Source organism: Medicago sativa, chromosome 8 (genome assembly GCF_051527215.1).
Source record: "Medicago sativa cultivar Bolivia chromosome 8, Bolivia_mono, whole genome shotgun sequence".
Lineage (NCBI taxonomy): Eukaryota > Viridiplantae > Streptophyta > Magnoliopsida > Fabales > Fabaceae > Medicago > Medicago sativa.
The window spans coordinates 59,281,960-59,354,048 of NC_140756.1; the positions used below are offsets into that span (position 1 = coordinate 59,281,960).

The 72,089-nt window shown below is 32.5% G+C and overlaps 4 protein-coding genes and 1 pseudogene across 5 annotated transcripts; 4 read left to right on the plus strand and 1 right to left on the minus strand.

Annotated features, from left to right (window-relative positions):
- The first annotated feature begins 8,586 nt into the window (after positions 1-8,586).
- On the plus strand, positions 8,587-11,660 carry LOC146900020 (amino acid transporter AVT6A-like). The gene is made up of 5 exons (XM_085738689.1): positions 8,587-9,059; positions 9,553-9,705; positions 9,819-10,022; positions 10,525-10,990; positions 11,253-11,660. The coding sequence occupies exons 1-5, from the start codon at positions 8,609-8,611 to the stop codon at positions 11,389-11,391; spliced, it is 1,413 nt and encodes a 470-aa protein (XP_085594815.1). The 5' UTR covers positions 8,587-8,608; the 3' UTR covers positions 11,392-11,660.
- Positions 11,661-12,537: 877 nt separating this feature from the next.
- On the minus strand, positions 12,538-23,443 carry LOC146900021 (DNA-directed RNA polymerase 1B, mitochondrial-like). Its single transcript, XM_085738690.1, has 19 exons — positions 22,477-23,443; positions 20,447-20,701; positions 20,232-20,365; positions 20,070-20,136; positions 19,626-19,684; positions 19,211-19,328; positions 19,001-19,114; positions 18,574-18,705; positions 18,058-18,477; positions 17,585-17,635; positions 16,490-16,560; positions 15,605-15,689; positions 15,217-15,369; positions 15,066-15,140; positions 14,853-14,942; positions 14,718-14,765; positions 14,384-14,498; positions 14,182-14,285; positions 12,538-13,284 (listed from the first exon to the last, which is right to left on the minus strand). The coding sequence occupies exons 1-19, from the start codon at positions 23,248-23,250 to the stop codon at positions 13,174-13,176; spliced, it is 2,976 nt and encodes a 991-aa protein (XP_085594816.1). The 5' UTR covers positions 23,251-23,443; the 3' UTR covers positions 12,538-13,173.
- A 7,395-nt stretch (positions 23,444-30,838) lies between these two features.
- Positions 30,839-42,894, plus strand: LOC146900022 (uncharacterized). The gene is made up of 5 exons (XM_085732485.1): positions 30,839-31,151; positions 31,286-31,423; positions 31,635-31,686; positions 38,361-38,466; positions 42,632-42,894. Exons 2-5 carry the CDS (start codon positions 31,298-31,300, stop codon positions 42,765-42,767), a joined length of 420 nt encoding a protein of 139 aa, XP_085588611.1. The 5' UTR covers positions 30,839-31,151; positions 31,286-31,297; the 3' UTR covers positions 42,768-42,894.
- Positions 36,801-37,576, plus strand: LOC146900023 (small ribosomal subunit protein uS7 pseudogene; annotated as a pseudogene). The gene has a single exon (XR_015021419.1). The product of XR_015021419.1 is annotated as a small ribosomal subunit protein uS7 pseudogene (transcript).
- Positions 42,895-65,926: 23,032 nt separating the features above from the next.
- LOC146900024 (uncharacterized) lies at positions 65,927-67,637 on the plus strand. Its single transcript, XM_085733675.1, has 3 exons — positions 65,927-66,093; positions 66,528-66,562; positions 67,244-67,637. Exons 1-3 carry the CDS (start codon positions 66,003-66,005, stop codon positions 67,397-67,399), a joined length of 282 nt encoding a protein of 93 aa, XP_085589801.1. The 5' UTR covers positions 65,927-66,002; the 3' UTR covers positions 67,400-67,637.
- Positions 67,638-72,089: the final 4,452 nt, after the last annotated feature.

The following is a 72,089-nucleotide window of genomic DNA, read 5'->3' on the forward strand; positions in this document are numbered from 1 at the left end:
AGACTATAAATGGAAGAAAGAATTAAATATTTCGTCAAACGATTGTAATAGGGGAGCCCCTATATTGACCCCAAAAATAAAGATCCAGTTTTAAACCTTAAACCAATGAGTAGACCGGTTTAATGTCCGATCCCAACTTTGATTACCTTTACTAAATTCAACTTTTTTTTTTATTTTTATTTTGTCCATGCCGTGGTAACAATAAATATGATGATTTTTTTGGTTAAAAAAATATGATACAAGTTAATAGCTACCGTTTGGTAAAATAAAATTACAGTTTTGGAATATTTATAAGAACAATGACATATTTAATTTCTCTTCAAAAAAAATGACATATTTAATTTAATTTTTTTGAGGGAATATTTAATTTAATTTTAAGTAACGATTTAATATTTATTTAATTTTTGTCTTTTTATCGATTTGCACATGTATTTTGAAGCTTTAAGTTTTTTTGGGATTAAAATGATTGAAATAAAAAACAGTGTAACCAATCTTAAATAACCTCTCTCCCTCAACTTGTGTTTTCTATGTATATGCTTCATCGACCGACCATCGTATCAGCAACTTAGGTTTCCAAATTCAAATAATCAACGAACTAATCAATCTTCGAATCCCCCCCGTAGGATTGATTGCTTGAGCTTCCGCTGCCTTTAGATTTACTTAAAGGGTTTGCTAAGATACACCTATTAGTTTTTATTAAGGTGTGTTTTAGCAAATATATAACTAAAAAGTTGTTAGATACACCTTAAGGTGAATGTTGCTAAAACACATCTTCTTAAAAAATAAGTGGGTGTACGTTAGCAACTCCTATAGACATTTGCTAGAATACACCCACTTATTTTTTTAGAAGGTGTGTTTTAGCAAGCTATAACTAAAAAGTAGTTAAATGCACCTTAAGATGTAGCTTGCTAAAACACTCCCACATAAAAACTAGTGGGTGTGTTCTAGCAAATCTCTTACTTAAAAATATACAAAGATAACCTATATGTTATAAACTTCCAAACCAAAAGTGAGATTTGTAAAACATGTGTATTTTTTTTAAGGGTTGTAAAACAGATGTATTCAAGCAATGAAAAACCAAGACTTAATGAAACTGCTCAAATTAGTACACAAATTGCAAGTGCAAAGAGATACCCATAAATTTGAATTGATTTCTCTCCACATTGTAACTACACGATCCTCATGCTTATTTTGCTATATCGAGATAAAATTAAAATCAAAATGTTTGCTTGATAAGAAGGCTGGTTGTATGGACAACAACACAAATACTATATGGCCTCTATGATTTTCTGTTTTCATAATTCATGAATCACGATCGTGTGACTGTTGGCAATGGCTCAAAATGTGCAATATGGTCGTATTAGGCGACACACCCATCTGAAGCCAATTATAACCAAAAGTCGGCTTGAAACTAAATCGCGTTATAGAGATATATAACAACATTAAATGTATAAGTAGATTATTTAAATAGAAAATTGTGATCTGCAGATTTTTCTACAGAATTAGGATACAAAATTTATAAGTTTGTAAGAACATAAAAGATTTTCCACTATATTCATTCATGCAATTATTCCTTCCGTCGGCGTAGAGTACAATGTGTGTGATGGAGAATACAATGTTTTTATAACAGATTAGAGATTTAGTCAATTATAAATGAGTGTTCCCCAAATTATAATGGTTTGAGATACACCGATAATGATGGTGTATATTGTGCAATGGATGGTCACATTTCTTTTGTCAAAAGTAGAAGATCGTCACGATGAATTTGATATTCTTCATAGAGCATCTGAAGTTAATCAGCAGTAAGTAGTTCTTAATATAATACTTTTTTACAAGATTTTCTTAATATAATACTAATAATTCGTTGATCGGTGCATGTTAATTTTTTGATATAATGCTAATCATTTTTTTTTGTTGGTTAGGAATACAACCTTGTTCTTACCCTGACAATTATTTTGAAGGAAGAGTTACCGATGCCATATATTTGACACTTTATGCGCCTAGAAGTCTAAGAGAATTATGTAACTATAAAAATTTTGTCAATCATTTTACTGATTTTAGAAATTATCAACTAAGTGTCATCGTATATTAAGTATAATATCAATTATCTTATTATGTTTCAAAAAAAATCAATTATCAAATTATATCCTTCAAAGATCAATTATCTTGCTACAATTTTATGCCTGCGTTGCGTGGTTTTATACATAGGGCCCATTTGGATTAACTTATTTTAGAGCTTATATAAATCAACTTATGCAAAAAATAAGTTTTTATGTGTAATTTATAAGTTTTTAAGATAGTTTATGTAAAAACCATTTATGAAGATACAATTTTTGTTAGTGAGAGCTTATAAATTAAAATAAAAGTTTATTTATCTACAAAAGCTATTTTTGATAAGCTCGAAATAAGCTCAAACCAAACGGGCCCATAATTGATATTTATGTTATATTTATAATATCTAGTAAAAGTCTATATAACTCAAAAGCAATAAAAGCAAAGATCACTCATAATATATCATATAATTTATTAAATAAGCTATTGATATTTGACTAAAATATTAAAATAAATGAATCATATCTAAGTTGTAAAATTATCAATCAAATTAGTGTTTGTGTGATACGCATAATATTTATTGAAAATCAATATAACTGAGAAGTAATAAAATAAAAAAGATGTTCATATTAAAAGCCATAATTATTTGGTGGTATAACCCGTAATTTATTATTAATATCTACCTAAAATATAAAATAAATAGATATTAGCTATCTAAATTGAAAAATTATCAAGAGTGTGTGGTTTAGAATGAAAATAATGAAACATGTAGGCAAATAAAAATATTTCCTTATAAATATATAAAATTGGTCAAAATAAATAATTCAATCAAATAACTCTCTAAAATTTCCTCTATCAATTTATTATTTAAAAAATGAATAAATTATCTAATAAATTTAACAAAAGCTATGCTAAATTAAATATAGTTTAAAATGAAATTTAATGAGGAAGAAAACCGAGAAACAAATAAATAGTTAGAATTGAGGACAAAACTCATGTGAATTTCATTATGTGTTTTTTGTATGGTTCTTGGCTAAAAATACATTTTCTGAGCCTATAAAAAACTTTGAGAAAATCATGAGTTGTTTAGTTGGGAACCATACAAAAAACACCTAATAAAATGCACCCTAGTTTTTTCGTAGAACTAGAATTAAAATAAAGATAAAACTTAGGTGCATTGCATGTCCTTAAATGCTTAGTGTGTGGTTCTTCGCATAAAACACTCAAAGTTTGTTATAACCTCAAAAAAAAAAAAAATTATGTGAAGAACTATATGAAGTGTAAGGAAAGAGACCTATATTTTATCCTTAAAATAAATGATTTTTCTTTAATGACAAATGTTAGCAATTAGTAGTTAAGAGAACAAAAAATATATAAATAAAAAAAATATCAAATGAGTATAATAGTAATAGTCGACTTATGAAGAAAAACAATAATAGTAACAATAGTAGTTAGGGTTGAAAAAATTATAAAATTCATTATAAACACGAATAAAATCCATAATAAACACGAAGTGGATAGCTTAACGGGTATACACAGATAAAATAAATTGATATTTTAAGTACTCTAAATTAATGGATACAAACACAAAAGTAATGGAATCCCTACACACAACTTATAATGATAGTTAAGATATGTAGTTTGTTGAGATATTTATACTACATAAAACATTGGTTTCAAAAGTTAAGTGAAGAAAGGAAAATCATGTATGGTTAGATTCTTTGTATTTTCTTTGCTTTAAAACAATACCTCAGGGGAGAAATTTTTATTGATCAATGTGACAATAATGACCATAAAAAAAATCCCCTAAAAAAAGACCATAAAAAAATGACAATAATGATCTTTTTACAATTGTCTCTTTTAGAGGATTAAAACTTTATATCACGAGGTTACGAGATTAAACTCTTACCACCGGGTTAGAACCTTTGCTTTTATTTGTTCTATTTTTTTGGGTTTGTTTTAAAGGTTTTAGATATGCTTTGAAACAAAGACGTAATACCTTTAAAAGTAACTCTCTTAACTTTTTTTTTAGTCTTGTGAAAGTGGAAGACGGTGGATTTGTGGTGGGGAGTGGTTGATGGGTTAGAGAAGGGATGGTGATGGTGTATGAGTGGGGATGCGTGAGACATTGTGGCCGATTCTCTTTTCCATAATGTAAATCATGTTTGAGTTATTCATTCTCTTATATCTTTTTTATTAATAATGTCATGGTTTTTATGATCCTTAAAATTAATATACCAGAATTTGTTTCTCAATTTAAAATGATTTCTCTTTGTAATGTCATTTACAAAATTATTTTTAAAGTTATTGTTAATATGACTAAGATTTTTTTGAATGATACTATCTCCTCTTATCAATCGTGTTTTATTACGGGGCGTAGCATTCATCATCATATAATTGTGGTCCAAGAAATGGTCTTTTTCATGACTAAAATGAAATGTAAGAAAATATTTGTCCATAAAAGTTGAATTGGAGAAAGCTTATGATAACCTTAAATGAAACTATATTGAACACTGTATTTTGTCTCCTTTGAACAAAATCATGTGGAATGGGGAATAGACAATAATTTTAATCCTTCAAGAGGCATAAGACAATGGGAACTTTTATCTCCCTATTAATTTTTCATTTGTATGGATAGACTTTCACACATTATATCTAACCAAGTGGATGTCGAGTACTAGAAACCAATTCATGCAAGCTCATTGTATTATGCACTTCCTTGATATTTTCCGCCAAGCATCATGACAAAAGATAAACAATAAAATATACATATATTTGTTTGGGTAGATACTTGGAGGCTAATTTAGCTACTGATAGATGCACTAGAGGGAGCTTTAAGCACATTGTCCAGAAAATCCAGAATAGGCTTAGTGGATGGAAACAACAATGTTTGAGTCTTATAAGGATAATTGCGCTCTCTAAGACAGTTAATACATCCATTCCATATTATATCATATGTAGTATGCAAAGGTCTTCAAAACTATTTGTGATGAAATTAAGAAAATTCAGTGTGGTTTCCTAGGGGGTCTTTGATCACGGGTGAAAAATGCATTTGGTGAATTGGGATTTTTTTTTCCAATCTAAGTTTGATGGTGGCTTATGGTTTAAGAGATTGCATTGTATGAATGAAGATTTCTTGATGAAGATGATATGGAACCACATTAACAAAATGAGCTCTAGAGTAAAATCCTTATTAGTAATTATGAAAGAAGTAATGATCTCACGAGTTCTTGCAACTCTCGGCCCTAAGATTCTCCTTTGTAGAAAGCTCTGGAGGGAATTTGGTGTGATTTCCAATGCAATGTGGTTTGGGAAATCGAAAATGGTAGAAGGACTTATTTCTAGCTAGATGTGTTCCTAAAGAGGATGTGCTCATCACCTTAGCTTCCCATAACCACATCGATACCACTATTTCTTTGTGGTATGCATTGACTCATGAGGGAAATCAAGACCCGAATTATGTAGAATAATTTACCGGCTAATATTGTGTAGCAAGTGATTGTTTTTGCGGCCCCTAATGATGTTGATGGGCCTGATGCAATGTGATATGGAGGCAGTAATACTCACCAATATACTAGTCAGAGTGATTATAAGTTACAACATGGGGATATCCACGTCCTGGAGTAAGATTGGAAGTCTTTATAGGATTGAAGATGACTTCATTGTATCGAAACTTTCGTCAATTGGTGGCTCCATGGCACATCCGCACCAATTTTCGGAGAAGCAAGTGGGGAGTGGCCATATCTTTACTTTGTACTAGATGTGGAGAGAGGATGAGACAACCGTTCATATGCTTCAAGATTGTGTTTACGCTACTCAAGTATGGCTATGTTTGGTTCTAGATAATTTTATAACTAATTTTTTTATTCTTGATTGTAGAAACTAGATTTTCAATAACATTAACAAGTTGGGTATTGGCGCAACTACCACGAGCTAAAAGAAAACTTTCATGACCACATGTTGGTTCATGTGGAGAATCAAAGCTATTTTTAAAGAAGATTTTCAACTACTGAACAACCTTGTCTTGACGATCCAAAATTTTACTAGAGAATTAGACTCGTGTTAGACCCACCCGCCTCAGCGCAATATTCAGATAAAAGAGACACATAGGTTGGAAAGTCCTTTTGAAGGTTGGATAAAACTTAAGAGTGATGGTGCTTACAAAGGAGGTGGGGAGTATTCAGGATGTGGTGGCCTTTTCTGCAACTCTAAATGGATATGATTAAAGGCTACATACATAAGATTGAAGTGTGTAACGCACTTAATGCTGAAATGTGGGGCATGCATCTTGGTTTGGATCTGGCTTGATGAGGGCGTATTCTACAACTCATCGTGGAAAGTGATTCTAAATTGTTTACTAAGATGACTACATATAATTGCAAGTTTAGTGGTCGTTTTCCACATTGGTGCGGCGTATTCACAATCTTTTGGCTTTGTATGACGTGTCCAATTTCTTCATATAGCTAGAGGAAGGTAAACAATGTATTGATTTATCGACTAACTTTAGCCTATCTTTAGACTCTTTAAATTGTACTAGAATGAAGACTCTGCCTAATAAACTCCATAGATTTCTTTTTAATGATATCTTCAAAGTTTGCATGTCAAAAAATGTTAAGCTAATTTCTTAATTTTATGTTAGACCTTTGAATCTCTTTAATTTGGTAAAAATAAATAATAAAAAATCAACAATTGTATTCAATTATTGATCCAAGACAATTTACAACATTAGATTAATAACAAGGATATCATTATCCTCGTCATCGTCTAACTGAATATGAATCATATGATAGAACAGAATCATATTAAATTAAATTATATGTAAAGTAAGTAATTTTAAGCACGTTTGTTTCCTTGTAAAAAAAAAAAAACAAACACGTTGTTTCCGGCTGTCAAAAGAAGCTTAGAAGCACGTTGGCTTCCAAATTTCCCTCAACTTATTGATTATTATGGTTACAGCAAGTACGATATTTTTTACATTATTAAAGGATAATTTGTTTAAGAGCATGGTTAAAAATGAAAAAGGCAGTTCAAAATCATTTTTATATATAAAATAAATTATTATTAATTATTTCCTCTCTAATGTTGATTAGCAATCTAGATCTAGATACCGAGGACACACAATCGTGATTGAGAAGATTAAGAGCTTGTTTGAAACACTTTTCAAAAACTTTTTTTTAGTTTTTAAAAACTTGAAAATTAAAAATTTGTTTGCTAAACTATTTTTAAAATTACAGTTTTGGAAACTGTCTTGAATTTTTTAGTTTTGGGGACTAAAAAACTAAAACATGTAAAAGGATAACCATTGTGAAAAATGGACTTGTATATTTCAAAAACTGAAAACAAAAACTATTTCAAACAGGCCCTAATTATTATTCCCTCCATTTTTTTTTCTTTTTCATCCAAACTAAGTTAAGTGATTATGTATGCGAATTTCCATTTTTTAACGAATCTAATGACAAATTTCACACACCAAATATGAAAAAGATGGAAATTGCAAATCGAGCCGATCAGCACACCAAATATCTCTACAACATTTTATGACGACGTACATTTGTGGGACACAAATTTCCGACTCAATTTTATAATAAGTGTCATTGTATATTAAGTATAACATCAATTATCTTGTTATAATTTTATGTCTAAACTAGTACTATGGAAATTACTTTTATTTGTTATACTTCACTTTATATTTATGACAATAAATATTGCCCAATAGTTAATAGATATACTTTTGTTTTAAAAAATAACAATAATTTTGTAAAACTATCACACTTTTCCTTTATTTTCCATTTTTCTTAATCTTTTGAAAAGAAAGTTAAAGTGTCAAATGAGGCAAAAGAAGCAAGCATACACAATTTAGATAATGATAATAACTTAGATGTTTTAAGAAATAATATAATATAGGAAAAAAAAAATCATCACTTTATCCCTAAGCCATCTCTTACCAATTTAATTTCTATACTATAAAAATATTTAAAATAGTCCTTAAATTATTTTTAGTCAAATAAGATAGTCCTTGGTCTATCATTCTTTTTTGTTTTTAAAGGAAATACATAACTAATATGCCATATTAATAATGGGGTTTGCTAGAACACACCCACTAGTTTTTATGTGGGAGTGTTTTAGCAAGTTATAACTAAAAAGTTAATAAATACACCTTAAGGTGTATGTTGCTATAACACACCTTCTAACAAAAACAAGTGGGTGTGTTCTAGCAAATCCTATAGGGGTTTGCTAGGATACACCCACTTACTTTTTAGAAGGAGTATTTTAGCAAGTGAATAACTAAAAAGTGGTTAAATACACCCTAAGGTGTAGCTTTGCTAAAACACTCCCACATAAAAATTAGTGGGTGTGTTCTAGCAAATCCCATTAATAATAGTTTAAAGACTACTTAATATATTATTATAGTTTAAGAAATAAATTGATAAGAAAGTGATAGTTTAGATGTGTTGTATAATATAATGCATAGTAACTAAATTTATAGAATAAATATGTATGTGTATATATCACATGGTGACAAGTAAGAGAGAGAAGCATTAAGCAAATCATCAATATGGGGTTACACAACAATCCAACAACAGGAACAAATGAAATTGTTGGAGAACAATATTGTCCATTGTTACAAACCAAAACAGATGAGAAAATTGAAGTTGAAATTCAACATGGTGATGATGGATCCAATAGTAACAAGAATAATGATTCAGCAGCATCATTTGCTGGTTCAGTATTCAATCTATCAACAACCATAATTGGTGCTGGAATCATGGCTTTACCTGCAGCCATGAAAGTTTTGGGACTAACCATTGGTATTGCTTCCATTGTCTTCCTTGCTTTGCTTACTCATACCTCTTTGGATATTCTTATGAGGTTTAGTAGAGTTGCTAAGGCTCAATCTTATGGTGATGTCATGGGATATGCTTTTGGAAATCTTGGTAGATTGGTTTTTCATATTTCTGTTCTTTTCAACAACTTTGGAATTCTTGTTGTTTACATCATCATTATTGGTAATTCAATTCTCTACACTTATATCATGTTTATCCATTAAATTTTATTTAATAAATGAATTTAATTTGTATGTACTTTCTGTGTAAAACTATTAGAAAGTGATGTAACAAAATGTGATTTCAATGAGATTTGATTGAGTGTATGTGTAAAATGTATTATACGGTCGGTGTATATAAATTACTCTCTTAAGTATGAGTAAATGTATACTGTGAAATTACAAGCCTATGAATCTGAAATTTTGCATACATGATCCCCCATTTTACAGAAATGTTATTGAATGTGTAAATATGCGAAGCCGGTATGCTACGTTTGACACTTGATGTGCATATACATATCCTAAATAATACACACACATTCCTATTGGATCCGAAATTGGTTTTGCTTATGAGTATTTATTTATGCTTAGAAACTTCAATATAGTTTTTCTATAATTTAATTTGTCATGCCTTAAAAATTGGATATATTGAATGTTTTAGGCTACTTGATTTGCAGGTGATGTACTGTCTGGAACAACTTCATCTGGAAGTCATCACTTCGGTGTACTCGAAGGATGGTTTGGCGAACACTGGTCAACTGGGCGTACTTTTGTTCTTCTTATTACAACCCTTGTGGTATTTGCTCCATTAGGATTCTTTAAGAGGATAGGTACATTTTACAATACAATGAATTGAAGTATGTTACATGATTAACCTCATTTAGTAAATGTAGTATTATTGTGAATAACCATTTAGTTTTTTTATTTTGTTTCGTGCCTGCAGATTCATTAAAATATACTTCTGGTTTAGCAGTGGCTCTGGCAATTGTTTTTCTTGTCATAACTGCAGGAATCACATTTGTTAAATTGTTCAATGGAACCATAGAGAGTCCTAGGTTGCTTCCCAGTATTACTGATATGACATCTATTTGGAATCTCTTTACAGCAGTTCCAGTTCTTGTGACAGCGTTTGTCTGTCATTATAATGGTAAGTAAGCTACCTCAAAATGTACTTTCGTTTCAAAATATGAAGTTTACTCTTGTTGTGAAGACCCTTATTGTTAAACTAAAGAATTTGATTTTGATACACACTCGGTATAAAAAGTTTTAGACTGCCAACAAATCACAACTAATCATATGCGACATTAGAAATAATTATGATAAAAGTCATATTGTTTAATGATATGACGATTATGATTTATTGACAATGTAAAAAAATCTTTACACTAACAGTGTATATTAAATTCAACTTCAAATCTTCTAAAGAATATATCAGCAAAACATCTCTTTGCTTTGATAGAACTTAATCTTTTCCAAGATACAACTCAAACAAATCAGAGATTTGAATTCTGTACTTTGAAGTTACAAGGTCGAACTCTTACTACTTAGATGACACCTCCCTGACTTTGATATTTGATATAGCAAATAATAGTACCGAGAAATTTGATGTGCTTGAATATGTATTTTAACGCAAGTACTATCCTTTGCAGTGCATACAATAGACAATGAACTAGGAGACTCTTCACCAATACAACCAGTTATAAGTGCATCACTGGTTCTATGTTCAAGCATATACATTCTTACAGCACTATTTGGATTCCTACTATTTGGCGAGTCGACTCTTGATGATGTGCTAGCCAACTTTGATACTGATCTTGGCATCCCTTATAGCAATCTTCTCAACGACATCGTTCGTATCAGCTACGCCCTCCATCTCATGCTTGTTTTCCCGGTTATCTTCTTTTCGCTTCGCTTCAATTTGGATGATCTTGTGTTTCCCTCAGCCGGCTCATTGGAATTAGATAAGTGGAGGTTTTCCTCAATCACCACTGGACTCATATTTTTGCTCTATGTGGCTGCAAATTTCGTACCTAGCATTTGGGATGTTTTTCAATTCACTGGTGCAACTGCCACTGTTTGTCTTGGTTTTATCTTCCCTGCTGCAATTGCTCTAAGGTGAGTTTCCTTACTTTATCTAAATGTCATTGCTTATCACATTATGTTTCATTATTATTATTTTTTGCTACATCAATGTCTGAGTCACTGGTTTTCCAAAACTCCGCCGAGTTATAGCAGTCTATTCTTAGTCCAATGCATATTTATTTCATCTGATGAGACGCTCATATTGGAAAAGTCCCTAGTTCCTAGTCGAACCGGTTGGTCCGAGACGAATTGAATAACACTTTCTCCCTGTTGATCTTTAATTCTTTTGTTTCAGGGATCCACATAGCATTGCAACTAAGAAGGACAAGATTTTATCCGTTGTCATGATTATTCTGGCTGTCTTCTCAAACATTGTGGCTATATACAGTAATGCTGATGCTTTGTTCAGAAAACACCAAAGTAAAACAAATTGAAGCAAACGCTTTTCTTGGCCTCTGAAGATCAAAGTTAACTAGTGAATGAGAAAATGTTTTTTGAGATTGTTTGAAGACCTTTTGAGAGATATCTTTTAAAAGGCTCCTATAGCAAAAGGGTTGTGGAAGGAAAAATGTTAGTACAATTGAAGGACTATATATATGATATATAGACATTTATATTGTACATGAAATACTAATTTTTTTCAAAACACTTATCAGGTGGTAAGAGTATTCATGAATGGGATTGGATTAATTTTGTTGAGAAATGTTTTCAGTCATTCAGTTTGATTGGTTTTCTTATTTGGGAGAAAATTGTATACTGCTGATATTACTTTGGATGTATACATTAAAAAAATGAATTTTATGAGACCAAGAAGTACACTTTCCGACAAGATTTACTTCAAAAATACACTTCTGAAAAATGTGAGGAGTGAAAGTTGGCCTCTTCTTATTTTACCATTCAATTGTCTTATGGTCCCTTTAATTTGCAAATGAATAAGTACAGAACAAAACAGTACATGACAGACTTTTAAACTATTGGACAATTTTTGTTTTCTACGATATTTGATGGACAAATTGGAGGGTAAGAAATTGGACAAAAACTGAAATTATTGTCTGTTACTAAACCAGAACCGTGTGCAGTGTTAAAAGAGGCAGCAATGCTGCAGCACATGGACTAGTAGGAGTGGCTAGGAACATAGACACTAGAACTTGGGTGAGAATGTTCCAGACCAAATTTACTCTATCATTTGTAATGAATCTTTGCCTATTGAATGAAAGTCACCTTTTTACAGTAAAACAAAATGTAGTTTGACCATAATATAGTTTTAGATTTTGTTTTAAAGGAAACAATTTTGAATTCTCATTTCTAATGGAATTTTTATGATCATTGGATTGGTCAGTTACTTGAATAAAAAAGTAAACGGTAAAATTTGGCTAAATTGCTTAAAGAAGCTATAAGCCTATAACAACAACAATGACATGTCATGAAAAATGAATCTTAAAAGAGTAAAAACTTTATGACAAAATGGCCAAGAGTAAATCTAGGGTAAACAAAAATGCAATATTGTTTGGTAGCAATTGAAATGGAAATGGAAAACATCATCCTCAAATGATGGATGAAATGACTTTGACACGGCTCAATTTGACAACTTCTGATAATATTATTTTTATTGGTATTATTTACATTAAGTATAAGTTATTTCAAATAATGGAAAAAAGTGAGAATAAATATTACAGTAACCATGACAAAAAATGCTACATATGCTTTCCATTTCCCTCTCCACAAACCAAAAAGAATGAAATAAAATACAACTTATACAAAAAGCAAAACCCAATTTGGTTGCTTCACAAGAGCTAGTGTCCATATCTGAGAAAATCACCTTATATGATCACTTCAATCCTTTTTATTAGTCTATGTTACACCAACCATGGAAAAAACAGATTGGCTTCTGTATATGTTGAATCTTCTTGCTTTGTAACTGATCCAATTCAAAATCAACTTGTAATGCCATATGTGGGGCACTCTTTCTTTTCAACGGAAAATTAGCACCAGAGTTCTAGTTCCAGACAAGGAGTACTAAGTTCCTGCAGGAGACTAATATGGCAATCCAAATATTTGCTTTGAACACTAATTTGTTGCATTGTCTGTTCTTCGAGCTTTTGCAACCCCATGCAAGTATATATCTTACAAATTTCATCACATTGGAGTTAACTCCACTGGACCACATGTGAACTGTGAAGGTAGTACTAGATAAGCAACATGAGATTTTGTGCAGTCTAGTTGAAAAAATAGGGAGACTTCAAAACTTCTTGAAGATCCAAGTCTCCTCGTTCCGGTAAAGGAGGAAACTTCAAATTGGGAAAAGTCTTCTCAAAATTCTCCAACAACTGCATTTGGTATCCAATGACAAGGTTAGTGATCAGCAATAATAAATAAAACAAGTCAAGTGTAGAGCAACATGCATCCAAAAAATACAAAGGAGGATATTACGAGGCCAGTGCGATGATTGATTTCCTCAAGTAGAAACTTAGGTCAAAGGAGATTTTTAATGCAATCACGAAAGGCATAAAAAAAAATACACAATTAAATTGTCAGTTCATTTAAATATAATCGACAAGGTCGTGATTAAGACCATATCTTGATAAACCTCTTAATTAAGCGCTTGTGTTATAACATAAGCACTTATTCTTTTTTCAGGTTCATTGAATAACTGATGTATCTGGTCTATATTACAAATCATATACATTGATTATTTAATGAATCTTAAAAAAGAATCTGTGTTTATGAGACCGGATGAAGTGATATGTATAAGCTATTGTTATCACAAAAGATAAAATAAAGTCAAATTGTTCTATGTTTAGCTGTAAGCTGTTTTCATAAGCTATCTTTGAGATGTTAAAGAAATAAGCTGAAAACGGCTTATGGACATGTCATAAATAAGCTCTCTAACAGCATGAAAGTGCTTATGCCGGTAGATAAGCTCAAATAAGTCAATTCAAACAGGTCCTAAGTTCAGTACAAGGAAATCCCACAAAAAGGAGAGTTTGACTTGATGTGATATAACACAGGTGTGTATCAACAGGTTAGTGTAAAACGAAGAGTTAAAGTGATGCCAAGAATTCAAAGATAGGTCTTCATCCATGGCAATGCAAGGTATGTCCATGTACTTAATTTTAAGGCATCATTAACCCAATCCCAGAAAATAAGGAAAAGAACCAAAACCAGGATTATATTGTGGCATTTAACTAAATAAAAAAAAGGTAGCCTAAATGAAGATACTTTACATTTTCCAATATCGGAGTTTCGTAGAGTTCAACAAACTTTTCCCTGAGTATCCTGTTCATTTCCTCAACGTCACATGCATGTGTCCAATAAGAATCATGCACCCCTGCAATTAAGCATTGATTTACAAAATTTGAATTCCTAATACAACAAGAACACAAATACAATACATGACGAATGTCTGTGATATAAATTAGTGCGCACCTGCAAAGTTCATCCCTGCTTGTTTACAAGCAACTGCAGTCATCATCATGTGAGAACCATCAAGAGAGTGAACAAAATTTGGGGGGAAAGCTGTTCTCTGCCTTTTTACCATGACCTGTAACATGTGTATGAAATGTACTCGTTAGTTTAAACTAAAATTGGGATGATGAAACACAGTTCATTAAAACGGATGAGTCAAATCCTATGCTCTGATGCATAATCGTCACGCATCTTACAAAAAAATGATCTAAATCAAACAGAAACAGACATAAACTCGCAGCAAATATTCAAATCTAATTACATGGTAGGTCAATTTAGATCAATCAATAATTACCTTGTCAGTCTCCCGCTGTAGTGTCAATACCTGAAGGGATGTCTTGATCTGCACCAAATCCAATTTTCCATATTAGTGATGTAAATAATTTTGTAAACTGCACCTGAATTATTAGGCTTCTGTTAAGAAAAGTACCAGGTGTCTTCCTACTTCCCGGTAAGGTTGTACAACTGGAAGCCCAAGGGGAGTGATCCATTGCACTGCTTGGTTTGTGCAGGCTATCACCTACTCCATGTTCAAAACTCAACCATTACAATGACGAAGATGCCTTACAAGTCAAAGCATAATCAACTACTAAACATCTTTTTTGTAATGTTAATATGTTATTTAACAGAAAATTATAGATACCTTTGCACAATCACCTAGCCAACCCATAATACTTCTTGCAGCCTCAAACATCTCTTCTAAGGCAGTGAGAGTGGTCTAAACAACAGAGAATAATAAGTAAAATAATAATTAGAAATGTCTACATTTAATTCCACATATTAATTTCTCTTACTTTTGCAGCATAGCATGATGCAGCAAATAGTTCTGAATCATCCTCAACCGCACAACGCTCTTTAAGCCTCCTCTTGATCTGGTCTCGGGCCCCAATGTAAGTCACTCCATAGACCGACGTCATCACTGTCTGCTTCACCAACTTTCGGTCCACCTAATGTTGCCAGTTATGAATAACTTAGTTGATATAAGACCAAGGTTGACAAATGAATGTGCTTTCATATCCCAAAGGTAAAAAAAAAAAAAAAAAAAAACACTTCATATACAACACATGAACATTATTTACCATAGCTCTAAAAATCCCTCTGGTTCAATTTTTTTTCTTTCAAGTATTCCACAGCAAAAATTTAAAATAGAAGAATTAATGAAACTTGAAACTTAAATGAAACCTGGTTGATCAAACGCCTAGCATGCAACGCATGTGGATCAGTTGCAGGATCTTTCAATGCATCTCTTTTCATGATTTGAAGTACTCTGCATCACAATAACAAATTTAACAACATCAAAACAGTAGCGCTAGAACAAAATTTTGGCCATCAGAACAAATAAAGTTGTTGTCAACATAAAAATAAAATTATACAAAAATAGACTATTCATAGATAAAGGAATGAAAGTTAATATTATGATTAGGATAAAGGGTCATGTGAGTCTCTTTTTTGGGAAATATACAATGCAGTGCCAGACGCAACAACCCCTTTATTTCTAGTATACAGCCAGATGGTCAAAAAGAAAATGAAAAGGGAAACGTGAATAGTACAGTGTCTTCTTCTAAAGCTAACAATATTTTCGAACATTTTAATAAGCTTCCCACAATAGCTTATAAAAACAGATTATAAAAACAGCCTATATAAAGCTTATACGAAATTTACCCTCATTTCGCTTTCGATTATAGAAACAGCTTATTTATAACCTTATAGATGATAAGCACATATCAATTAAGCACTTAAATTGTTTATCCAAACGCCACCTTAATATATTCTAAAAGACTCTTGAGATCTTTGGAGATATTCGAACACCTAGTTTTACTGGGGTGAAAATGAGAAGGCAGCAGGAGTCGCTGGCTTTTAATTTAAACAATGTTCATAAGAATCAGCTAGTAGCTTTCAGCTTTCACTATGGACTGGACATAACGTCATAACCCTTTCTCATTGATTAAACTTTATTTATTTGATTAACAAATTATAATCTCCTTACATAAAATAAAACAGTTGCCAACTTGTTCACAGTATGCATGTATAATGCTCTCATGCACATGAATGCACCGTGATAATTACCTGGCTGCAATTCCTGAGTAAACATCAGCAGGCTGATCTCCACCAACAAGATTGACTGCAGAAGCTCCCAACTTTAAACAGAAACAAAATGCAGCAAATTATGATAACGCATAATAGATAGAAAAATGGTATAGAAAGCAACGACGGAGCCAGAAAAAATAGTTTGGGTAGGCCATTAAAAGTTTGACTAAAAAGCTCGGGTATTTTAAAAAATAAATTACATAGTTTACTATTGCTATAAATTACAATTTCTTTTTTTCATAATACAACTGTCAATTGGAGAAATTTTCAGTTGACAAGACAATATAAAGGAGATTTGAAACCCCAAAAAATTAAAAGTTTTGTAAACCTCCTCTCTACACAACCAAGTATATATAAGCATGACAAAAAGCACATATGTCACTTTAATTAGAACTGCCGAAAACTCAAACCGTTGTAAAATTGTTCAAAAACTCGTAAAATAGACCTATGATTTTTAATTTTTTTAATTTTCTGGGTGGCCACTACACCAATTAGTGGAGATTTAGATCTGTCGAACACTAAAACCGCAACAAATTAATTGTTTAAAATCTCACAAAATAGACCAACGATCGTTAATTTTTTAATTTTTCCGGGTGGGCCGTAGCCCACCCCAGCCCATGAAGGGCTCCGCCACTGATAGAAAGTGAGATAGGTTAGTTTGGCTTTGTAAATCACTAAAAAAAACAGAAGCTACATGAAATAGACAATTAACTATGCGAATTTTGAAAAGAATTAGCTCAAGTATTTGCTAAGTTTCAGTTTCTATAAGCAATCTGAAACCTTTAAGCACTTGAGACAAAATAATAAACAGTAAAATTAATATTGTTTTAATATTTCAAAACTCACAAGAAAAATAAATCCCAAGTCCTGACTCAATGCTATAAATAGAGCCGTACTTTCACCTACAACGCCACAAAAGGAGTTTCCAAAAACAAAACCAGGTCCATAAAAGGTTTGGTTTGTTGCATAAAAGAAATTCCAACTAAACATTTATCAAACTCAGAACTCCCCCTGCCGAAATACACAAAGCAAACCAAAACTCGGAAACAAATAAAAAAGAAAGAAAAATATTACCTTGTCCCTACCAAGTGCTGCATAGTGTTGTAAGCCATTGCATGAACCATCCTAGCAAGTATGAAAAAGAAGAAAATGAAATGAGAAAGAAATGCTCAATGCCTTCAAGTCTCAACTTAATCAATCACATGTCATGATGTTGATCTAGAAAGACAACTATACTAGTAACAAATACAGGTATGATATATAAATGTAGTAAATATACAAAAAAAAAAAAAAAAAAAAAATCTCACAACAGACACTTGAGATATCACAGATGTGTTTCAAAATAAATAAATTAAACACATGATTAATCCATATTAACATGTCATCCAAATATAATTAAAATTAAAAGGCCTTCACCCTCTTGCTAATACTTCTAATTCTGCAAGAAATGATTTAAATGTTCTCCCATCTAGATGAAAAAAATCAACTAAAAATGGTGTGTGGTGTATTCCCCAAATAACTATTTTTAACATCACTGCGAAAAGTACCTGGTGTACAGGCATATGAGAAAGGGTAGCCTCGGGATTGGGGCTTCTCAATGCTTCAGAGAGATTGATACATGCTGCCAAGCACTGAAAAGGATCCTCTGCTTGCAACCACCACCGCTTTCCTTCAAGAGGCCTGTCTGCAGAATCGAAAATATCATCCAGGTGGCCCTCAGTAAATGCTACTCGACCATCATAACTTAACTTGTCCACACCACCAGTGGCATACAAATTTGCCAGATGTATTTTCAACCATTGCAAGCCTTTCTTCCCCAGAGGACGTCCCTCTGCAAACTCAAGTATGCCTCGACATAGATCAGAACCAAGATGGTTCAGATACGGGTGCATAGGATAAGCACGCCCTCGAAAATCAAGATTGTGAGGATAGTAGAAGCCGTCTTCTTCCTTCAACTTTCGTGCAACCTACAGCCAAAATGCCAATGCATAAATAACATACACAGCCTCTTACGGAAACCATTTGATACAACTAGGTCTATTTAGGATTAGAAGGGCACTTACAGTAAGTTTAAGTTCTATATCACATCTCTGTGAATGTCTCTCGTTATTCTCCTTTTTCACGTTTTTAACTTTCCACTTCCATTTTCGAATTTCTGATTCATCTTCTGTGTCTAGTTCCTCTGGGAGGGGAAGCTTTAGACGAAAAGGACAGTTAATCAAAACACAACTGGAAATGAGGAGACATTAATGGAATGGAAAGAGGAAAAATAAAAGACAGCTAATTTTGGACGTGACCTGGATAAAATGCATGCAACATTTTCCAAAATGAATTCAGTATATGAAATGAAAGATAATAACTGAATTAAAATGATAAGGATGGTGTTTATCATTTTATGTATTAACATATAGAAAACTAGTCCGCATATATAGTGTCATACACCACCTATCTCATGCAAATAACTTGGCAACAAGTTTGTTTAGTACTCACATCATCACGATCCACCAGGTCAGCCAGGCGACCTCCATTAGCCCATATTTGATCTATCACACCGAGTACACTTTTGTTCACCCTCCATTTGGTATTGCCAAGGGTATTAAGGGCCTAAACACAATAATTCCATAATTAATTTCAAGTATAAAGTACTAACTTGGGACCAAGAACTTAGATGCAGATGTACAAACATTAAAGAATTCTAACCTCAAAAATATGGTCAAGTTGATTCTTGGGAGCCCATTTTAAAGCATCACGTTGCTGCTTTGCTCCATGTATTCTCATAACATATGATGGCAAAAACAAGTATGCTCCTTTGTCATACCTACCATAAAATTGTAATGTTCATGGGAAAATTAACAATTTAAAAACAAAACAGCAGAACTTAGTCACAAGTCATAAGTGGCATTGTATGCCAGTATGATACGATCCAATTAAAAATTAAACTTTGTAAAACATCGAAACAGCAAAGTTTAGAAGATGCTTGAACAGGTTTTATGATTCAAAGATTGCTATAAAAGTTTCAGGCTTCATATAAGTCAATAGAACTAAGCTAACATAGAAAATATTCAAAGTTTTAAAATAAATTGAAAGTGAAAATAATTGAAAATATGTGCCATACCCTGTCCAGTTATTCGGTGGAACCAACATTGGCATGTAGGGGATAACCATGTGCCTAGCCTGTTAATGTAAACACGTTTTGATGTTAACATCAATCTCATGAATATAAGGCATAAGAAAGCAAAAGTTTTGCTTGAATTTAAATAGTGGCGCTATAGCATGGTGGAATTTGAACAAATCGCTATTGTTCCGCAATACGCTATAAAGTACAAAATATCGTCAAATAACAGCTATAGTAGCGCTATATCATTGTTACGTAGTGGAATTTAACGTAAACATTATTTTTCGCAATCTGTGATTCATGACACGGATGTATAGAAAACAACAGTAACAACCAAACCTTGAAGTATAAAGTCATAAAATTTGTCCAATAACATACTGAAAGAAATATGAGCATGAATTAAAGTATAAACAATCCTTGGAGAATAATAGGTCGGCCACTTACAGTCTTTTCAAGGCCCTTCTGTATCATAGGGTCGCATTCAATAACGCCGTATCTCCTACTTCCATTGCTAATCAAGTCAAGAGTATTCATTATTATTCAAAAAAGGAATAAAAAAGGTTAAATTTACAGATAATGATTGTGAAAGAGTAGTATCAATCTCACTTTGAATCATTTGAAATTGTCTTGAGGGTATGCTTAAATGCAGGAAAAATATCTGGACCACCATCTCCGAATTTATTGGCTGGTGGTTCTAGGTAGGCTGTTTCTATTAACAGTTGTATCAAACGAGAGCCGACCTGAAATATGCAGTAACGACATTGTAACACAAAAAGAATAAACCTTCCTAGTTCATAGGAACAGATTCAAATATTACAAACCTTTACTTGAGCTTCTTGTCCCCAAGGTTTCGCCTTATCTCTTCCTTTAACTATCCCCAAAGCTTGTTGCTTCTTCTGCTTTTTTATTAAACTAGCAACTTTATTCCTAAGTCTTTTCTCCTCTTTAGCAAGTTTCTCTTTCTCTTCAGCTGTCAGGTTTTCACTTTTTACAGGTGCAGGAACAGAATCACTATCAGACTTGTGACTGGTTGCTTTCTTCTCCTTTGTCTTCCCCATGAATCGGTATATCCTACCCTAATCCACATATAAGGGCAGTGTCTCAATTAAAAAACACTTGAATATTGTGAATTCACGCTAATAACATCAAACTTGGACAAAAAAAGATCCTAGAATTGACCACATTATTACTAAACATAAATTCAAATTGACCATACTAGACTACTGATAAGATCCATATAAACCATCTTAATTAGATGGTATATCATTTGTTTCTATCAGAAGAAAGGAATTTAGAGTTCAGCCAGTCGTGTGAGTCGTAAATACCCTTTTATGAAGCACAGACTCTGACACGGACACCTGATACGACGCTGACACGGACACGCCGATACCGCTAATGTAAAAAACATAGGACACCAACACCGCTGTCTATATATTAATTCATTTATAAAATATCTCAATTGAGAATCAAAATATATACATCTGCATCTAACTTGAGCAATTTATTTCATTAAGAAAAGTTATATAACAAGATACAATAGAATTTGGCCTTTATTTATCCATCTACTATTGAAAGAAAGAAAAACATTGTAATCAACTTTAATGTCTATAAACCCTCGTTGATCAACATTTCTCACACATCTTTAACTCTTGAATCTATTGTGTGTGTAAGCAGAGAAAAAAATTTAGACAATTGTCTGAGTTGTCCGACATGCCTCATATAAGTGTCGGACACCGGTCCAAGGAGTGTCGAAGTGTAGAAATTTGGGGCCTAATTCATCCTTACAAAACCAGCTTATAAGGTGAGGAGTGTCTCCTCTTTATAAACTCCTATCAAGAGTCATATCTAACCGGTATGGGACTAAATCCACCCCCTCAAAGCCAACACGAGGCAACTCAAATGTTGCAATTAGGCGACTGGGGGGGATCGCACTAAAGGCGGAATTTTCAACACAACCCCCTCACGCTTGTTACCAATGGGCCTGAAGCGTGGCAATGCAGAATCCCAACGGTAGATCTTGGATAGGCTCTAATACCATGCAGAAATTTGGGGCCTAACTCATCCTTATAAAACTAGCTAGTAAGATGAGGAGTGTCTTCTCTTTATAAACTCTTAATCAAGAGTCTTATCAAACCGATGTGGTGTTGGTGAAATAAATTAGGTGAATTAATACAGACACAAAGCCAACATAAGGCAAGCCAACACGAGGCAACTCAAATGTCACAATTAGGTGACTAGGGGCGGATCGCACTAAAGGTGGAATTTCCAACACGAAGTAAAGAAGAAAACAATTTATTTAGGACACTTGTCCAACACGTGTCATGAGTGTCATAGGAGTGTCGGACACCAATGCGTATTAGACACCACGACACGCCTAATCCTAGAGGTGTGCGTACTTCATTTTCTCTACCAAACATGCATGTTTGGAATAAGTTGGGAGAGCCAAAAGTAACTCTGAAGACTTAAATTCATTTTGGTATGTTTGAGGATGGTCATTTAGAATTGATTTTGCTTCTAGATTTGATTCTAACTTGAAACATTGATTTGTAGCATTTGCCTCCAAAGGTGATTTTCACGCTCAAATTTGCTCAACTCATTTTCACATGAATATATCCAAACATAAACCATTTTACCTTAAACACACTTTAACTAAAATCAAATCAATCAAAATCTTGTCACCGTAGAACCAAACACACACTAAAGCAAATGACAAAGGAAACATAGAATACACAAGCATAAATACCGACACAAAAGCATAGAACAGAATGCGCATAATTGAGTTCAGGACACCAATTCATTTCTCATTGTACTTCAACTCACATCTTATTATACATAAAAACATAAACTATACCTCATGTTCAATGGCTTCGCCTATTTGACAAGCAGCTTGAATAACCCTAGCACTACCAACCCCATTACTATTAGTCATCAACAATCCCATCAACTTATGCATAGTAATAACAGCCATCATATCAGGAGGCAATTCATTGAAATAAGGCGCATGACTCAACCTCGTCTTAGTATCCTTACAAATCTCTTGATCAGCAGCAATTGCATTCTTCAAAGGCTCAAACCAACCAAGAAACAATGATTTCATATAAGGCAAATTCGGCGCAAGTTTCTGTTCGCGCATATCTTCCAACAATTCCTGATACTCTCTTGCTGCTTCTTCCCATGCCTCAGTCTCCATCTTTATCTGTCTCCTCCTAAGCATTTTATACTTGTAACTATTATTCTTGTTCTTCTTTTTCTCCTCTAATCGAGGCTCTTTCTTCTCTTCTTCTATCGCCATTTGATCTAACAATTTCTGAACAACTTCTTCTGAACCAGAACAATCATCTTCTGTATCAGTTGATTCAATAGCTTCAGCAGCAACACTACCGTAGGTTCTAAAATGATTCAATGATATTGAAGAAAAACTAAAAGGGTGTTCAGAAAACGAAAAATTGGATCGACCCAGTTTGTTTTCTGATGTAAAGATTCCAACTTGACTGAAACGCGAAAATGGGTGCCTCAAGATTTTCTCGGGAAAATTATGTTGGTGAGAAAATCTCAGTGATGTAGAGGATTGGGAAGATAAGATGAACCTTCTTGAGGAAGCTCGTTTGGCTAATTTGGACCACATTTCGGTGTGAAAACGAGGAATGGAAAATTAACAATTTTCCCGAGAAAATGAAAATTTGAGCGTTTGGAAGATTTGAAGGTTAGTGGTGAGGAGAAGAAGCAGCCGCCATGAAAGTAAAACCCTTCATAAACCTATGTTGTCTGTCTGCCTATCGTGTTTTTTCTTCTGACCCGGAATTGCTTTTCGGATTTTACAAAAATAATCACTTATTTAAAATGTTTTAAAAATTATAGTAAACCAAACAAGACCTATGATTATTCTAATTTAAATCCATTCAAATTAAAAATGTGAATGATTATTGGGGTAATAGTCACTTTGGTCCCTGAATGTGTAGCAAGTAGTCACAATAGTCCTTCAATGTATCAAAATTCCAAAATAGTCTCTGATTGTCCACTTTGTTAGTCAAAATAGTCTCTAAAGCTTAAATAACCCTTTAATACTCACAATAACTCTTTTGATATAAGGACTAAAATGACAATAATTAAGGACGTATAAGGACTTATATGACAATAAGTAAGTCTATTGAAGGACTTATATGAAAATATTAATGAAAAATTTTAATATCAAGGACTATTTTGACTAATAAAGTGCACAATCAGGACTATTTTGCTATTTCGATACATTGAGAGACTATTATGACTACTCGTCACTCATTCAAGGACCAAAGTGACTATTCCCCATGATTATTCTAATTTATGCTATTTTATTTATTTCAAACATAATTGGTCACCGTCAATTCATTAGTTTAACTTTTTAATATGTCACCACGAGTATAGATTAATTGATAGACACCTTGTGTTATACAAGGTTGGGATTTGAACTTTGAATCTCCACTTATTCACCTTAAGAGATGAATTTTTAATCATTACATTACTTGACAGAAACATATATTGTGTTTGTTCTGCTAAAAGGTAAACAATGAATATAACAGCACAAGACATAACAACACAACATAAGGTAAAACAACACAGGAAAAAAAACTTTTATGATATTGAATGATTTTTCATCTTATTCGATGTTTGATCATCGACAAAAGACTATTTTAGCATTTTTGACAAGTTGTACTTTAGACAAAAGGTTGTGTTATGGTTTATAGATGGGTAAAATTTTCAATTTTTGGCACGTCCCCTCCCCACCAATTTGGCACGTCCATAAACCAGTTTTGCAATCCAACATAGTACAACCGTAATTTTTATATCATATTCCTTAATTTTTAGCATACCAAACGCACACTATTTCTCCCATCTCTTTAAAATGTTAATATCAATAAAAAAAACTTTTACAATTTTTAGTTTTGATATCAATGAAAAAACCCTTATAATTTTAAGTGCATTAAACTGAACAAGAACGAATTTTTAAATTAGTCATCGAGAACCAAACCATGAATAATTTTATTTTTGAATCATAAGGGTTTTTACCTTAAAACATATCAAAATCGCACCACAAACACCCCTAATTGAATGGATGAACAATTTTTTTTGAAAAGGCTAAGCAAAATATATTAAAAAACCAACACAAACTTTTCTAGTACAATGTGTATCAAAGGAAGCTAAAAAAATCCAAATATTACAAGAGGAAATCACAAGCTACCACAATGTAGTTAAGGAAAACAAAATTACCTTACGATCTGAAAACATGACAAATTATTTAACCTCCAAACTTGATACTTGAAATCAAAAAGAACATAATACGATTTGAGCCACCAATAAGCTTGGAGTTTCACCTTTTCCAATAAAGAGAGAAGTTGTTCTATTTTATTTTAAAAATGTCTCTTATTGCGATCCTTCCAAATAGTAAAAAGAACTTCAGATTAAAGTTTCTGAATTGTTATAGAAATTGGGAGTTGTTATCAAGAACAAGAAAAAAATTGTATGTTATGAAGCAATCCATTCCTAGAAACTTTACTTATCTATATTTGAAAAGGATGTTTGTCGGAAGTATCAAGATCAAATTGCTAGATATAAGATATCTTTTGCTAAAAAAAAAAAAAGATATAAGATATCTTATAGTTATAATTATGCTGAAAAATGATATGATCATTAACCTCAACGTTAACTACAAGATAAGATGAATAGTTTATGCTTATCAAGTAGATGGACACGGAAAAGAATAAAATTTACATTATGTTTCTCTATCTTTAAAAGGTTAAACACCATTGCTAAAAGGGAAAGCATTTATTTCAAATGTTGAAAAGAAAATTGTTAATGATTTTTAAAATAGTCAAATTCGAAGAAAGAAGTAAGATTTCCCCTTCACACATCTTGTTGTTATATGTAAAGTTTTCTTCTTTTTTTTGGTACAAATGAAGTAAAGTTTTCTACTTTTGCATCATATGTATATATATGATACCATATGTTAATCTCATATTTGTTAAATATGGAGAGTTTCAAGAAAGTATGAAATTGACTATAAATAAAGTCCAACTGTGTCTAGAATAGAACAAATTGTTTCATTGATATGGGAGCTTATGTCTGGACTTAAATTTAAGCTTGGTATGGAACCAAATAATTGTTATTAAGTTCCATTTAAAATAGAGGCATTAATCCTAAATCTTGTATATATAAGAGAATGATATTGCACGTTTTACTAATAGTCAAGTGTTGTCCCATTATCCAAACAATCTTACTTAATATAAACTAGCGGAAAGACGGGCACTATCGTGCCCGTCTGTCCGCTCTTTCTACTGCACTAACGCATGTGATTATTTTATTATTTTATCATGTTTGTTTGTATAATTTTGATTAAAATTTTTAAATTTTTAAATATTAATGGAAATTATTGATATTGATTTATAAACAAAATATTGTCAAGTTATATAACAATTATTTATGAACTCAACATATTTTAGCTTGTCTGCATATAAAATAAAGAAAAAATAATGATCTTTTATTGTTTATTCTAATAGTAATTAGTAACATCATAACATAAATCTATAATTGCGATAAAAGAATATCTTTAAAAACTACATTTTTCGTAAAGTCTTTATCTTCTCCTTCTATTTTTCCTTCATTAATGAGAACTTTTGTTGAATTTTGAGAAATTCCTCTCGATAAAGCTATATATAATTGACCGTGATTGAAAAAATGTCGAGGAAAATAGATTCCGACAATGGGAATGGTCTGCCCTTTACCATTAATTTTTTGCTCACATTTGTTACTAATATTTTTTTAGAAGATTTAAAGTTCAATCTTTAACATAATATTTTGCTCACGTTTGTCACTAATATTTTTTTCCAGAGGATTTAAAGTTCAATCTTTAACATTATTTTTTGCTCACGTTTGTTATTAATTTTTTTTAGAGTGTTTAAAGTCCAATCTTTAACATTATTTTATTCTCACGTTTGTTACTAATCTTTTTTTCAGAGGATTTAAAGTCCAATATTCAACAATATTTTTTGCTCACGTCTATTACTAATATTTTTTTAGAGGATTTAAAGTACAATCTTTAACAATATTTTTTGCTCACGTTTATTACTAATATTTTTATCAGAGGATTTAAAGTCCAATTTTTAACATTATTTTTTTCTCATGTTTGTTACTAATCTTTTTTTTTTGCTCACGTTTGTTACTAATATTTTATTAGAGGATTTAAAGTCTAATATTTAACATTATTTTTTGCTCATGTTTGTTATTAATATTTTTTTAGAGGATAAAGTCCAATCTTTAACAATATTTTTTGCTTACTTTTGTTACTAATCTTTTTTTAGAGGATTTATAGTCCATTTAATAGTGATAACAAATCTTTTTCTAAAAGATTTTGAATCATAATATTTTGCTCACGTTTGTTACTAATATTTTTATCAGATGATTTAAAGTCTAATTTTTAACATTATTTTTTGCTTAGTTTGTTACAAATCTTTTTTTTTTGCTCACGTTTGTTACTAATATTTTATTAGAGGATTTCAAGTCTAATCTTTAACATTATTTTTTGCTCATTTTTGTTACTAATATTTTTTTAAAGGATTTAAAGTACAATCTTTAATAATATTTTTTGCTCACGTTTGTTACTAATTTTTTTTAGAGGATTTATAGTCCAATCCTCATCGGCTATTATTTTTGTTTAAAAAAAATTAAAAAAACTCATAGACTCGTGAGAATAAAGCAAGATAAAACATAAAATTTGGATTATTTTTTTCATAAGTGATTATTGTTCAACTTTGATTTTCTCAAATTCTGATTCATTCATTCATTCTTCTAACCAAAAAAAAAAAGTAAAAACAAAGCTTGAATTGTATTGTTGGCGGAAAATAAATTGCTCGAAGGATAAAACAAAAAGATATCCAATTCATGAAGTGGATCTTAAATATATTCCATTTAATGGTGCTTCAGAAGTATTAATCAAGTTCTTGAGCCTTGGAACTTTCTAATTTTTTAGAGGTGATGAGATGTGATCAGAGGGTACTATGATGAATTCTTGGTCGATTTGAATTCATGAGAAGAGACAAAAAGAATGTAAATATAATTTTTAAACTTTTTCTTAGTTTGATCTGTTGTTAACGGTGGTAAAAGAAAGTTAACGGTGACGATTAGTGACATTGATTATTAATCCACGTGTTACTTTATAATTGGCTATTTGTATTTAAATTAAGGGTATTTTTGGAAAGAAAATTCCAACCCAAAAGTGTGCTGAAAGGGGTAGTTTTCTTTATATCCTTTATTATAAAAGCTAGACTTGATTGGCTACCATGTTTGCCCTAATTCACCCTACTTTGCCCTAATTCCTAGCATTTTTCCCTCCTAAACATGTACTACTTGCTAATCTAATCTCACCCGTTCAAACTCTATTTTCACACTTGATCACACCCGGTGATTCAAACTCTAAAAATGTTTTCTCATATAACTTAATTAATGCAATTGAAGACATATTAAATGCTAATCAAGTCGGTCAACAACCCCCAACACTAATTGCTAATATAATCTCACCCGTTCAAACTCTATTTTCACACTTGATCACACCCGTTGATTCAAACTCTGAAAATGTTCTCTCATATAACTTAGTTAATGCAATTGAAGACGTATTAAATGCTAATCAAATCGGTCAACAACCCCCCTGCACTAATTGCTAATCTAATCTCACCCGTTCAAACTCTATTTTCAAACTTGATCACACCCGTTGATTCAAACTCTGAAAATGTTCTCATATAACTTACTTAATGCAATTGAAGACGTAATAAATGCTAATCAAGTCTGTCAACAACCCCCTGCACTAATTGCTAATCTAATCTCACCTGTTCAAACTCTATTTTCACACTTGATCACACCCGTTGATTCAAACTCTCAGCCTTAGATATCATATAGAAGCGAACATGTTTGCCCTAATTCACCCTAATTTACCCTAATCCCTAGCATTTTTCCCTCCTAAACATATATTTATTGCTAATCTAATCTCACCCGTTGATTCAAACTCTATTTTCACACTTATCACACCCGTTGATTCAAACTCTATTTTCAAACTCCTCATTTTCTCTCATATAACTTAGTTAATGCCAATTGAAAACAAATAACACACTTTTAATGCAATTGAAGACGTAGTTAATGCTAATCAAGTTAGTCAACAACCCCCTACGTCTCAGCCGTAGATCCCATAACAACCCCCTACGGGTCAAGCTAGCATTTAACCCTAAACACTCCAAGTTTTCCCTCCCTTGTTATCATTTAATGCGATCATGAATGAGAATAAATACAAATAATGATAAACATTAATGATAATAAATACAAATAACTACAACAATAATTACAAGAATGTTGACTTCTATCACTACCAACTAACCATTAAACACTCAAGCATTTATCATGACCTTTGATATACATTTATGCAAAGAATATGAGATTCAAACTACCTAATCATCATCCTCTATGTACACATATAACTATGATTCAAACTCTTCATTCCACTAAATATATACATGTGCGTTGACACCCTCCTTTGTTTGCAGTTTACGTACAGCTATAACGAATTTTCTCAAACCTCTAATGGCTGAACATGATGTTGAAACCATGTTGGTGTTGCATTCCTTGAAATGTTAGTAATCTATTTATGTTCGATGCTTATTCTGCATGTTCATTCGGACTTTAAAATAACATTTTTTTCTTCATGTTTTTACAGCTCCATTGGATCCAATTACGATCAAAATTGTTCGTGTGAAGGTTGAGTCCGCCAAACAAAATTGAGATTGGTTGCGTGTAATTTGCATTTGTGCAATTTTGGTCCTGTTGGCATTTTGCATCTGTTCATATTGCAACTTTATTCAATGTTGCTGGATTGTTTTTATTTTGGTTGCAAGTACTTTTAGTTATCATCTAATGCCTTTATGTTGATGGTTTTGTAATCCAAACTAAGTATTTTATCAATCCTCATGATTTCGTTTGTGTTATAATCGATTTACAATTGTTGCTACAGCTCCAGTTTTCATTGTTATAAGCTGCAACTTAATAGCAAATACCGTATTATATGTTAGTTTGGTAAGGGATGATGTTAGAAAGAAAAGGCATTCCTTTAGATTTCATCAAATACACTAATGAATTTTGACTTAGTGTGATATAAAGCCAACCAATCTCACTTTTCATCTGTATCGTATAATTATAAGGGTTGGAACTTGATGCAATACTTTTAAGGATTAGAACTTTATACAGTCACAGATGCATAGTGTGGAAACAAGCATATATAAACAAATGGATATTCGATTGATCTATTAATCACCAACTAATATGAGAAGCATATAAGATACATAATTAGAACAAAGTTCTTCCGAGACTTATCAATGGATAAAAAGCCATTTGCATGATAATTTCTAACGTGTTCAGTACTACTATGCGAGTAGCAAATGCTGTCACACTAATGAAAGAGTGCAAAGTAGATTTAAATTGACAGTTTATTATGACATTAATTCTTATTGACCAAATTCTTATTGCCTAAGGTGACTCTTACGTTTACTTATGAGATGCAGAATGAGTATTAATGTAATTAATAAACGTGATGGAATTGACAGCGTCACAATTAATAGGAGACAATCAGAATTATTAGCATTAAGATCAAAATGTTAGACTTCTAAGTGGTGCATTTGATATGGATATAGAAGAAAGAAGAGTGTTCTCCCTATCAAATGTCGTTTACCATGAAATATTTCGTAACGTATGATGATGAATGTAAAACGTTAACAATAACTAGACTGTGACCTTATCGATTTGCTATCATTATTTTAAATTAGGGCTAACTTAAACTTTATCATGCTACTTTTATTGGTTACTATACCTTCATTATGCTATAACTTATTCGTTTATATTTCATTTGGTAGGACCCGTGCGATAGCACGGGTCAAAAGTCTAGTATAGTATAGATGTTAAGCAGTCTGATAAGCATTTTTGCAACCCTAATCCCCAATTTCCCTCCCAAATCATGACATTAATGACAATTACATCAACATTTAATTATCTCACATGACTCAAGGAATGTCAACTGTCTACACACGGCGCTCAATGAATGCTATAGAAAAATTAATTTTGTTGGGCTCAAGGTGGCTTTCATGTCTAATTGTCTGTGTCAAAAAAATCTCATTTTTTCTGAAATCTCACTTCTTCTCTCATCCCACAGAGCGCTCTCATCATCACCCACCGTCTCTCATCCACTACTCTCATGTTTCTATCACCTTCTTTCTCATCTGTCCTGGAAAAAAAATTAGCTTTCCTTCCCTCAATTATTCTATATTCTCATCAGTCTAGAACTCTAACTAACTTCAACTTCTGCTCTTTCACACTTTTAACTTCTCCTCTCTTTCAATGCTTACGGTAGAGTGGTCCTTTAATGCTCATCAAATTTCATTGGAGATCTGTTTCTTTCTACCCTTTCAACACAATCTGCAATCTTCTCCCCTCTACAATGCTTATCTCATTCATCATTTTCAGGTCAGTTTTTCATCAATTTCTGTCACTCTATTGTTAAATAGGCTTGCGATTTTAGTTGAATTAGATTAAATCACACTCAATTGTTTTAATTATATTATTTTTTCTAATTATTTTGTTGATTTTTGTTGGTTCAGCGATAAGTGTAAATGGCTACGAAACAAGTAGCGAAATCGAAACGAATGGGATCGATTGGAGCAAAGAAAGGTGTAAATCGGCCGTCCTCTTCAACATCTTCGTCATCTAAACATTGTTGGTGTCGTCGTCAATGCGAAGTAAGCCACAGTTCTATCCTGAAACTGTGCCTTTGGATTTTAAAAAAAATGAAACTGTGCCTTTGGATTCTCAAAAAACTAAAGAGAATATAACTGTGACGATTCAGTTTTGGTCTTTAAATAGGTGATTGTAAATTTTGTTATTGTGTTGTGTGATAGTTGTTGATGTTAATTTGATTGAGGTGTGGTGTATTATCTGTGTGACAGTCAGGGAAATTCGTCGTGGCGAGGAGATTGCTTGGTATGCAGATGGAGATACTATTGTAAGAAACGAGTATAATCCGTCTATTACTCATGCTTACTGTAATAATATGCAAAACTCATATTTGTTAATAGGTTTTTTGTTGTTTAAATTTTTTCATTTGGTGTTTAGGTTGAAGCATTAAGTGGTTTTGTTTTGAGATTGAGTGTACAACCATTGAATAAAATACTTCAAGAATGTTAATCTCCTTGATGTGTTGAAGAACTAGTGTAACGCCCCGTGCCAAGCACGGGATACATTTTATTTAAAATTATTTAACAGTGTTTACACATAAATAATTTTTTTTATATATTATTTGATTTTTTTTTTTTAGTTTGATTTCATTTCAGAATTTTGACATTGTGTAGTACTTTTTCTTCATATTTAAAATTGAGACAATAAGTCACCGTTTATCGGGACAAAAAAGTTAAATTTATAAAGATATAACTATTTTTGTGAGAGTGATAAAATAGTGAGAAAAAGTACAACAATGCTTCAAATATAAAAATACTATAAATAATTACTATATTCTTAAAAATATATCTAATTAATAAGAGGTACGATTACCTCTATTATAATCTACCATTATGGTTATGCCCTCTCTTTAGAAATCTTCCGCCGCCTCACCCCCTTTTTTCCAAACCTTCATCACTCACGATGTACCAGCATGCAACAATGGTGTGATGAGTGGTGTCATCCTTCTACACCACCCTTTTTCTGGTTTCCACAACAATATGTGTCGTTGGTTTCCGATTCAACCAGTACCGCATTTGCTACGGGTGGTGGTTGCTGAGTTGTTGGTATTCGTAAATCGTTGGTTGTCACCGGCGATCTTGCTTAGTTATGTGTGTTGGCTTCTCAATGGTAGAACCCCGCGTTGGTTTGGTTGAAACCTGAAAGGGTCCATTCTTTATCCTCTATTTTGCCACCTTTTGGACCTTTTTCACCGCGTGTGGATTGGTTACGGTGGGTCATTCGAATCCGCCGCCTCCTCCCTTTCCTTGGAGGTGGTTGCGGTACTATGTTGGGCCATAAATGACTGTTAATTCGATGTTGATCATAGCAGTAAACAGTTGGTTCGTGTGTATTTGTTAATTACCGTGTTGGCGGTCGAATCTACTCTCCACTCTCAAGAATATGTATGTGTTTCGTATCCCATTAATCCTTGTTTGACATGGGACTGTGTGGACTTGAAAGAGTCGTTAATGCTTGTTGTCGTTGTAGGGAGTTGATGGTACATGATCCAATTTTGTGTTGACGATCGATCAATTCGCCAAATTATAGATCCGCTTAGTCCTCACAAACGTCTATCGTTAATGGTATTTGTTTGTTAGATTTAATTAGGGTTGAATCGACTTTGCTGATCTTTTTTTTTGATGTATTACCCGTTTGGGTGGATCCACTTATTTTGACTGGGTCAAGTTTTTTGTCCTCCCAAGTTTTATATAATTTTTCCCTTTTTAATAATATATATGAATAAGGTTAAAAAATTCTTCATGAGAATAAAAAAATATTAAAAATAAAACTTACATGAATTAAAATGTATATTAGGATAGATAACATTAAATATAGTCAAAGTAAGTTATATATATTTTATTTAATTTAAGATAAAAAAATGCAATTGTTTATTCTTTATATCTAAAATTGGAGAGAGTCCCTAAAAAATATTGGAGAGACTATTTCTCTTGGAAGCAAATTATCTCTAGTGAGAAAACAATTTTCTTTAATCTCCTCCCTACATTTTTTTTTAAATAGAGATCAAGGGTCACAAATTAAAACATTCTAACCTAATTTCGTTATACTTTAGTGTAGTTATGATTTCGAATTCATCGTTTCCCCTTTTTTCCAAGCAAACACTTCCTCCTTAAAGTTCCTAACCAAATATGGGGAAGAAAAAGGTAGGAGATCTATGTCAACCCACTCAATTTAATGCAAGTTCTTCAGCTCCTCAATGGTGATCCTAAGAGTAAGGCTAAAAAATCTTCTGGTATGCTAATGCGGGATAGATCAGGCAACTAAAAATAAAGGTAATTGTTTTACCATTTATTAGAAAATGTATTTACTAAAAGGACAGTGAAAAAAAATCTCCTTCATCAAAATAAGCATACATTTTCTTTAGTTCTTTTTGTCTCCATAATTTAACGGTTGAATTTGATCTTAGTTGATTGAAAAGAATTTTGTAACATCGTTTTTCAATCTCTAAAGAAACAAATAAATGGTTCAAGTAAATGAATAAATATGTATGTTTCAATGATATTAAATAATCAAGTTGATAGTTATAAATACTTACCTAGGAACAACTTAACTTTTGCCAACAAAATTGTCAGATTCGCCTTTTTAAATTTACCGGAAGATAGAAAAAAGAGCACATTCAAACTGATATCTTTTAAAAATTAATTGACAAATAATTAAAATAATAATTAAATATCATAATGTATTATATATTAAAAATAAAAACAAATCGAGTTCACCCATTAGAATTTAATTTAATGTTCTTGTAATGTATCTTTGTATTCTCCTTCAATATCCACCACAATTGGTTTAATTTCTTTCATTTTTCAAGGCTTACTTAAGTAAAATTTATTTTATTGAATCCTTATTATTTTTAGTGTGAAGGGAATATGGAAGCTAGGAAAGTCAATTGGGTTAAGTGAGATAAGGTGTGTCTTGGTCAATATAATTGTTGTTTGGGGGTTCGTATAGTGCAGAAGTTTAACTTATCTTTGTTACGTGAATGGTTTTGGAGGCTAATATGGATCAATGAGTTTGCATTTTAAAGTTTAAGCTTCTTAGAATAGGTTGGTGGAGTTCATGTGAAGAGTGGGGACAGTTAGGCGTATGTGTGGTAAAATTACTTCCATGATGTTAAAATAGGGGCGGAGATGGGGATTAGAAATTGGTTTGATGGCAACTTGATGATATTGGAGAGTGATGAGAAAATACTCCTTTCTTTTTGACATGATTCGTGGTTGTAGAGTGGTCCTTTGTGTGATATATTTAGAAGAACTTTTGAGTTATATCAAAATAACTCTATGCTATTTAAAGAGATATGTAGGTTAGGGTTGGATGGGGTGGAAACGATGTCATAGAATTTTTCTTGGAAGGAGGTGTAGGGGATATATTGTTGTTATTTGTTGGACAATATTATTTTTAAGGCTAACGTTTTTGATAAGTTTCTTTAAAGTTGATCATGGTGAAAGGTATCTTGACAAAGGGGTATATCATCTAAAGATGTAGGTAGAGCATGATGAACCTATGGCTCTAAAAAAATCTCATTATGAACAAAGTAACTCCTCTAAATATCTCTCTCTTTTCGTGGAGGCTCTTGAATATCTGAATTCTAACAAATGGCAACTTAGCTTGATGGAGTATTTAAAATATGGACTCATTTTTATGTTCAGGCAGATGTGAAAAAGAGGAAAATTATCTTTTTTTTTTATTTTTAGTGTGAATTCTAAAGTCGTTGGATAATTATTGTGTTCTTCCCATTAATTATTGTGAGGGTACTCTTCATTTCAGTGGTTCTCAATAGTTCCAAAAAAAGTTAATTTTAGTTTTCAGTTGATTTTGTTGACTTGCATTTGGATTATTTGGAAAGACAAAAATTCTTACATTTTTCTCACAAGAATTGTTGTTAGATAAATTTACAATTCTCGTTTACTGGTAACAAAATGATAAGAAATCATGTACGTATTTTGAGTTGAAATGTCGGTGGAATAATCTTTCTACTTTTCTTGGTTATTCAATCTCATGATTTGGTTCTTTTGTATCTATGCATCTTGAACTTTGTATTTTCCTTTGTTGGGCACATCTTGTGCTTGAAGGGTTTTTAATATAATTGATTTGACATCTTCATACAAACAAAATCCACCTTAGTCAAGACACCAACTACATCAATATATAATATATTGTATTTCATGTTGTTAGAAAGGGATGGAGTTTCGAAATTAGTTTGATGATAAAAATATGATTCAAATTACATTTCATGTCGTAAGAATCATTGAAAACATCAGATGAATTGTAAACGAATACATGTTTGTAGGGACCAAAGCAGATTTAGATATATTGACTTTTGTGTTGATTGTAAAATTCAGTTTGTATTCATTGTGTGATGGTCTATACGAACCACTTTTGCAAGCAACATCAAATGAGAAAATCGTGAACACCATTGGAGCTGCTCCTTGAACTTGTAGATCAATGTTTTTCGTATAGACGCACCAATTCGATCACCCTAGATAACAAAGATTAAAACACTATACTTTAAACAAAAAAATACAAAAAAACAAAAAACAAAAACGATATGAAAAAACAACATTTCGATCCATTAGAACCAAATCCATGGAAAATGGTAGTTATTTATTTTTGTAGTCTTGAACAAATCAAGCACGAACAATCCTCACAACCAATGTCCATGATTGTTTTCTTGGCGAAACATCAGAGATGAAGTCGTGTTTCGTAGTCATATTTCTTTGCAATAGAAAAAATTACAGAAATAACTTAGAATATAGATATCAGAGAACCAAAGAACAAAAAAAGAAGAACTATATTTTGTGATTGTTGTGTACTCGTACCCAAAAGCACTACTATTTATATAGAAAAATAGTACCAAACGGTTAATATCTATTAATTATTAATTTGACCGTTTTAAAATTAATATTATCAACGTCTTTAATATTATAAAATGTGCATTAAACGATTAGATTATATTTCATGTAACCTACAAAAATTAACTTCATAACATTTGAAATTTAATAATATGTTATTAATATTAAGTAATATAATTTTGTAACGAATAAAGATTAATTATATAACCTTAAAAACTAATTACTACAATTAAATTTTTAATTAGTAGGTTACTGTCTTAGTGTAGTGGACCAAAATTCAAAATATAATTTATTCAAGTTATTTATTATAATTTTGCAACCTACCAAATTTTTAATGTACCATATAACTGTTAATCGAATACTAATTATATTAATAATTATTTGATTGTAACGTACAAATTTTTATTGTAACATATAAATTTTAATCGAAACAATAATTATATTAATAATTATTTGATTGTAACGTACAAATTTTTTAATGTAACATATAAATTTTAATTTAAACAATAATTATATTAATAATTAGACTCTTGCTTTGCCTTCAGAACTAAAAACCAGGGAGAAGCTGACGGCCGCGCCGCACTATCTACAAGCCATGGCTGATGAAACCGTCGCTATCCCAGTCGAAGTTGATCCCAATCTAAACGAAGTCAAGCTCTTCAACCAATGGAGCTTCGACGACGTTCAGATTACCGATCTGTCTCTTGGGGATTACATTGGAGCAAGAGGATGCAAACATGCAACATATGTTCCTCACACTGCTGGTAGGTACTCAAAGAAGCGCTTCAGGAAAGCTCAGTGTCCCATTGTTGAGAGGCTCACTAACTCTCTCATGATGCACGGTAGAAACAACGGAAAGAAACTCATGGCTGTTAGGATCATTAAGCATGCCATGGAGATCATTCACTTGCTAACTGACCAGAACCCGAGTCAAGTTATCGTTGATGCTGTCGTCAACAGTGGTCCTAGAGAAGATGCAACCAGAATTGGATCTGCTGGAGTTGTTAGGAGGCAGGCTGTGGATATCTCTCCTCTTCGTCGGGTTAATCAGGCCATATATCTTCTAACAACTGGTGCCCGTGAAGCTGCATTTAGGAACATTAAGACAATTGCTGAATGCTTGGCCGATGAACTCATTAACGCTGCCAAGGGTTCATCCAACAGCTATGCGATCAAGAAAAAGGATGAGATTGAGAGAGTTGCCAAGGCCAATCGTTAAGCATCATTTGGAAGTAGTCTTAGTGATGAGAAATATTTTATTTTGGTCCTTGTATTACATCTTTTATTTAACATTGTTGTTTCTAAACATGGTGTAAACCTTTTACTGGTTTATTTTCCTCTCATGTTGAATTGACTTGTTATGCTCAATTTTGCTGCTTAGTCCATGACTGTTTCAAGGATAAAAAAAAAAAAATATTAATAATTATTTGATTGTAACCAACTATGTATTTTATGTAAAATTTAATGTCAAATATAAAACGGTTTTTAATAATAATTATAATATTAAGTTTGTATTAAAAATTAAGAGAAATTTTTGGAACAAATGCCAAGTAGGATTATGATGATGTGGACATCTTTAGAGGAGAGGATATTGAAATAGGCTATTTCTAAAAACTCTAAATTGTTAGTATAAAGATTTCATGTTTAATTTTGAGAGTAGGTGATGATAACTGTAAAATACAACCGACGGAAGAAATTATCACTTTTATATTGATCAAATTGTAGTCTGAACGATAATTTTGTGTTGAGTGAAGAAATTATCATTTTCTTCTCCTACTTTCCATGACACTTTCTTACAAATATTATCAAGCAATTTGAGATTCATGAAATGCCTCTAATTGATCCAAATCACTTTATATTGATTAATGTTTGATTTAATGCTTATGTGAACTTTCACCCATAACTTTGTTTTTCAAGAAATGCTTTAAAAATTGATGTTTGATGTATGAACTACTCATTATATCATAATTCAATACATTGAATCATTCATTTTGGTTTTTAAAGTGGCAAGTGTTGATTTTTGGCTAAAATAGATTTTTAACATACACATTTTGTGAAGTGCAATCTAATAGACATTCTTTCGGCTGAGTAGGTTGTAGAGAATATCAAAGTGTTAGCATGGTGGTGGTTTCTTGGAAGAGTTGCTTCAAATCCATGTATGTATTAGGGACATGGGATCCTTTCAATTGCATGACAAGGTAATTTTGTGCATAATTCAGAATTGTTATTTTGGAAATCTGTTGTGCTTTTGAAGGTGTTTTGGCCTAGGAATTGCTATTGTACAACAGAGTGTTCTGCTGTTACATTAGTGTAGCTGAACATAGTTGTGTTTATTCTTTTCTTGGGTTTTGATCCATCTCTGCGTGATCCATTTGCAATCGTTTCTATTTCTTGAAAAAAACTTGCAAAAACCTTTATTTTCAATTTTGATTTTGATTCTGCTATTGACACACTAATATATCAAATTGATGATTGTGACGATTCTATTTTTTTTTATAAAAGGATTGTGACGATTCTATACCAGCGAACCTGTCAAAACTGTGAACTTACCATATGGTGACAACTCTAAAGTAGCTGACATTGGCTTATCACAAGAGTTGCAATATATTTGTTGAATTTTGGTTGCCCTAATAAAAGCATAATTTTTTTTTGGGTAACAATAAGTTTTTTTTTTTTTACGTTGGTTGATTATGCAATGTTGTCTCCTTTTTTTTGACTTGATACTATCATACTTTCTACTAGAAAGAGCGACATTGCCTATCACACGAGTTTCTTTATTTTGGTGAAATTTGGTTGAACTGATAAGCGTTTTTTTTTTTGGTTAATGATGATTTTTTTTTTTTCTTTCTGTTTGTTGATTATGCAAATGATGTCTTCATTTTTTTTAACTTGATAGTAAGGTGATTTGTTATATTAAGAAACTAGTTACAAACCCGTGCTTCGCACGGGGGTTCAGTAACGTATTTGACAAAATATTATATTGGAAGGATAGATTGTGAAATGACAGATAATTATAGACCATAATACAATATTTAGAGTACTCTTGCATTACGGATTACAAAATTAAATCTTTAAAATGGTTTGATCACAAGTAACAAATGAAAACATATTTTGTCAGCGGTAGAAACACTTTTCCAGTAATAATTGATATCTATCTATAAACCAATGAAAACCCTATTACCAAAGCTGCCTGATTTATATCATTTTGACTTTCAGCTTCAACATATATAAATCATTTCACATGATCTACAGCAAAGACAGACATTAACTGCAATTTAGTATCCAGTTCTTTCAGGCGAACAAACTTCTGCATCAGATAGATAGCTGAAAGCCTCTCTACCTAATTTATATCATTTTGTGTTTTAGCTTCAACGTATATAAATCTTATCACATTATCTACAGCAAAGGCTAGGGATGTCAATGGATACCCATGGGTACGGATAATATGATACCCGTCCCCGCCCCGTTGGATAAGTATGATACCCGTGCCCGCCCCGTATCCTCGTGGGTACTCACCATACGGGTACCCGTGGGTATTGAGGTATCCATGGGTACCCATGGAGTTTTGAATTTATTTATTTTTTTGTACAAATAATAACTTTTTTTAATTACCAAAAAACTTCAACTTTTAAACATCCATACATAATCCACTCAAAATTTCATAAATCATACATAATTCATAGAAAATTCATGATTCTTATATAATCTATATGTTTTATGATGTGAATGAAGTGGAAACGGTGAACTTAATAAGATGAATTAAAAAAATTTAAAATAAAAATAGGTTATTATTGAGGATTTTTAGGTGGGGGGTAAAATTTTCTTCAATAAGGTACCAACTTTAAGTAATAAGATATGATATATAAAGATATATTAGTAATTTACTTAATTTATTATCGGGTATAGGTACCCGTAGGTATGGATACAATCCAATCCGTGTCTGTGTCCATATAATAATGGGTAGTCAAATACCCGTTTATTATACCCGTGGATACCAGTTTAGCTACCCGTGACGGATTTTACCCACGGGTACCCGTGGGCATGGGTATTTTTGCCACCCCTAGCAAAGGCAGATATTAACTGCAATTTAGTACCACGTATATAAATCCTTTCACATGATCTACAACAAAGGTAGATAGTAACTGCAATTTAGTATCCATTCCTTTCAGGTGAACAAACTTCTGAATCAGACAGATAGTTGAATGCCTCTCTACTTGATTTATATTATTTTGCCTTTCAGTTTCAACGTATATAAATCATTTCACATGATCTACAGCAAAGGCAGATATTAACTGTAATTTAGTATCGAGTCCTTTCATGTGAATTATACGCACTTTTAAAAACTTGTTTTAAAGGAGAGATGTTCAAATTACGGAATATTACCATTCTTAGTAAATTTGAGAATGAAGTTCGCATAATCCAAATATTTGTGATGCATGGTTTAAGGCATGGGGTTCAGTAACGTATTTTGTAAAAAAATTGTTCCGAAGGAAAAATGAACAAATTAATGAATATTGCACAAAAATTAAAAAACTTTATCAAAATATTTATGAAAGCTTTATCAAGAGCAGGAAAACATCATAAATTACATAATAGTTAAAATTATAAAAGTGAGCGCTACTGTCATAGAGTTACCAAAAAGGGATTAACACCAATATTTACATGACACAAAATGAACGAAAGAAACACATTAAACTCTTTAGCGTCTTGTGTAGGAACTTGGTTATTAATATTTTGACCGTTAAAAAATAAAAAATCTCTTTGATGTCAAAAAAGTAATATCAACTGAGCAATATTCAGTCTCTTCACATATGCTTAGTAATATTCAGTCTGAAAGATTACATTGAAAGGATAGATGGTAAAATGACGGATAATTGTGAATCATTGTAATATGTCAAAATATAAACCTTAAAAACCATGAACCATCAACTTAGTTTTAAATAGTTAAAAATAAAAAATTGTAAAATAGTTAAAAGTTCTTAAAAATATAAAAATTGGAAAATAGTTAAAAAAAATTGGTGAGGTAGCACTCAACCAAGCAACACTAAAAAAATTATATGCATTAGCGTAACAAAAAAAACAGACAGACGGACATAAAATATTACTCTAAACGTTAATGTGTGTATATATTCGCGAGGTTGAAGAAAGGAGATAAAAATATTTGGGATCATTAAATGATAGCGTGAATAAAAATATTTGTGAGATTGTGATGATTAAACGATATTGAAATTAAATATATAAGTGATAAAAAGATAATAAAATTCCTTTGAAAAAAAGGTAATAAAATTAAATGGAATCTCCTTAAAAAATTAATGGAACGGTTAAAAAAAATAAAGTTAAATGGAAGAAAAAAACATATTGAAATATAATATTAAAAAATAAAGTTTTGTCAAAAAAATATTAAAAAATAAAGAAAAAGTTCCCGACATGAGTTGAAAAGAGGTGCTTGTGAAATAAATTGTCAAGAAGTAGTTTTTTAAAGTAACATTCAACAGCTTCTGGTCAAAGTTCATTCCATTCAATTTTATGCGTTCAAAAAAAGTACTTTTTTTAGTAAGTACTTAATTGATATTGTATTCGGCCTAACTTCTCCTTCAAAATGTAGAGAAGTTTGAAAAAAGTCGGGTCAAACGATACCTTAATCTCCCACAACGGCAATGTAGAAACAATTGAATTTGGGAGGAAAAATTGAAAAATAGTTAAAAATATAAAAATTGGAAAATAATTAAATTTTATTAAAAATATAAAAATAAGAAAATAATTAAAAAAATTGGTTAGGGGCAAAAATGGAAATTCATAGGCCAAACCTTAAAAAAAAAAAAAAACCACTTCCAATAATTGAATTACCAAAATGCCCCTCATAGGGGCAAATTGGTAATTTCAACGGACATTTCCTTTCTTATATATAATATAAGTAGATGTAGTAACATGCTTTCTATTAGAACAGATTTGATTAACATTTTAGGTTTTTAGATGTGATTAACTAATATTGATCATTGGCAAAAGTAGGGACACATGTAGTGTCTTTGGTAAAATCTGTTTTGTTAAAAAGATATTGATCATTGTCCAATGCAACTAAGAGAATTTTGAATCAATTATAAAATGTCCATTTTCAAATGTATAATGAGGTTAAACATGTGTTGTTTGTTCCTATCAATAGATAAGATATAAATGTATAGTGAGGATTTAAAGTGTTGTTGACCCTGTTGAATCCCGTGATTTCTTGCATAAAATATTGTTTAATTTGATTATGGGGTTTGAAGGATCTGTCTTTAAAAAGTCCATTGATGAAATTTTGTATTTGGATGCCACTTTATGAGTACTTTAGTTGGATTTATAACAATGAAGATATAAATGATGCAGGTTGTACTACATGGTTCTACAACAGTTCCTTGCATTTGTGAGTTTAATGGATGCAAGTGGTCATTTTGGTTTTGGTAGCTATGAGAAGGTGAAGATAAATGTACCATCAAGAGTAGTTTACAAGGAAATGTTTTAGAATGTTCATTAGTTCTTTTTATTTTTTTATTAAGAAGCATAATGTTCAGTAGTTAATTACTAATATGTATAAATTTCCATTACAATAATGAAGGTTATGATAAGTTTATTACGTTTCCATTACAATATTTGACTATCTTACTGTGGACATAATGTAGATAACATATAGCTTAATATGTTGATAACAAACTAAATATCAACTGTTAAAAAAATATTAGAGTTTTCAACTCTAATAGACCCGTGCGATAGCACGGGTCAAGAATCTAGTTATTTACATACTAGTGTGTTAATCAAGTAATGGACGTAAGATTGATAAGTTCATCTATAACAACTTTGAAAAGGTATAAAGACCATCCGAATAGGTCGTGATGGTAAATACTCAAGCAATTATTTATACCGCGTCATGTTTGGGTTTCGAAGATTTGGGAGTGATTAGAAAGAAAAGCTAGGAGCAAAGAGAGATCATAGAATCATAGCAAATCATCATCTTCATCCTAAGGGTAAAGGTGGGTTCTCTTCCCTCATTCCTCATTATTTCAAAGGCATTTGACACTCTGGATTGGAAATTCTTGCTCAAAGTTCTTAGTATAGTTTTGGTTTCAGTCAAGTTTTCTGCAATTGGATTGAAACAATTCTCGAATCAGCTACAATCACTATCTCAGTTAATGGTTCCCAGCACAACTATTTTCACTGTCATAGAGGTGTCGGACAAGGGGACCCTTTGTCCCCCCTTCTTTTTTGCATTGCAGAAGAAGTTCTCAGAAGAGGTATTTCTAAGCTAGTGGAGGATCACAAGATAGATTTGATCAGTAGTTCTAGAGGTGCCAGCATTCCTTCCCATTGTTTATATGCAGACGATATTATGGTGTATTGTAGAGGTAAAAATGCTAGTCTGCAAGCCCTAAAAAAATCTTTTCACTGAGTATGCTAATTGTTCTGGTCAATTCATCAGTGCTGCTAAGTCTACTATTTACTCGGGAGTCATAACTCAAGCTAGACTCAACTCAATCTCTCAGATGCTTGGTTTCTCAATTGGCACTCTTCCTTTTTCTTACCTTGGCGTTCCAATTTTTAAAGGTAAACCTAAAGCTAGATTTCTTCAACCAATTGCTGACAGAATCAAAGTGAAGCTCTCAGCCTGGAAGGCATCTTTGCTCTCTATAGCTGGTAGAGTGCAGCTTGTTAGATCTGTGGTTCAAGGTATGATGATGCATTCAATATCAATTTATTCTTGACCTATTTCTCTACTCAAGGACTTGGAAAGATGCATTAAAAATTTTATTTGGAGTGGTGAGGTCAACAAAAAGAAGCTTGTCACTGTTGCCTGGAAAAAAGTGTGTAAACCTTTGAATGAAGGAGGTCTTGGGATTAGGTCTCTAATCTCTCTCAATGAAGCTACAAATCTAAAACTTTGCTGGGATCTTCTTCACTCTAATGAATCTTGGGCTCATCTGTTAAGGAAAAGAGTTCTCAGAGGTACAACAATAATTAATCATCATATTTTTTCATCTCTTTGGAGTAGCATCAAAAGTGAATACAACACTATCAAAGACAACTCCTCTTGGCTTCTTGGAAATGGAGAAAAGATTGATTTTTGGATGGATTCTTGGTGTGGCCCGCCGTTGCAGCATACCATTCACCAACCTATTAAACTTAAAGAATTTATTCACAACTATCAATGGTGTTTCCCTGATCACCTGCACCTAACTATTCCCTCCTTGAGATTTCGTGCTGATCAAGTTACCATCCCCCTGCAACAAAAAGATGACTGCTTGACTTGGAACCATACTGAGAATGGCTCCTTTTCTGTGAAAGACGCATATTTATTCAAGAGACATCAGAGTCCTCAACTTGACTGGGCCAATTGCATTTGGTCTGCTGACATCCCCCCTCTAAATCCCTTATTTCTTGGAGATTAATGCACGATAAACTTCCCACTGACGAGAAATTGATGGAAAGAGGTTGCTGCATTCCATCAATGTGTTCCTTATGTCATTCAAGTGCTGAAAGTTCATTCCATTTGTTTTTTGAGTGTCCCTATTCAATAAAACTTTGGTGCTGGCTAGCCTCTATCTTAAACATGAACTTACATTTTCAAGTTGTTGATGAGATTTGGAAGCTCTGTGATAGAGGATGGACTCCTCAATGCAAATTAGTTATTAAGGCTTCTATCATTAACATTATAAGCTCCATTTGGTACTCTAGAAATCAAGCAAGGTTTAATAATAAAACCATCAGATGGGAGTCTGCTATTTCCATGATTCATTCTAATGTCTCCATAGCTGGTAACAACACAAAGCTTACCTCTAATTCCTCCATCAAAGACTTTGTTGTCATCAAGAAATTCAACATTGAGATTCATCCTCCTAGAGCCCCTGTGATTAAAGAAGTTTATTGGCACCCTCCAATTGCCTCCTGGATCAAATGCAATACGGATGGCTCTGCTACTTCATTGTCATCCTCTTGTGGTGGTATCTTTAGAGATAACAATGCTGATTTCATTTGTTGCTTTGCTGAAAATCTGCCGGCTGCTAGTGCCTTCATTGCTGAAATTTGTGGAGTTTTGAGAGCTATTGAAATTGCGGCTCAAAGAAATTGGAGAAACCTTTGGATTGATACTGATTCGTCATTGGTTGTTCATGCTTTTAAGTCTTCTGTTATCATTCCTTGTTGTTTCCGTAACAAGTGGGACAATTGCAAGCTTCTTGCTAGCAATATGAACTTAATGGTAACTCATATATACAGGGAGGGAAATCAAATTGCAGACAAGTTGGCTAATGTTGGGCTGTCCATCCAATCCATAACTGTTTGGTTTAGTATCCCTTTGTTTTTAAATGCTTTGTACATTAATGATAAGCTTGGTCTCCCAAGCTATAGGTTTAAATCATTTTAAGGAGGTTTTGGCCTAGTCCCCTCCTTCTTTTTTGTTTCCTCTCCTTGCTTTATATATATATATAGGCATTAGCACTTTGCTTTGCCTCTTTTTGGTTAAAAAAAAATTGAGTTTGGGGATTTTAGTCTCTAAAGGTAAAAAAACATGATGCATGCATGTTAGTATATAGATTGATAATTATTGCATGTTGATTTATGTTAATGGCTTAAATTGAATATGTAGTGAAGGTAGAACTAGAACATTAGTCACTTGTTTGCTTTCTGCTTGGTCCACCCTTACTAATCTAGTACCGGAGCATTTTCTAAAAAATGTATGTATCATACTTCGGCAATAATGTCACAATACATCTTATTGATATAGTTCGATTTCCCTGTATTTCATACGTAGAATTTCAGCAATGTTGTCCGTAATATGACATTGAATTGTAATGGCTTGGAAGTTAGAATTGGACATGATACATTTTCCATTTGTTTTAAGTTATGAACATGAAGAAAATGTGATTATATAGACGTTCCTATATAACCCTTTAAATATATAGTTTCTTATTTGATAAGTCTTAGTTTTGTTACAAAATGGAAATACATCCAACATGACATTATATAATATTACTCTTGTATCAGTATGCTTATAAAGTATATAGATGTTTTGTTTTGTCATCTTACAAGTAGAAAATAATTATGTAAGCCGTGATGTTATTAGGTTTTTTTGAACAAGCGTGTTAGTTAGTCAAGTTAATTTCTGTATAACATTGATTACAATTCATCTGTTTTACCAAGGGCAGAATTACATCAATTAAAAAGTAATGCATTTATGCTTTATGTTTTGTAAATGTTTTTTCAATGCGACATTTTGTGTTTTATCCCAATTTTGAAAACTCGTTGAGATCATAGTATCCCGTCACATCTTTTTGATTCTTTTTCAGGTATAAGTCATTTTCAAGTAAGTTGGAGCTGGATCACCCAAGTCTAGAGTTTTAGGATTTTAAATGTAGACTGATTCTCTTTTATTTTGTAAAGAGGTAAATTACATTGACCTCCCTTAATGTTTACTTATATAGCACAAACAACCCCCCTCTAATTTTCTAAACTCACTTACCTCCCCTCTTTGTAACGGGGTTAAACTTCGGTTACAAACTATGGCTTTCCATGATTCACCAACCAGGGCAAGCTTCCAACTAGTGGCTCCCAGGTCATTTTCTGTTAAAAAAAATTTCAATCATCAATTTCATGGACCCACCGCATCAGCTCATCATCAAGTTTGCTATGATGCATCCTCATATTACCATCAAATTATTCCGCCAATTTGAAATTTTCTTCGTTAATTTCAATTCAATTTCTTATGGCATGATTATAAATATATTTACCATGTATATTGCATTCCTTGTACGAATCGCTTCAGAAGACAAACCAGAGGCTTGAAGTGGAGCAACAAGGCAATATTGATGCTCATGCCAAACTAGGGAGAATCAATTGAAGTAGTACCTCCCAAAGAACAATGATCCCAATTTATGAGTCCTTAAAACTGCACCCAAACTTCCTGCAAATAATCCCTTTATGTTTTCAATTTCACGATGGGTCCATAAAACTGAGGGTGAAAGGAAAAAATCAAATTACCGGAAAATTAACACTCTTAACATAGAAGGGGATGTGTTAGTTACAAGAACTTAAGGGAGGTTAATGTAAGTTTCAAAATTAAAGGGGGTGTCAGTGTCATTTTGATAGACTTCGGGGGAGGTGAGTGTAATTATCCTTATTTTCAGTTCATTTCATCTTCTTTGTAAGGATGTCGATTTTATAAAGCATAAATTCTAATTTCAGACATACCGATAAGTGACCGATAGGACCGTCTTGAAACATGTAAGGAACTTGACCCTAACCATGATCTGCTAGTAGAACCGAAATTATCAAACAAAGTGCAACCCTAACTGCGGCCTGCCGGTAGAACCAACACTATAAAAATTCTCGACCTAAAAACAAAGGAAAAGTTCTCACAATATAGAAAACTCAAATTGATTAATCTTCAAATTGTGATTTGATGAGAAGTACACAAGGTTCTTATTTATAACATATGCTTGAAATACTTGAAATAAATTCACATTACCATGCATTTACCAAATACATTGATAAGTTCATGTTTATTACCTAGAAAATAGGCACCAACATGATTAAAATTCTCACTAGCCACTATAATGATTTAGAGCACTACTTTGAAGCATTTAGAGAGGTTAGGAGAATACAAAAGGTCATCTAAAAATCCACCCAAAAATAAAAATGAAAATTACATATTAAAATGAAGAAAATTGACCATTAAAGCTTCTTGCCATGTGAATTTGGGCTTCACCATATATCTTCAAGTTGGGCTCATATATTCAAGTTGGGCACAAAACATCTTGATCCAATTGTAAGAAAGTAACCCAATTCGATGCAGCCTTTATGATTAAGCCTTGTAAAGCTTGATTCGTCCTCGTTGTCTTTGACTTATTCATTGGACTTATTCCATTCAAAGGATTTCCGGATGGGCTGGTTGCATCTTTATCACATACTTAATCAGATTGATTCGTTGTGTAAAACTTTTTATCGGAAACTTTGTTTCTTAAAAAACCCCAGTTTTTACAGATTCAAATACTGACATTTCAATCTCTGATTGAAGATCAAAAGTGAAAATTGAAAGAATTATAGCTTACTAACATACGAAAAAGTTCTTTATCTGCTAGTACTATTAGAGTATCTTCCCCAGAAGGTGTTTGATGCTAACACTTGACCAATAGTTATTGAGTTATTATTTGATTGACTTTTAGTGCTAATGAGGTATTGGTGGAGTAAACCCTAATAGCCAATCTATATTGATTGGATTTTTCTTTGTATCATATATATATATATATATATATATATATATATATATATATATATAATGAGACATTTCTTTATTGATTTTGTTTTGTTTCAAAATAATAAAGTCTCTAAAATAATTAGTCAGTTTAATGGATCATTGAGTGTGACTTAATCGTGAGACCCCATTAAACTAAATGACATTATTCTCAAAGTATATTTAGTCAAAAACATTACTCCCTTCGTTCCTTTTTATAAGAGTAGTTTACAAAAACAATTTGTCCCTAAGTATAAGATCATATACAAATTTCTAGATGCAATGATTACTCTTTTTCCAAATATATCCCTTATTAATACTACTCGGTCCTATTTATAAGAGAAATTTGAGTCAACAAAAGTTGATGTATCTAGTCCAATTTTTTAACTAGATACATTAACTTTTGTTGACCTAATTTTCTCTTATAAATAGGACCGGAGGGAGTACCAATTTGTCTTGGTATAAGAAAAGTTAATATTAAATTTATATTTAATTATGGGTAATCTATTAATAGTCACACATATTTGAGACAACTTTATTACTCCAACAACTTTTCTTAATACCCGAAATTTTTGTAAACTACTCCTATAAAAAGGAACGGAATGAGTACTATAAAATGGGATAGTAGTAAGATATAAAGACTATTATGTGGGTAGACTGATGATCACATCTCATGGATAAAGGGTTATCAAGTTTTCACATAGATATAAATATTAGCAGTAATATTTATGTTGAATTGGCCTGCCATGAGAATACTACACATTAGAGCTGTCAAAGCGGGTTATTCGACCCGTTTAGGGGTCGGCCCTAAGGGGCTTCAGGCTTTATCTAGTCGGGCCAAAAAGTCCTGTTGAAATATGGACATGAAAAAACAGCCCGAGACCCGACCCGTATAAAAATAACTTTTTTTTTTGTTTTTTATATAAAAAAATACTATAAAATACTCTTATAAAGTTTCTTATAAATAAAGTCTAGCACAAAACAAAAAATTGTAAACATTTTCAATTCATAAACTAAAACAGCGAGGAAAACAATTTTAAATAAATTACGTATGTCACAGTTATAAATATTTATATGTTTGATCTTTAAAATTAAGAGTAACGAAACGAGTAAATATAATTTTTCACTTTTTTTTCTTCATTTTTTTTCCTTCAAAAAACAAATATATTTTTTTTGTTATGCGGGCTAAACATGCTACTTGTGGCCCATATGGGCTAGCCCAAACGGGTATCGGGCTTTTTAGTGCCGGACTAAAAAACCCAAAAGCCCTATAAACATTTGGGCTCAATATTTAAGGCTCAATCCCTGCAATTAACCGAGTTTGACGGGTCGGCCCATACAGGTTAGCCCATTTTGACAGCTATACTGCATACAATGTCATGTAGGTGTCATAAGTTATTCTCATAGTGATAAGTGGTATATTCCACTTTCGACCTGAAACCATGTATCCTAAATGTTGCAGTCAAGTACTTTGCCGTCGTTCAAAAGTTGTCTGTAACATGATGACTATAAAGTCGGTTGATGAATACTCCACGAATCATGTTGAGGGACATGAGTGACTTAGATGAAATTTTCCCCTCCTACATAACAAGAGAAATGTATAAGATCCAATATTGAACTGGATAAGGTTAACATGAGATGCCTTGTGTACAATATATACATGAGGATAAAAGGGTAATTTACACAAGATCATAATCACGTAAAGGTTTCATCATATCACATGACATTCTTGCCACTGGGATAACAGTGATTTGTTGCTAGATACCTCCAAGTGTTCATAATATTAAATATAATATTTAATATTATTGCTGACGTTACAAGAACTTACATGGTCACACACAAAAGGACATATAAATGAGAGATATAAGTGAGACTTATTATCAGTGGGTGCATTTAGTATATGAAGCTAATTAGTTAGCAAAAACCAATGAATGTGTTAGCAGGCTTAAGTAATCCCAGTAGTGATTGCTTGACTTGCAGAGCACACAAATGATTATTTTGCTGAAGCAAGATGACTCTTAATCGAAGTCCACAATTCAAAAAGCCTAGTTATCTAAAACCTTAAAAATCCCCCCCCCCCCCCGCTCTCTCTCCCTCTCTCTCTAAGCCTTCATTCGTAAGCAGCTAGCACTGTAATTGAAAGCAATCTGTTTGTGCGGACTGAATAGAGGTGTTGTCATCGAACAGTACTTGTGATGACTCATTCTTTGAGTTCAACTTCAAGGGATATGCGTTTCAAGAGGTAATCACATGAATCCATCGAATATGACATTTGATTTGTGATTAATGGTTTATTCACGACCCGTTCATCAAGATTTATTCCGCTAAAAGGATTGAAGTTTTCAGATTATATATATAATATGAATATTCCTATATATAAGTTCATTTATGTAATCTGAACAAAGAGTATTTTTGGGGAAAAAAAAGGTGTGTGAGAAGAGCATAAAGTGGGAACAAAATAGACTTGTTTTTCCTATGTAAACCGAGCTCACTGTGACATAAATGTATACTTATGGAATGATAAAATCTCTCTCTCGCCCCCCCCCCCCTGTTTACTATATATTCTTGTTCTATTCATAGAGTTTCATAACACATGTAATTTTACACTTTTTTATATTAAAATGTCTCCATTTGTCATCCATTAGATATATTTCAATTGAAAATACCAATATTTTTTTTTGGACAAATATACCAATATTGTTATAATGAACACATTACCCCGTGTTCGAACTTGCGATCTCACAATTGTGTTTGTATGTTTCAGAGGATGTTTGTCACTTTATTTACAGACGGAAAAAAATAAAATATATACCCTCCTCGAATAAAACACAATTTAAAAAAAAAAAAACAAAAAAATCTATTCCCTTCTCTCCCCTCCATTCCCCCTTTTTTGAACCAAATAAACCCTTAAAAAATGTTGTTGTTATTTTTCAATCATTTTAAAGTTTAAAGTTATCTTATTATTTTTTGTTGTCATTTATACCCTTACATCATCAATTAATTTACACTTATATTAATGAAGAGAGTAAATAATTGGATGGACTAATGAAAAAATATTTAAAATTAGCTAATATTTTGAAGATGTCAAAATATAATTAATTTAAATAAAACAATAGAAACACAATGAGTGCTTGTTGGTTTTTTAATTTTTGGTTTTTTAATTTCTAAACTGTTGTGTTTTCATTACCAAAGTCTATTTTAGAAAAGAATTTTTACCACCAAAGTTATTACTGGTTGAGTCACGACCGAGTCAAGACCAGAGGCACTACTTAAAATTGTGCAAGACAAACTATCAACCATGTCTCCTTAGGATAAAAACAAGCATAACTACAACTGTGCGATTAACTATTACACTGTAGATAATCGTTCTAAAATCACACATCCAATATGGTACTAAGACCACTCTTAATTAATAATGAAACCAATCAATTATGATACCATAACAACCACACTCTATGGAATTTTGGTTGTGTTACCACTATTCTAACCTTTAACATCTCCAAACATCCATATAATACTACAAGAACTCAAGTATGGTGCTACCACCATTTATAACCTCTAAACTTTCCAAAGACATAAAATATCCAAAGGATGTATACTGTCATTTTTTTTGTTGAAGAAGATGTATACTGCCATTCTTAATTTCAAAGGGACATTGCTATTATTTCTCAAAAGGGATTATGATCTTAAAAATATTCTTTATTTTGAAGGGACATAAACATTTTACATAAAAGAAACTATGATCTTAAGAACACTCTGAATTCCAAAGGGATGGAAAAAAAAGATGAAGATGAGAATAACTTGTTAACATAAGGTGAATGGAGAAGAGAGAAAAAGTTATCGACAACTCAATAGAACTTTCTGTGTGTTTTTTGAATTGAGTGAGTCCTCTATTTATACAAAGATTTTGTAACTTAACTTAGCTACAATTGTGGGAGCCAATTGATGATTAGTTCAAAGATTCTTGTGGATAAGATGAAAAGGAAACTAACCCACAACAAAAGTGGAGGAAACAAAGTAATTGGATATGAAAGAAGGAAAGATAGGAAACTTAATTGAATTTTCAATCTTATCACAACCAACATAAGTTAAAATTATGGAAAGTGATATACATGAATAAAAAATTATAATTACCACTATATTTTATCATCATCAAGCACTTATAAATTAAATAGCATAATATAAACACTACTAATGTGTGTATTCTATTTTAGAGTGATATGATCTGTGTACACCGTTTTTCTTACACCCCTTTGTACACCCCTTATGTGGCAGGACATTTTGGTAATTTCACATTTTTTAAAATTTTTCAATTCCCAGACCACCTCCCATCTCTCTTTTCCCCTATCCTTTCTCTCTCATTGATGCTCTCTGTTTGACTTCTCTCCTATTCTCCACCGTCCACCGCCACTGATTCCGGCGACGACAACAAAAACTGTCGTACGGACTGGATCCTCAACAACCATAGAATTAAAACAACGTATTTTCTCTTAGATTATTCTTTTCCTCATGCACACTACCCTTTCTAAGATCTAGAGGGCGTCTGAGATCATTAGGCCATGACGGCGGCCAATAGCCAGCCCACGACAACGACATGTTTTTGGAGACGGGTGACTGTCTAGAGGGCTCCACACAGTGGTCGAGTTACAAGAGGAGGAAGTTATGCAAAAATGGTGGAAAAGGCTTGACTCTATTGCGGCGGAAATCGTTTACAACGAAGGAATCACTTTGCAACGGGAGTCGGAAGCACCGTCAACAAGTTTAATTATTATGATGCTCCAATTTTTTCGTCGGATTTGGGGCTTCATTTTGTTAACAATTGAGATTATGCAACACATGTATTCTGGGTTTTTGTTTGATAATGTTGTTAAATCTTTTTACAACATGTATTTTGTTAACACTTCATTTTTTGCAATTCATCACAACCCAACAAACTTTAAACCCCTGCTTTGCAATCTGAGGATAAGAAAAAATAAAGAAAACTGAAGAGTGAAAAAAAAAACCTGTCAAAACATTATTACGAATAAAAGATGAAGGGTTAAAATAAAAGATGTTTGTTTAACTTGAAATTAAAGATGAAGTGATTATCGTGACAACAGCCATGGCCTGTGAAGAATATGAAAGGAAGAAGTCTGCAACATCAAATGAAGAAGACGATTGTACCCACACAAAAAAAAAAGTTGAAACTTTTTTCCAATGTTTTTAATGTTTTAAGTTTATCTTATATCACAGCCCTTGGATTAATCTAAGGGTTGATAATAGTGTAGCAGAGGGTGCTGCAGAGGGAGTGGTACAAAGAGCGTATGCCACGTTAGGATGTTTGTGTATCACCACCCCTATTTTATGTGGTATCTTCGCACTCTATTTTTTTAGTTCACACAACACTAACTCAGAGTCTTATGATTTGATGTTTAATATTCTAACCTTTCAATTTTCTTCTAACTTCACACCAATGTTTCAACAGTACTAAAATCCAAATTAGCTATTTAATAAAAATAATTTTTTAATTTGTGCAATACGACATTTAAAGACCTGTGTATAGAGCAAACCAATGAAATACTACTAAATAGATTAAAACTTCATACTCCTACGAGTGGAAATAGACTTGATTTTTTAAGTAGGATATACTCCTACGAGTGAATAGAGAGAAGATTTCTGTAACTTAGTTATCAACAAAATTAGTAAAGTAAATTCTTAAGTGCCATAAAATTTATTGAAGGATTGAACGAGGACGTGAGAATAGGTTGAGTCAAGACGGGTTTTGCTTAAATAGGTTAGGTCTAGTTGAAAAAGATAAAGCTTAAGTATGCCATATTAATTTGTCAAAGATTTTATTTTAAGTATGATATGATCTTTTTAAAAGTCCGGCTTGGCCTACTAGGTTTTTCTATAAGTCTTAGTCTAACCTATTTAAATTGATGAACTTTTTAAAAAGCTTGAGCCTAATATATTCAATAAATGAGTTAGGTCGAGCCGGACTTTAAGTAGATCGAGTCATAGGCCTCTGACGAACGGTCTGACATATTCCCACCCCTAAGATGAGGTATGCATACCCAGCCAAACTCCATAAATATCAACGTGTTCATTAACAAGTAAATACTACTCCATCCATCCCTAATTATATGCCCTATTTGAAAAAAGTCTAGTCCTTAAATCTAAGCCTCTATACAAATTACTACGTGCATTTATTATTATTTTTCTAAACTTATTCCTAGTTAATACTACTAACTTACATTGATATATGAAAAATCAAATTAAATACTTCATTCAATCTTATTTATATGAAACAATTGATTTTTTAAAATCATTGAATAATTGATGTATATGGTCTAGAATATATACCGAATACATCAATTATTCAGGCTAAAATATGTTTTTGATCCCTGCAAATATAGCGAATTTGGATTTTGGTCCCTGGTAAAATTTTTTTTTGAAATCCATCTCTGCAAAATTTTTTTGTTTTTTAAAAAGGTCCCTAGACCCACTTTCTTGCTTATTTGGCTGGTTTTCGCATAGGTGGCAATTGCTAACTGTACATAAACTGTACATGTGGCATTTAAGATGATTTAAATATTTATAAAATAAAATCAAAAATCAAAAATTTGTTTTTGTTAAATTTAATTCTAATATTTAGGAGTTATGTTTCCTCTTTTTCATCCTCTCGCCGTCGCCTCTCTCCCCGACATCCCTCTTCCTCTCATCACATCATGAGGAAGAACCAACACCACTATCTCGTCCTCCTTTCTTCTTCGTCAAAAAAAACCCAGCAACCCTCTATCCATTCTTTCTTCTTCTTCAAAAACAAACAACAAACAACCAGCAAATCTCTCTCAATAGTCAATAGCAACAATAAATTTCATCAAATAACTCAAAAGGCAGTGACAAATCTCTCTCTCTCAACAAATTTCATCCCAGTCAATAACTCAAGAAGCAAATATCTCTCTCTCAACAGTAAATAACAACAAACAACAACAACAAAGAAGGCAGCGACAAATTGGACCAGCAACAACAAAAAATTGGAGAACTCTAACCCAAATTGGAACAGCAACAACAAAAAATTGGAACAGTGTCAACAAAAAATTGGTACAACCACAAACAAAAAGACAGTGACAAATTGTCTCTCACTCTCAAATCCTCTTTCAACAGTGTCAAACCCAAGAAGAACAGATCCACATTGTCGTCAACGGTGTTTCCGGCCACACCAAACAAGAAGAATTTTCGTTGATGGAAACTTTCGCCGTGGACGTAGATTTTCATTCTCGTTCCTGAAGGTTTAAGAAGATTCACATAGAATCTTGATAGAGATTAATCCAGGAACACAAGGAAAAGAGAGGATGAACAAGAGATAGATATATATAAAAAAAAATTTAAACAGAAAATCCCAATTGTAAGAAGAAATAAAGGATGAAGGATTGAAGAAATAAAGGTTGAAGGTGAGGTGTTGTAGTGGTAAAGAAGATGAAGGATGGTATTCTGGGTTTGAATTGAGAACTCTATCCCCTTTTTATGTTAATTATATCTTTTTTTTAATTATGAAAACAAATTTATTTTAATTAAAATGATTTTTAAAATGTAATAAATTAGTTAAAATCCATGTGTGTGCCACATGTACAAATCGGTACAGTCATCAAGTGCCACCTATGCAAAAACTAGCCAAATAAGCAAGAAAGTGGGACCAGGGACCATTTTAAAAAACAAAAAATTTTACATGGATGGATTTCAAAAAAAAAAATTTACCAGGGACCAAAACCCAAATTCGCTATATTTGCAGGGACCAAAAACATATTTTAGCCATTATTCAATGAATCTAAAATATCAATTGTTTCTTATAAATAGAACTGGAGGAGTGAATCAAGATCCTCTCCATTTCCTCCATTTGGAGAGATAAAGACAAAAAATATTGGAAAAAGTATAAAATAATTAATGATGGTGGAACCCATTTAATTAAAATATACACTATTTTTTTTGTCTATCTCTCTCTAAATTGTATCTTCCATTTATTTTGACAAATGGAGAGGATCTTAACTCCGGGAGGAGTACACATGGAGAGGATCTTAACTCCGGGAGGAGTAGACATACAAGCAAAAGATCATTTAATAAAATTTACATACAAATTTCAAAATACGGTGTCCAATCCTCTCAACATCATTGAGAAAGTAAAGCTTAATTATTTCTTATGGTTGAAGTCTAAGCAGGTGAACTTTGTTTATTCTTACCACGACCGGTGGAAACACCCCATCCCATGTATGGGTGTTATTTTGTAATTTTATTTTTAGCTGGTGCTCTTGTTTTGGCTCTGTGACTCTCTAAATATTTGTCGGTGTTTCTCCTTTTGCACATCTTGTGCGTGGTGATTCACTGTTGGTTTAGTAATATATTTCATTTTGATTTGTTCAAAAAAAAAAAAACTACATTACCAATTTTTCTTAATACATGTAAAATTTGTCAAAGAGGCCATCATCCGGTCATTAATATAAGCAAAAATTTGATTTTTAGATTCATTCATTAAATGACGTATGTGGTCTATAATAAAGACTATATACATCATTAATTGAATGAATGCAAAATATAAATTTTTGCTTATAAAACTGACCGGAGGGTGTAGGTCGAAAAGAGTACTTTACATAATGAACGTGGTTAGAGAAACAAATAATGGGTGCAACGAGGACGTTAACGCCTTAAACTGCTAAATGTTCATGTTCTCTCGTACGGGAAATTGTAACCTCCAAAAATTTAATAAGCATAGATCACCTATTTTCATGTACTATACCTACCTCGGCAAATTAAATTAAGCACACCTTTTCTCAAACGGTGGTAGACAAACGCAAAACACACCTAACTTGTTTTCTACGTTATTGTGAGCAACGCCATTCTCTTTTTTGGTAACCTAATTTGGTGCACTCTTCTCTACCTCGAGTGATGACACAACACAATGGTCTTTGAACCCTCTTCTTAGTATGCCATGGTTCGATACATTCTCTGATTCACACAGAACTTATCATTCACAATGGTTTTTTATTTACTAACTTTATAGAAAAAATTTATATGGGGATTGAAAACCAATTTAGATTACCTATAAGAGCAAATTGAACACTCCCACCGTCTCATTATGAATATACTCCCTCCGGTCACTATTATAAGCAAAAGTCAACGTTTTAGGTTCATTCATTAAATGATGTATTTGGTCAATAATATAGACCAAATACATCATTCAATAAATGAACCTAAAAAGTTGATTTTTGCTTATAATAGTGACCGGAGGGAGTAATATCTAATTCGGCATAAACAAGCATCTAAGTTCTCTTTAAGTAAAATGGTTAAACATGAGAAAATATGTTCTGACAATCAACATGTTCTTATATTATTTCCGTTTGACATTTTTGGCTTCCTAATTAAGAGGTTGTGGATCTTTTATATGGGGATTGAAAACCAATTTAGATTACCTATAAGAGCACATTGAACACTCCCACCATCTCATTATGAATATCATATTTAATGGTGGGACAAACATGCATAGAAGTTTCTTCAAGCAAAGTCGTCAAACATGAAAAAATATGTTATGACAATCCACACACTCTTATGTTATTTGCGATTTAGATTTTTGACTTCCTAACATAAGAGGTTGAAGATCTTTTATAAAAAGTTTAAAGGGTCATGCATACCAACATTGTGTCTTCTAAGTCTATGAATGTATTCTTCTAGATGATTAGTTTTGACATTCAAAATGGGTAGTGACGCAACTTATTGTTCGTTTGTCTTTATTTTTGTGTAATTTTTTATATGTATAAAAATCTCATAGAAACCATGATTATATGCTTAAATATGAATTGTAACATGAATTGGCTTTGGCGCCATAAAGTACCAGCTAAACTCCACACTTTCTATGACTTTGTTTTCATAATGCTCTCCCTATTAATGCCCGTCAGCATCATTGCAACATGGTAGCTTCTCCAAGCTGCACCCGTTGCTCTTCACCCGTAGAGGATATTCTCCACTGTTTACGTGATTGCCCGCACTCTAAAGAGATTTGGCTTTGCTTGAATATGGGGCGTTATAATAATTTTTTCTCTGAATTTGATGTCAAGGTTTGGCTTCAAGAGATGACAAAGGGTACTTCCTCTATTTTGTTTGTTACAGGAGTATGGTATGTTTGGTGTTGGAGAAACATTATTATTTTTTAGGATAATGTGAATTGTAACATGAATTGGCTTTGGCGCCTTAAAGTACCAGCTAAACTCCAACACTTTCTATGACTTTGTTTTCATAATGCTCTCCTTATTAATGTCCGTCAACATCATTTCAACATGGTAGCTTCTCCAAACTGCACCAGTTGCTCTTCACCTGTAAAGGATATTCTTCACTGCTTACGTGATTGCCCGCACTCTAAAGAGATTTGGCTCCGCTTGAATATGAGCGTTATAATAATTTTTTCTCTGAATTTGATGTCAAGGTTTGGCTTCAAGAGATGACAAAGGGTACTTCCACTATTCTGTTTGTTACAGGAGTATGGTATGCTTGGTGTTGGAGAAACAATATTATTTTTGAGGATCTACATTGGCGTATTCAAGATGTGGTGCGAAAGATCTTTTTGTTACATGACGAATGCATTTTGTACTATCCCAATCTTGGTTCGGACCCACACTCATCGTGCCTCTTAGCTCAGTGGAGCCCCCCCTCCGGAAGGTACACTCAAGCTCAATATTGATGGTAGCTTTCTATAAGACGTTGGTTGTTTAGGTGCTGGTGGTGTTGTTCGCAACAACGATGGAGATTGAATAGTTGGTTTTTCTCACTATTAAGTTGGAGGTGATGCGTTGTTAGCTGAGTTACGTGCTATCCAGATAGGTCTTGATTTTTGTAGTAAAAAAGGTTATGTCAACATTATTCGTGAGAGTGATTGTTTGGAAGCAGTTGACCTGATTATTGCTGGTCGTGATCATAACTTACACACTTATGCTACTGACATCCTTCATATTAGAGATGCTTTACATGGAAATACAACATTAGTGCATGTTCTTAGAGAACAAAATATGTGTGTAGATTTTATGGCTAAGGAATGATCACATGCAAAGTGCTCTGCTCATTGGAACTGCCCTCAGCTTGGCATGAAATCTCTCATCCTGAAAGATAAGCTTGGAACTTAATTTCGTCTCTTCTTTTTTTTCTTTTTCTTTTGCCTCGTTACATTGTAGCACTACTAAAAAAAATGTTTAGTCATTGTTGTAAATGTAGTGAATTTTGGTTTTAACTCTCCATAAATTTCTATTTTTTTCTTCTTTTTTTGTTTTTGTTTTTCACTTGTATTTGGACTCTGATCTTGGCTAGAACAAAAGATGATATAGCAAATGGAGTACACATTGTTATCACTTACATGTAAGATGTCTCATCCACATGGCAGCACCACATTGAATGAGGGTGACACGTGACATTGATGAGACACATGAGCATTACCACATGGTATCGACATCCCACATTAATACCCAATGGATGGATGCCACATGGTAGAGACAAAAAAGAAAACACAAATTATATATAGTCATATAAAGTAACAATAAAAATATTTATAAAGGCTAAATTAAATATAAAGAAAAATATTTATTTTTAATTTCAAGCTTCAACCATTGCATCAATAAGTATAAAGTCATTTTAAAATAATAAAATTTGTGTCTATATATTTATTTTTCCTTGAAAAGTTATATCTCATGGATTTGTTGTATTTCATCAATATTAAATAAGTAGTGTAATTTACATAATCAAAAAATTGCGGAGATTTTGTAATTGGACTTAGCTGCAATTGTGGCGCCCACCACAACGTTGTCGAGTAAAATGCAATGTTAGACGCATCCTTTTCCAATAAACTCAATCGAACAAGGATATGTATATGTATTCATGAAGAGGAAGGTATATTTATGCTAGCAAAAACCATCCCCATCTCTCTGAATGTGTTCCATTTCAATGGGGGAAAGCTTTGACTCTATACTACGTTACATAATAGCTGAGTGACACGTCCTTCCACAATGTGGACTTTACGTCAGATTCGAAAGTTACAAGATATGCTTTCCATTGGGATTAGGTTGATCTTACGAAGACTGACCAAATAATCTCCACGTGTCGAAGACTGTGTAACTTCTCACTTCACAAACTCTAAGGTCGAGTTCAATAGGTGACAAGAAAATGAGGTATGTAACACCCCAATTTTCTATTTTTAATTAATTCGATGATGTTTAATAGGTGGAGTTTTGATTAATATTATTGTTGATGCTGCTTGTGCTTGAGTATTGCTTTATTGTTGAGAAAATAGAAATAATGACGTGGAGTGGGAGGTGGTATGAGAAAATTAAAAGGAACGAGAAGGAGTGTCCTAACAAAATAAATAAAGAGTCGTGGGTGTAGAAAGCAAGATTATAATAAGTGAGGGAGGGGAGAGGTAAAAGAGTAGTGCGTATGAAAGGAAGACAATTATAGCGAATAGTGAGCCCAAATATAAATAGGAATATTAGGGATTAGAAATCAGTTTTGCTGATCAGAGAAAAGGGAGAAGAAAACAAAAGGAGAGAAGCGGAACCCTAGTGCAGCAACATCGAGCAAAACCGAAGGTTTCTACGGATTCGAGGTAAGGGGGATAATCTCTTCATCTCTAGGGTTTATTATTTTATTGTGGGGTTGTAATGATGTCGGAGTATGAGTGTTGTTGTGACGGCGATGAGATTGTTGAGAGATTATAATTTGAGAGAAATAACCTAGGGTAAAGTGAACCATAGAATTGAACAGTGAAAAGAATGGTTAATTAGGTAGGTTAGTGAGGGATTAATGTTTTAATGATAGGGTAATCATAGGGTGATGATTATGGACAATTTTGGCGAGTTTAGGGTCGAAAAATGGAGCCAAGGAAGCTCCCATGGTAGAAAATCGCAGAAAAATATGTAATTTCAGCATGTCTGATGCTGTCGAAATCATGAGGCGATTCCAATGATCATGAAGCGATTTTGACAGCAAGTGTCAAAAACGATGTTGTGAGATCATTTCCTTTGTACTTTGCTATTTTTAACACCCCTTGGCCATCTAAAATTATTGTAGGACCAATATAAACAATCTAATTAAGTTATGTGAGTACAGTAATTAAGCAGGAGAAGTATAATTAAGTGTTGTTTAAAAATGATACCTTTGGAGCAATGGTGAGTCTAAGATAGTTCATGGTAGTTAACAATGACAGAGGTGGGTCTAAGATAATTGTGAGTTAGAAGGATATAAAGGTAAAATAAACGAAGAATAAGGTGCAATCGTTTAAGGTAATCAATGATGCAAAGGGAAGACGCTACGAGAGATATTATTAGAGAGGTAAACACTTAAATTAGAATGGAGAATAGGGTATACTATTAGATGGAAAGAAGTAGTAATGGAGAGAACGAATGACGAGAGTAGATTACAAATGTAGTAATGAATAATATAGGAATGTGATGTATACATATGCTCATGTAAGATGTTGTTTAATTGTGAGGGGTTATTGCCGTATTTTGAAGATTTATGTTGAGATGATAGTTGTTGAATGGTGATGATGAATGATGTAATAAATGATGTTTATGAATGACGAGTGATACCGATGACATGCCTTGTTTAGGGTGATAAGTAAGGGAGGAAGTGGGTTATGTCGCGAGTAGGAGTTAAAACATTGGGTAAGGTCGGTGGTGAAAATAACAGTGAGAAAAGATATTCAGTTAACTAATGTTACAAGACGATACTTCCATAGAGCAAATAGTGTGGGTATGTGGCGAGTCTAAAAACACACGATTTAGTAAAAGGGGATATGAAGTAGATGCTTTTCCAAGTAACTGATGAGGTTATACATAATCTCCTTAAACCAATAATGAGTTTAGGAATACCGTTAAGTGAAAGCGTAAAAGAGCCAAGGTAGTTAAAGAACTTAAGATGAATGTTAGATAGTAATGTATAAGGTGTAAAATTGAATAGAGAGTATAGAGATCTAATTTAGATGATTGTAAACAATGGGAGGGTCGTTAAGACGAAATGTAAGGGAACATAAGGAGTTGTATATTAAGTAATGAAAGATAATATGAGTGATGATAACGATGAATAAAACGGGGATCGATTAGAAGAGAGTAAGATGAATAGGAAAGAGGATAAGAGGTAATAGTTCTAATGGTTGACGATAATAATAATGGCTAGTATCGGGAGAATGAAACCTTGAATTATAATGTAGTCTTAGTGAGGAAAGTTGTTAAAGTCGAAATTAATGATAAGGTGAGATAGTAACTTTAAATTAGAACAGAGTTAAGATTAGGGGAATGGAAGATGCCTAGATGACTACGAACACGAGAACAAGGTAATAAGATAGTTTATTGAGGAGAATAAGTATGAAAGAGTTAATGAAAATGGAGAGGGAGAACCTAGTTATGTAGGGAGGGGAAGTTGTATGTAATGATAATGAATAGGAAAACATCTTGAGACTAGGAATGAAAAATAAGATATGATATCAGGGATAAAGTATATAGAGGGTCTTGAATAGATGAGAGAATAGAGTATGTCTGTGAGATGAATAATAAAATAAAATAAAGGGATGTTGGCGTAGAATGAGTCACGCGTAAGGAGTGGATTAATGAAGAGAATAAGTGGTGATATAAACGGTTGATAGAGAGTAATGATGAGGAATCCTATAACTATGACAAAGAGTGTCGATGATTAATATTAATATAATAAATAAATACGATGAGAGTGATGATGATTAATTTATGATGAAGATGAGGATGATAATGCTTATATTTTAGTGATGATGAGGATGACGATAACTATATCATTATGATGATGAGAGTGATGATGCTTATCTTTGATGATGATGAGAGTGATGTATATAATGATAACGAGAGTGATATATGATGATGATGAGTATATTGATGATTTGTGTGCTTGCATTAGAGTCATGCATTTTAGTGAAAGTCATACATTAATATGTGAACTATTTGAATATGTGTATACTTGTGTTACTTGTCGAATTTATTTCTATGCATTCATATAGAGTATAAGACTGATGGAGTGCATGACTGATGGAGAAGTCCAGTAACATACCTCTGGGAAATTATGCAGTGAAAGTCCAGTAACATACCTCTGGCAAATTATGAAGTGAAAGTCCAGTAATATACCTCTGGCAAAATATGCAGTGAAAGTCCAGTAACATAACTCTGGCAAAATGACGAGTAGGTGTGGTACCACATTCATATAGGTCGATAAGAGAGTCCATATGCATATATATGATGATGTTTTGTGCTTGGTAGGTGTAAGTGTGAAAATGATGTGTTGTAGTGATCTGTGAAAGAAGAGATTGTGCATAATAACTATTGAGAGTGAAGATATGGTGGAGATTATATTATTTTGATATTTATTTAATATGTGTGCTTTTCCCTATTATTATGTTATGGCAGGATTTCTCACCCCTTATTTTGTTGTGTTTTTTTTTCTGTATAGTGGTTGTACCTTGAGTACAGATACTCAGGTTGACAAGGAGTAGCTATGGGTATTAGAAAGTGGAGATGAGGAGATGCCCTCTGTATAGTTCTGTTATTAGTAGTTGAATAAGCATGTAGTTGCTACGAGCTCTGATATTGTAACACTAGGGTTGGGGATGACGATTTAAACTTTAATTGCAGTTTGAGTTGAATCTTGGAAACCTTGCTATTTTCCTATTTATGATTATTGAACGACAAGTATGAATTTATTAATGTGATCAGTGAATAATTTTCTTCTTCTCCAGTGGATTTATTTTAAAAGAAAATATTTTATCGTTATTTTGTTATATAATGTCAAGTTTTGTAACATTCTTACTATTAAATATATTCTTATTATTTAATAATTATCGTTGGGAAATAGGGTGTTACAAGGTATAACACACTTTACTAGGGGTTGCCACTTTATTAACAAGTCTTACTACTTATTATAATATACCTCAGTGTATTTAACAAATTATTAATGAAATGCTAGCTATATATAAGTATCTTTCTTAAAAAAATGTGGAGATCATAGTCCACTAACAATAGAAACCACACTCATGCATCAATGTACATATTCAATTTAGAGATTTAAAAAAGTAAAAACATTCTTACTACTATGAGATGAGTCTAGAGAGGGAGATACATGTATATATTCACCAATGACATTTCCCCCTCATTTGTGGGTTACCTATTTTAATTATTTCTTTGGCTTGAGCAAAAGCATAAAGAATAATTGTCTCACCTCCATTAATGTCTCAATAATATGTACCATATGTGTCTTGCTCTATTTGTGAACTTTAATCAAAATGTACAATTGAAAAAATATTAATATTACATTAAAAATAGAGAAAATGACAAATCAAAATTTGTAAGGGCTAGATTCCTACAATGTGACAAATCAAAATTTGTATTCCGACTGAAAAATACCTACATTTAGTGTATAATATGCCTTAAATAATACTCCTTCCGTCCCAAATTATAAGCCGTTCTGGGAAAAATTGTTCTAAATTATAAGTTGTTTTATGATATTAGTGAATCATTAATGTTACTTTTCTTATTATACAATTAATTATTTATTACTATATATTTTTTCAATTCTTTAATTTATCTTTCTCATATCATTTATTAAGAACAATTTTGTAAAATAACTCATAATATATTTTTTCTGTACAAAATTAATTATGTTTCTTAATATGTGTGAAATGGTCAAAACGACTTATATCTTCAGGGAAAAGAAAAAAATCTATAAAAAGACAAAATCTATACTATATATAAAGAAAACTACTTTTTTCAGCTCTTTTTGGCTGATTTTTTCTTTCCAAAAATGCCCCCAATTTTCAATACAAATAACACATGTAACAAATAGATAAGAACAAATTTAAATATTAAAAAATGTATGTTTTGTTTTTTTCCTTTATAATTAAAAAGTGTAACAAACTGGATGAGTATATTTATACTTACTTTTTCATTATCTCAATTATACCTTTAAACGATTTTTTCTATAATAAAGATTGTTAGTGGTGTCATTAAAAAAAAGAATTAAAATTATATTTTTTTATATTGTTGGTGTCATTAAAATAGATAATCATGGTTAGTTTGATTTGTTATAACTTGAATGTAACAGATATTTATATTTTTAATTGTAATCAAAATCAAAATTTTATAAAAAAAAACACCGTTCATAATTTTCAAACGTTACCACAATAAAAAGAGCACGTGCCCGTCTTTTCGCTAGTAAATAAAATATGAACAGCTGCATTTTGAAGTGTACGTCGAAGAAGACGAATGTTGGAAAGATAACTCCAATCTTTGACTTGGGTATATGAGTGTGACAATACCTAAATTTGACCTTGGTTTTCTCCTTAATTAGCATAACACACTTTACTTAGTCCTATAAATAACAACATCCTCTTTTGAAGGCATTCCTCTCTTTTCTCCATTTCTGAATTTTGGAACAAACTTGAGACAAATAACCATCATGATACTTATAAAGAATACTTCTGCGGCTTGTATTTTGCTTGTACTCCTTTGTGCTGCCTTGTTGTCTACTGCTAGGTTGCATCCTGCAGGTATATGTTTTATTTCAACTTTATTTCCTTACGATATGTTTCTTTCTGTATGCTTCATCTGGTCTCAAATATAAACAAAAATTTGAGGTCCAAAAGTTGAACTAAATACATCAATCTTTGTTCACTAAACTTTTGTTTATATTTGAGACGGAGAAGTATAATTATGCATTAATCTATTGAGTAATGATATTTTGACATCCATTTGATGACAACTTTATTGACAACCTTGTTTTTCTCACTTCTTATTGGTCAAAAACAATGGAGAGAGAAAAAGGAAGAGAGAGGATAACAACATCATGTGAGTATGAGAGAGAAAGTTGTCCAAAAGTTGTCAAAAAGTGGTTGTCAAGATATCATTTCTCTAATCTATTATGTGTGTAAAAAGATATTATTGTCAAATGATGAGCTCAAAACGTTGTTATATTGACACGCAGGAGGTGTTGAAGTTAATGGTATTTCGAGCACAAAGGTAATTATGTATACTTTTTGTATGACATAGTTTATGTATGTCTGTTAAGACTAACAACTTTTATTAAAACTTTTTATATATAGGGGTGTTTGTTTCAAGAATTCAATATTTATTTTAGAAATGTAATAAAATAAATTCAACAATTTTGTATTTTTTTTTTTTTTAACTTTTAATTGAAAGTTACATTTAGATGCGTTCCATTGTTAAGAATACGATCCACTAATATGTTTTGCATTTACTTATTTTTTATAAGCAAATATTGGTAAAATAGTTAGACTTTCATGGTTTTGACCTTAGACTTTAGGGCTAGATCGAACTCTTTTATGGTCTTTTTGGGAGGGGGGGACTTTAGAGGACTATCTCTTATATTTTAAAATATAATTGACTTTTAAGAAACATTGAAATAGAAATATATTCATGTTTTATTTGAGCAAAAAATCAATATATTTGGGGTTGAGAACCAAGCTTGGACCAAAACTGTAACAAATGTAATAACAAGGATAAAACAATTGGATTTTAGAAATGGTGAACTATTTTCACAAGTTTTATAAAATAGGGGACCAAAAGTGCCCACTTTTTAATTTCTTTCTTAATTAACACAAGAATCTTGTTCTTTATTACCAAGGAATGTTTTTCATGTTAATTATGCTAACTACTATATATATGGGACTTTTTGAACAGGCTAATGTTGCAACTGCAACTCTAAATTCACCTAGTCGATCCAGCTTTCAGGGAAAGAGAAGTTTGAGAACACATTTGTCTGATGATGGTGGTTTTGTTGCTTTTACTACTGACTATCATCCACCAAGGCATCACCCACCTAAGAACAACAAATGATTTAAAATCCCAAAAACTTAGATCATTGCAAGATATATATTTATGTGTTGTTTTTATTTTGCTTATCCTTTACTTTTATGTTTTTCTTGTTGAAGAGTGTCTTGTATGTTGAATTGTCATAGTTATATATATTCTTTTTGCCATTGTAATGTAAAATTAACATATGTCAAATGAATGTCACTTAGAAGAAGTGATCCATGGAGATTAATTATAAGGTTTTGTTGCCTTGTTTTTTATATATTATTTTTTTTCCTAGAAATTAAGTTTGTCGAATGACTCAAAATTAGTTCAAAATTCGATTCGACTATTAACGTGTCGATCTTGATTTGTAATCTATATGAGCTGAATTTAAACTGTAGGTTGAATTTGCTGAATAAATAACATAAACTCAGTCTCAAACTATGTATAGATTGACTTTATTTGGTTTATAAACATAAACCTACCTGATAATAAAAATAACACAATCTATTTTTTTTTTCTTTCATGTAAAAGCCATCAAGACCAACCATTCAAAAATTTGAATTATAGGGTTGATTTGAAATAAAATGTCAATGTCAATCTCAAGTCAAGTTTGCTAGACAAAATGAGTATTTTCATTTGAAACCGTAGGATCCTGTGATATCCTAATATCATTCTCCTCATCGAAACTCAACTCAAGCTTCAAGTCTAATCAATTATATTAAGTCGAATAAAATTGACATAAGTTTGACTCAACAACAACAACAACAACAACAACAACAACAACGCCTTATCCCACTAAGTGGGGTCGGCTACATGGATCAAATGCCGCCATAATGTTCTATCAAAGACCATATTTGGATCCAACTCATTGACCTCTAAATCTTTTCTAATGGTTTCTCTAATAGTTTTCTGACATAAGTTTGACTCGACTAGACTTATTTTCGGCTAAGAAGAAATGTATCTTTCATTATTCTTCTTTTCTTTTCTTTTTGTTCTTTATGTTTTCCCTCCCCTCTTAAGGAATAATAAATTGTTATCGGTCAACAATACTTACGAGTTTCCTAGGACTTTGTTATCGGTTCACAATGTTAGCTGTCTTTTGAAAGAAGTTTTAAAAGTCATTACAATCTTACAAAGTCTTTCAATACCTTCAAGACTTCTTCTTAGCAAAATAATATCTTAAAATCTCAATCCAATACAAATAATGAAATTTTGTGTGTGTGTGTGTGTGTGTGTGTTAAGCTTCATATTCTTAGAGAAAATGGGTCTTGGTAATCTAATGTTTGGTCGGGAAGTAAGTAAAATTTGATCAAGATTTGTTCTATCCAAAAATCGAACTTAGGTTCTCTTGAACAATTCATCCTTTGATGGAGCTTATTAGCCACTTCAGTTCAATCATATGATACTTAAAATAAGGAGTGATGATGGATCATTGTTAGCGATTGTTAGAATAAATTTGGACGGAGTAAGTGTAGAAGATTAGTTTAATTCTGCTTTATCTTTTAGTAGCAAGTTATTTAGGGATTCTAGTATAACTATCATTGCTATTTTATAGTTATTATAGTTATTTTATAATGAGTATGCAACAACTTATATAAGCATTGTACCACTCACGATTAGAATGAATGAAGAATAATCAAGTCTTGCTTTCTAATTTCGAGTTGGGTCGTATCATTTGGTGCTTTCATTCTTGATCTCATTTCCGCTAATTGATTTCAACGATGGAACTTTCACTTTTCTACGGAAACGAAGATGCCTACTGGTGGATCCTTTGTACTGAACGTTATTTCAAGGAAACAAGAATATCTGAGTTGGCAAAGATGATGATGGTTGCCTTGACCATGCAAGGCCGTTCTCTCCAATGGAACACTTTTACTACTGCTCTTTTATGGCGTTTAAAGTCTAAATGGCAGCATCTTTTGCCGGTGTTAGATGAGGAAACAAAGGAAGATTTGGAATCCTTGAAGTCTGTTGAGAAGCCATCTATAAGTTCTGATTCTGTTGATTTCGTCACTACCATTGACAACAAAAAACTAGATACAGAAATTTTGGAACATGCTTCGGGAGATACAAATGAAAAATCATATGGAGTTGCAACCATCGTTCTTCAAGAAACACCAAAGAGAAGAAGACGTTTACGAACAGAGGAAACCCAAAAATAAAACTAATTGTCAAACATCTCTCAAGCCATCAATGTTAGCCTAGAGGTCACTAGACATCAACACCAGGCCCGGTCTTGGGGTGCGCAAGCAGCTCAACCAAGCCGGGCCTCCAAAATCTATGTGCCTAAAAAAGAAAATTTAAGTCTAATACTCACACTTCACTTAAATAAAAAAAAATATGTTACTTGTTTTTCTTTCTTCGATACACGTTTGAGTTTTTTTCTAGACTTTAATTCTCTTTTCTGGACATAAATCTTATGCTATCAAACCACCCTCAATTTGTATAATCACTTAATCAGTCAATTTGGAAAGCTATTTCATTAAAAGAATCACAACAATCATTTCTTTTTCGCATAAACCATTCGTTTTCCCCTTTCCCACAATCGAGGAGTGACAAATCCAATCGACACCGTTAGGTAAATTTCACCTCTCTTTCACTTAATTTTTTTTATTTCGTTTCATGTTTAGACGTTCTTCTGATTCTGATTTTTTAATGAAGCTTAGCTACACACAAAAAATTGCGTTTTAATTTTACTGGGGCCTATTTTAAAAAGAGAATCGAGTCTCCTATTTCATAGGAACGGCCCCGATCAACACCTCTCCGCTGCCGCCTTTGAAAGTATTGGATCTGCCGATAACTCAACCACCACCATCGTCAATCTATGATTCCCCTCCGGTACCTCGGTCCCCACCCTCGAAACCACCAGATTCACGCTTTGTTAAGTCGACGGTGAAAAACCAGGTTATGGAGAATACCATCAAACATCAACCATCATCAATCTATGTTTTCACGTCGATGCCATCCTCACCACCGAAACCGCTGAATCTTCGATCGCCACCGCCGCCTCAGAAGAAACCACCTGATCGACGTGTTGCTATAAGCATCGACCAATCATTTGATTATGCTACTTTAAAAAAAAAATTCCCACCACTTACGGTTTGGTCATCTAGTACCACGGTGAACACATCATTTGGATTTCTCCCTGTTCATATATCCTTCAATATGATATGAACCGACCCAGAAATGTTAAGAAACCTTTTTGGCTCAAAGATTTTATTACTATGTAGTTTTATTGGGCCTTTATTTATTGGGCTTATGTTATTTTGAATTCCCTAAGTCATTAAGTGACATTGGAAGGACACAAATGTAATTCATTACTTTAGTGCTTTCCTTATATATGTAGGCCGCTGGCCAAAGACATGATATATGAAATGAAGAATCTGATTTATCTTTTTACTTGTTCTAGTCAATTTTAGTGAGTTTTTAGTTCAACCACAAGACACACACAAAACAACATTTCGCACATTTGATGGACATTATGAGTTTTTAGTTATGCCTTTTGGCTTATCTAACGCTCCGTCTACATTTCAATCTGCGATGAATGACATGTTACGACCTTACTTTCGACGGTTTGTTTTAGTTTTCTTTGATGATATTTTAGTTTTTAGCCAAAGTTTTACTGATCATTTAATTCACTTACAGCTTGTTTTAGAATTACTTGAGGCCCATCAGTTTGTGGCTAAACTCTCTAAGTGTGTTTTCGCTGTTGATAATGTTAAGTACTTGGGCCATGTCATCTCATCTAAAGGGGTCGCACCAGATCAAGAAAAGATCCAAGCCATTGTTGACTGGCCGGAACCACGTTCACTCACGGCACTCCGAGGATTTTTGGGCCTCGCTGGTTTTTATAGGCGATTTGTACGCCACACTCGCCGCTCCCCTCACCAACTTATTGCGTTCCACTAAATTCTCATGGAGTACAGATGCCACTCAGGCATTTACAGAGCTAAAAAATAAAATTACAATTGTGCCAATATTAGCTTTGCCGGATTTCTCGAAGCTCTGTGTGCTGGAAACTGATGCTTCTTCTGTCGCCATTGGTGCAGTCTTGACACAAGATGGTCACCCTTTAGCTTTCTTCAGCAAAAAAATATGTCCTCGCATGCAAGGCGCATCGGTCTATGTCCGTGAGATGTATGCTGTCACAGAATCAGTCAAGAAGTGGCGTCAGTACCTAATTGGAAGACACTTCCATATCTATACATATCAGAAAAGTTTGAAAAATCTGTTGACACAAAAGATACAAACTCCAGAACAACAGAAATGGGCAACTAAACTACAAGGGTTCAGCTTTGAGATTTTTTACAAACCTGGAAAATCAAATCAGGTTGATGATGCTCTTAGCCGCAAATACATGGATGAAGATACTTTGCTGATGGCAACTTTCTCTCCAGTCCCAGCAGTGTTAAAGCGCCTCCAACAATATTATGAGACAGAAGAAGAAGGACAGAAGTTAATCATTACAACACAATCAGATAACCAATGCAAAGGTCTTTTTAACTTCAAAAATGGGTTGTTGTATTTCAAGAAAAGGTTATACATACCAGATATCCCAGCTCTCCGGCAAGCCTTCCTCCGTGAGTATCATTCCACACCCACCAGTGGGCATTATGGTACAAAAGCAACTCTGGCCCGCATTGCTTCTTCCTTCTACTGGCCAACCATCTCCAAAGACACCAAACTCTTTGTCAAAAAGTGTTCCACCTGCCAGCATAACAAATACCTC

Excerpts from the sequence above, each read along its gene's own strand:
- LOC146900020 (XM_085738689.1), top strand. The coding sequence starts at position 8,609 with ATGGGGTTACACAACAATCCAACAACAGGAACAAATGAAATTGTTGGA. Across the intron at positions 10,023-10,524 it reads GTTTGTCTGTCATTATAATG|TGCATACAATAGACAATGAA; the intron begins GTAAGTAAGCTA and ends TATCCTTTGCAG. Across the intron at positions 10,991-11,252 it reads CCTGCTGCAATTGCTCTAAG|GGATCCACATAGCATTGCAA; the intron begins GTGAGTTTCCTT and ends CTTTTGTTTCAG.
- LOC146900021 (XM_085738690.1), bottom strand. The coding sequence starts at position 23,250 with ATGTGGTCCAAATTAGCCAAACGAGCTTCCTCAAGAAGGTTCATCTTA. Across the intron at positions 20,702-22,476 it reads GCGAAGCCATTGAACATGAG|GGTAGGATATACCGATTCAT; the intron begins GTATAGTTTATG and ends TATGTGGATTAG. Across the intron at positions 14,286-14,383 it reads AGCAGGGATGAACTTTGCAG|GGGTGCATGATTCTTATTGG; the intron begins GTGCGCACTAAT and ends GCTTAATTGCAG.
- LOC146900022 (XM_085732485.1), top strand. The coding sequence starts at position 31,298 with ATGGCTACGAAACAAGTAGCGAAATCGAAACGAATGGGATCGATTGGA. Across the intron at positions 31,687-38,360 it reads ATGCAGATGGAGATACTATT|GTTGTAGAGAATATCAAAGT; the intron begins GTAAGAAACGAG and ends TCGGCTGAGTAG. Across the intron at positions 38,467-42,631 it reads CCTTTCAATTGCATGACAAG|GTTGTACTACATGGTTCTAC; the intron begins GTAATTTTGTGC and ends TAAATGATGCAG.
- LOC146900024 (XM_085733675.1), top strand. The coding sequence starts at position 66,003 with ATGATACTTATAAAGAATACTTCTGCGGCTTGTATTTTGCTTGTACTC. Across the intron at positions 66,094-66,527 it reads TGCTAGGTTGCATCCTGCAG|GAGGTGTTGAAGTTAATGGT; the intron begins GTATATGTTTTA and ends ATTGACACGCAG. Across the intron at positions 66,563-67,243 it reads ATGGTATTTCGAGCACAAAG|GCTAATGTTGCAACTGCAAC; the intron begins GTAATTATGTAT and ends CTTTTTGAACAG.